The following is a 71,512-nucleotide window of genomic DNA, read 5'->3' as shown; positions in this document are numbered from 1 at the left end:
TTGCAAAAATCTGATGAGAAAGGGTGAGAATGCCCGGCTATACACCATCAAATGCGGGAGCGGAAGTGTTCGGCTGTGAGTAGGTGTGAATGTCCAACCATAATTGCTGAAAAATGTGTTAGAAGAGACTAGAATGCCGGACAAGACATCATCAAATGCGGGAGCGGAGTTGTTCGGCTGTGAGTAGGTGTGAATCTCCGAGCATAGTTTGTAAAAAGGGGGTAAGAATAGGTTCGAATGCCCGAACATACACTATCAAAACAGGGAGCTGAGGTGGCTCAGCTGCAAGGTGTGAATGTCTGACTATAGTTTGTAAATAAGGTGCGAATGCCCAACAATGCATAATCAAAAGAGGGAGCGGAGGTTTTCGGCTACAAGAAGGTTTGAATGTCCGACCATAGTTTGTAAAAAGCGGGTAAGAAAAGGTTCAAATGCCTGACTATACACCATCAAAAGCGGGAGCAGAGGTGTTCCGCTGTAAGACGGTGTGAATGTCCGACCATATTTGGTAAAAAGCGGGTAAGAAAAGGTTAAAATACCCGACTGTACACAATCAATAGCGGGAGAGGAGGTGTTCAGCTGCAAGAAGGTGTGAATGTCCACCCATAATTACTGAAAAATGGGTAAGAAAAGGTGCGAATGCCAAACCATACATTATCAAAAGCAGGTGTGAATGTCAGATCATAATTTGCAAAAAGCTGATGAGAAAGGGTGAGAATGCCCGACTATACACCATCAAATGCGGGAGCGGAGTTGTTCGGCTGTGAGTAAGTGTGAATCTCCGACCATAATTGCTGAAAAATGTGTTAGAAAAGGTAAGAATGCCGGTCCATACATCATCAAAAGCGGGAGAGGTGGTGTTCGGCTGCAAGTAGGTGTGAATGTCCAACCATAATTACTAACAAACGGGTAAGAAAAGGTAGTATTGCCAGACCATACTTGATCAAAACAGGGAGCGGAGGTGGTTCAGCTGCAAGAAGGTGTGAATGTCCGACTAAAGTTCAAATATATGAACAAAAGCGGGAGGAGAGGTCTTCGGATGAGAGTGGTTGAGAATTTCCAACCATAATCTATAAAATGCGGTGAAAAAAAGGTGTGATAGAACACTAAAAGGTGGAGCGGAAGTGTTCGGCTGCAAGAAGGTGTGAATGTCCGACTATATTTGGTGAAAAGCAGGTGAAGCAAGGTCTGAATGCCCAACCTTACATCATCAAAAGCGAGATCAGAGGTGTTTGGCTGCATGAAGGCCATAGTTTGCCAAAAGCGGGTAAGCTGCGAATGACCGACTAAATATCAACAAAAGGTCTTCGGATGCAAGTGGGTGTGAATATCCCACCATACAAGTATGGTGGAGAGGAAGCTGTGAACAGCCGACCATAGTTGGCAAAAAGCGGGTGAGAAAAGGTGCGAATATCCAACCATACATGATCAAAACAGGGAGCGGAGGTGTTTGGCTGTGACACCAAAATTAATGAAAAGCGGGCAACAAGTAGGTTTGAATGCCCAACCATACATCATCAAAAGCAGGAGTGGATGTGTTCGGCTACAAGAAGGTTTGAATGTCCGAGCATAGTTTGTAAAAAGCGGGTAAGAAAAGGTTCGAATGCCCAAACATACACCATCAAAAGAGGGAGCGGAGGTGTTCCGCTGTAAGAAGGTGTGAATGTCCGACCATAGTTGGTAATAAACGGGTAAGAAAGGGTTAAAATACCCGACTGTACACAATCAATAGGGGGAGCGGAGTTGTTCAGCTACAAGAAGGTGTGAAAGTCCAACCATGGTTTGTAAAAAGCTGGTAAGAAAAGGTTCGAATGCCCGAATATATACCATCAAAAGCGGAAGCGGAGGTGTTCGACTGCAAGTAGGTGTGAATGTCCAGCCATAATTACTCACAAACGGGTAAGAAAAGGTAGTATTGCCAGACCATACATGATCAAAACAGGGAGCTGCGGTGGTTCAGCTGCAAGGTATGAATGTCTGACTATAGTTTGTAAAAAGCGGGTAAGACAAGGTGCGAATGCCCGACAATGTATGATCAAAAGAGGGAGTGGAGGTCTTCGGCTGCAAGGTCTGAATGTCCAACCATAATTTCTAAAAACCGGGTAAGAAAAGGCTCGAAATTCCGACTATACACAATCAAAAGCGGGAGCGGGAGGTTTTCAGCTGCAAATCCTTCACTCAAACCAAGTGAAAACTGCTTTGTCCTTCATATTTATCAATGTCTAGATCGACTTCAACAAAGAACAACATTGTACTTTGCAGTAAAGAAAGAGCAAATCAAAAGTTTTAGGAATCCGAGAATAAGCTTATTTTCATGAGTTCTGCACGATTATTGATTTTACTATAAATGAATGCCTTCACTCAAACTATGTTAAAACTGCTTTGTCCTTCATATTTATCAATGTCTAGATTGACTTCAACAAAGAACAACACTGGATTTTGCAGTAGAAGAAAGAGCAACACTGAAGGATCAGTAATCCGAGAATAAGCTTATTTTCATACGTTCTGCATGATTTGGGATTTTATGTATAAAATGAATTCGTTCACTCAAACCAAGTTAAAACTGCTTTGTCCTTCATATTTATCAATGTCTAGATCGACTTCAACAAAGAACAACATTGTATTTTGCAGTAGAAGAAAAAGCAACACTGAAGGATCAGGAATCCGAGAATAAGCTTCTTTTCATACGTTCTGCATGATTTGGGATTTTATGTATAAAATGAATTCCTTCACTCAAACCAAGTGAAAACTGCTTTGTCCTTCATATTTATCAATGTCTAGATTTACTTCAACAAAGAACAACATTGTATTTTGCAGTAGTAGAAAGAGCAACACTTGAAGGAACAGGAATCCGAGAATAAGCTTATTTTCATACGTTCTGCATGATTTGGGATTTTATGTATAAAATGAATTCCTTTACTCAAACTATGTTAAAACTGCTTTGTCCTTCATATTTATCAATTGACTTCAATTGACTTCAACAAACTTCAACAAACTTCAACAAAGAACAACATTGTATTTTGCAGTGGAAGAAATAGCAACACTGAAGGATCAGGAATCCGAAAACACGCTTATTTTCATACGTTCTGCTTGATTTGGGATTTTGCTATAAAATTAATTCCTTCACTCAAACAAAGTGGAAACTGCTTTGTCCTTCATATTTATCAATGTCTATATCGATTTCAACAAAGAACAAGGCTGTATTTTGCAGTATAGGAAAGAGCAACACTGGAGGATCAGGAATCCGAGAATAAGCTTACTTTCATGAGTCCTGCACGATTTCGGATTTTCCTATAAAATGAATTGCTTTGCTCAAACCAAGTTAAAATTGCTTTGTCCTTCATAGTTATCCATGTCTAAAATGTATCAAGCATAAAGTTCCTCATATTACCCTGAATGAGAAAGAAGCATCCCTTTGGTTGAGCAATACGTTCCTTATGCGGAGTTATGCATGATTTCGGATTTTGCTATAAAATTCATTCCTTCACACCTTTTTTTTCACCGCATTTTATAGATTATGGTTGGAAATTTCAACCACTCTAATCCGAAGACCTCTCCTCCCGCTTTTGTTAATATATTTGAACTTTAGTTGGACATTCACCCCTTTTTGCAGCTAAACCACCTCCACTCCCTGTTTTGATCATGTATGGTCTGGCAACACTACATTTTCTTACCCGTTTGTGAGTAATTATAGCTGGATATTCACACCTACTTGCAGCTGAACACAATCTCTCTCGCTTTTAATTATGTTTGGATATTCGAACCTTTTCTTTACTGCTTTTTGCCAACTTTGGTCGGACGTTCACACCTTCTTGCAGCCGAACACCTCCGCTTCCGCTTTTGATGGTATATATTCGGGCATTCGAACCTTTTCTTACCAGCTTTTTACAAACGATGGTTGGACTTTCACACCTTCTTGTAGCCAAACAACTCCGCTCCCGCTATTGATTGTGTACAGTCGGGTATTTTAACCTTTTCTTACCCGCTTTTTACCAACTATGGTCGGACATTCACATCGTCTTACAGCGGAACATCTCCGCTCCCGCTTTTGATGGTGTATAGTCAGGCATTTGAACCTTTTCTTACCCGCTTTTTACAAACTATGGTCGGACATTCAAACCTTCGTGTAGCCGAAAACCTCTGTTCCCTCTTTTGATTATACATTGTCGGGCATTCGCACCTTATCTTACCCGCTTTTTACAAACTATAGTCAGACATTCACAACTTGCAGCTGAACCACCTCAGCTCCCTGTTTTGATCATGTATGGTCTGGCAATACTACCTTTTCTTACCCCTTTGTGAGTAATTATGGCTGGACATTCACACCTACTTGCAGTCGAACAGCTCTGCTCCCGCATTTGATTATGTTTTGTTGGATATTCGAACCTTTTCTTAACTGCTTTTTACAAACTTTGGTCGGACGTTCACACCTTCTTGCAGCCGAACACCTCCGCTTCCGCTTTTGATGGTATATATTCGGGCATTCGAACCTTTTCTTACCAGCTTTTTACAAACGATGGTTGGACTTTCACACCTTCTTGTAGCCAAACAACTCCGCTCCCGCTATTGATTGTGTACAGTCGGGTATTTTAACCTTTTCTTACCCGCTTTTTACCAACTATGGTCGGACATTCACATCGTCTTACAGCGGAACATCTCCGCTCCCGCTTTTGATGGTGTATAGTCAGGCATTTGAACCTTTTCTTACCCGCTTTTTACAAACTATGGTCGGACATTCAAACCTTCGTGTAGCCGAAAACCTCTGTTCCCTCTTTTGATTATACATTGTCGGGCATTCGCACCTTATCTTACCCGCTTTTTACAAACTATAGTCAGACATTCACAACTTGCAGCTGAACCACCTCAGCTCCCTGTTTTGATCATGTATGGTCTGGCAATACTACCTTTTCTTACCCCTTTGTGAGTAATTATGGCTGGACATTCACACCTACTTGCAGTCGAACAGCTCTGCTCCCGCATTTGATTATGTTTTGTTGGATATTCGAACCTTTTCTTAACTGCTTTTTACAAACTTTGGTCGGACGTTCACACCTTCTTGCAGCCGAACACCTCCGCTTCCGCTTTTGATGGTATATATTCGGGCATTCGAACCTTTTCTTACCAGCTTTTTACAAACCATGGTTGGACTTTCACATCTTCTTGTAGCCGAACAACTCCGCTCCCCCTATTGATTGTGTACAGTCGGGTATTTTAACCTTTTCTTACCCACTTTTTACCAACTATGGTCGGACATTCACACCTTCTTACCTCGGAACACCTCCGCTCCCTCTTTTGATGGTGTATGTTTGGGCATTCGAACCTTTTCTTACCCGCTTTTTACAAACTATGCTCGGACATTGAAACCTTCTTGTAGCCGAACACATCCACTCCTTCTTTTGATGATGTATGCTTGGGCATTCAAACCTACTTTTTGCCCGGTTTTCATTAATTTTGGGTGGACATTCACACCTTGTCACAGCCAAACACCTCCGCTCCCTGTTTTGATCATGTATGGTTGGACATTCGCACCTTGTCTCACCCGCTTTTTGCAAACTATGGTCGGCTGTTCACAGCTTCCTCTCCACCATACTTGTATGGTGGGATGTTCACACCCAGTTGCATCCGAAAACCTCCGCCCCCACTTTTGTTGGTATTTAGTTGGTCATTCGCAGCTTACCCGCTTTTGGCAAACTATGGCCTTCTTGCAGCCAAACACCTCTGATCTCGCTTTTGATAATGTAAGGTTGGGCATTCAGACCTTGCTTCACCTGCTTTTCACCAAATATAGTCGGACATTCACACCTTCTTGCAGCCGAACACTTCCGCTCCACCTTTTAGTGTTCTATCACACCTTTTTTTCACCGAATTTTATAGATTATGGTTGGAAATTCTCAACCTCTCTCATCCGAAGACCTCTCCTCCCGCTTTTGTTAATATATTTGAACTTTAGTGAGACATTCACACCTTCTTGCAGCTGAACCACCTCCGCTCCCTGTTTTGATCATGTATGGTCTGGCAATACTACCTTTTCTTACCCGTTTGTGAGTAATTATGGCTGGACATTCACACCTACTTGCAGCCGAACACCACCTCTCTCGCTTTTGATGATGTATGGACCGGCATTCTTACCTTTTCTAACACATGTTTCAGAAATTACAGTCGGAGATTCACACCTACTCACAGCCGAACAACTCCGCTCCCGCATTTGATGGTGTGCAGTCGGACATTCTCACCCTTTCTCATCAGCTTTTTGCAAATTATAATCTGACATTCACACCTACTTGCAGTCGAAAAGCTATACTCCCGCTTTTGATTATGTTTGGTTGGATATTCAAACCTTTTCTTAACTGCTTTTTACAAACTTTGGTTGGACGTTCACACCTTCTTGTAGCCGAACACATCCACTCCTGATTTTGATGATGTATGGTTGGGCATTCGCACCTTTTTTTTACCCATTTGTCAGGAATAATGGGTGGACATTCACACCTTCTTGCAGCTGAACACCTCCTCTCCCACTTATGATCATGTGCGGTTTGATTTTCGAAAATTTTCTTTCATGTTTTCTAGCAATTATTGATGGACATTTAGACCTTCTTGCAGCTGAACACCTCCGCTCCTGCTTTTGATCATACCTTGTCAGGCATTCGCACCATGTCTTACCCGCTTTTTACAAACTTTAGTCGAACATTTACACCTTTTTGCAGCCGAACACCACCTCTCTCGCTTTTGATGATGTATGGTCCGGCATTCTTTCCTTTTCTAACACATTTTTCAGCAATTATGGTCGGACATTCACACCTACTCAGAGCCGAACACCTCCTGTCCCGCATTTGATGGTGTATAGTCGGGCATTCTCACCCTTTCTCATCAGCTTTTTGCAAATTATGATCTGACATTCACACCTGCTTTTGATAATGTATGGTTGGGCATTCGCACCTTTTTTTACCCATTTTTCAGGAATTATGGGTGGACATTCACACCTTCTTGCAGCTGAACACCTCCTCTCCCGCTATTGATTGTGTACAGTCGGGTATTTTAACCTTTTCTTACCCGCTTTTTACCAACTATGGTCGGACATTCACACCTTCTTACAGCGGAACACCTCCGCTCCCTCTTTTGATGGTGTATGTTCGGGCAGTCAAACCTTTTCTTACCTGCTTTTTACAAACTATGGTCAGACATTCAACCCTTCTTGGAGCCGAACACATCCACTCCTGCTTTTGATTATGTATAGTTGGGCATTCGCACCTTTTCTTACCCATTTTTCAGTAATTATGGGTGTACATTCACACCTTCTTGCAGCCAAACACCTCCGCTCCCTCTTTTGATCATACATTTTCGGGCATTCGCACCTTTTCTTACCCGCTTTTTACAAACCATGGTCGGACTTTCACACCTTTTAGTAGCCGAACAACTCCGCACCCGCTACTGATTGTGTACAGTCGGGTATTTTAACCTTTTCTTACCCGTTTTTTACCAACTATGGTCGGACATTCACACCTTCTTACAGCGGAACACCTCCGCTCCCTCCTTTGATGGTGTATGTTCGGGCATTCAAACCTTTTCTTACCCGCTTTTTACAAACTATGGTCAGACGTTCAAACCTTCTTGTAGCCGAACATATCCACTCCTGCTTTTGATGATGTATGGTTGGGCATTCGAACCTACTTGTTGCCCGCTTTTCATTAATTATGGGTGGACATTCACACCTTGTCTCAGCCAAACACCTCCGCTCCCTGTTTTGATCATGTATGGTTTGACATTCGCACCTTTGCTTACCCTCTTTTTATACTGATTGCTCAAGATTAAGTTGTTCTTTCTCAAACTACAAAATTTTTTTAATTGTTGAAACTTGATTTGAAGTGGATAAATAAGGAAGACAAACAGTTTTAAGTCAGGCTGATAGCAATTAATTTTATAGCAAAATCTGTATTTCGTCATTTGTCGAGAGATGCTTATTGCTGAAGAAGTTCTTTCTCATTCTACAAAGTACAACGTTGTTTATCATTGAAACTTGATTAGACATGAATAAATATGAAGGACAAAGCAGTCTTAACATGGTTTGAGTTAAGGAATTCGTTTTATAGGAGAATCCGAATTCGTGCATAACTCGTAAAATAGAGCTTATTTTCGGATTCCTGAAGAATGAGTCTGGTTCTTTCTCATAATACAAAGTTTGTTGTTTATTGTTGAAACTTCATCAGACCGTTAGATATAGTCGGACTCACCTCGACGCACGGCTTGGGATCTGGAACCAGTACTCTTGAGAGGGGTTGGACTCTCTTCCACTCTGGAGTTGCCCGTGGTGAGAGGCGCAAAGCAGGTGTGGGCATACTTATTGCCCCCCGGCTGTGTGCCAGTACATTGGGGTTTACCCCAGTGAACGAGAGGGTAGCCTCCCTCCGCCTTTGGGTGGGGGGACGAGTCCTGACTGTTGTTTGTGCCTATGCGCCAAACAGCAGTTCAGAGTACCTACCCTTTTTGGAGTCTCTGGGGGAGGCACTGGAGAATGCTCCTACCGGAGACTCCCTCATTCTGCTGGGGGACTTCAATGCTCACGTGGGCAATGACAGTGAGACCTGGAGGGGTGTGATTGGGAGGAACGGCCCCCCCGATCTGAATCAGAGTGGTGTTATGTTGTTGGACTTCTGTGCCAGTCATAGACTGTCCATAACGAACACCATGTTCAGGCATAAGGGTGTCCATATGTGCACTTGGCACCAGGACACCCTTGGCCGCAGTTCGATGATCGACTTTGTGGTTGTATCATCGGACTTGCGGCCGTATGTCCTGGACACTCGGGTGAAGAGAGGGGCGGAGCTGTCAACTGATCACCACCTGGTGGTGAGTTGGCTCCGCTGGTGGGGGAGGATGCCGATCAGACCTGGCAGGCCCAAACGTATTGTGAGGGTCTGCTGGGCGCGTTTGTCAGAATCCCCCGTCAGAAGGAGCTTTAACTTCCACCTCCGGCAGAGCTTCAACCATATTTGAGGTGGGGGACATTGAGTCCGAATGGGCCATGTTCCGTGACTCCATTGCCGAGGCAGCTGGTCGGAGTTGTGGCCGTAAGGTGGTCGGTGCCTGTCGTGGCGGCAACCCTCGAACCTGCTGGTGGACACCAGTGGTGAGGGAAGCCGTCAAGCTGAAGAAGGAGTCCTATCGGGCCTTTTTGGCCAGTGGGACCCTGGAAGAAGCTGATAGGTACCGACGGGCCAGACGGGCCACGGCTTCGGCGGTTGTGAGGCAAAAACTCGGGCCTGGGAGGAGTTCGGTGAGACCATGGAGAACGATTTCCGGACGGCCTCGAAAAGATTCTGGTCCACCATCCGGCGTCTCAGGGGGGGGGGAGCGGCTCACAGTCAACACTGTTTACAGTGGGGACGGGGCTTTGCTGACCTCAACTAGGGATGTTGTGAGTCGGTGGGGGGAGTACTTCGAGGAACTCCTCAATCCTACCAACACGTGCTCGGAAGAGGCAGAGTCGGAGAGCTTGGAGACGGGGCCTCCCATTTCTGGGGCTGAGGTTGCCGAGGTGGTTAAAAAGCTCCTCGGTGGCAAGGCCCCGGGGGTGGATGAGGTCCGTCCTGAGTTTCTCAAGGCTCTGGATGTTGTAGGGCTGTCTTGGCTGACACGCCTCTGCAGTATCGCATTGACATCGGGGACAGTGCCTCTGGACTGGCAGATTGGGGTGGTGGTCCCCCTCTTTAAAAAGGGGGACCGGAGGGTGTGTTCCAACTATAGGGGTATCACACTCCTCAGCCTCCCTGGTAAGGTCTATTCGGGGGTATTGGAGAGGAGGATCCGTCGGATAATCGAGCCTCGGATTCAGGAGATGCAGTGTGGCTTTCGTCCTGGCCGTGGAACAGTGGACCAGCTCTATACCCTCGGCAGGATCCTGGAGGGTGCATGGGAGTTCGCCCAACCAGTCTACATGTGTTTTGTGGACTTGGAGAAAGCGTTCGACCGTGTCCCTCGTGGAGTCCTGTGGGGGGTGCTCCGGGAATATGGAGTGCCGGACCCCTTGATAGGGGCCGTTCGGTCTCTGTATGACCGGTGCCAGAGTTTGGTCCGCATTGCCGGCAGTAAGTCGGATACGTTTCCGGTGAGAGTTGGACTCCGTCAGGGCTGCCCTTTGTCACCGATTCTGTTCCTAACTTTTATGGACAGAATTTCTAGGCGGAGCCAGGGCGTTGAGGGTGTCCCATTTGGCGACCTCAGAATCGGGTCTCTGCTTTTTGCAGATGATGTGGTTCTGTTAGCGTCGTCAGGCCGTGACCTTCAGCTCTCACTGGAGTGATTCGCAGCCGAGTGTGAAGCGGCTGGGATGAGAATCAGCACCTCCAAATCCGAGACTATGGTTCTCAGCCGGAAAAGGGTGGAATGCTCTCTCCGGGTCGGGAATGAGATCCTTCCCCAAGAGGAGGAGTTCAAGTATCTCGGGGTCTTGTTCACGAGTGACGGACGAATGGAGCGGGAGATTGACGGGCGGATCGGTGCGGCGCCTGCAGTGTTGCAGGCTCTGCACCGACCCGTCGTTGTGAAGAGGGAGCTGAGCCAGAAGGCGAAGCTCTCTACTTACTGGTCAATCTACGTTCCCATCCTCACCTATGGTCACGAGTTGTGGGTAGTGACCGAAAGAACAAGATCGCGAATACAAGCGGCCGAAATGGGTTTCCTCCGCAGGGTGTCTGGGCTCTCCCTTAGAGATAGGGTGAGAAGCTCAGTCATCCGGGAGGGGCTCGGAGTAGAACCGCTGCTCCTCCGCATTGAGAGGAGTCAGATGAGGTGGCTCGGGCATCTGGTTAGGATGCCCCCTGGGCGCCTCCCTGGGGAGGTGTTCCGGGCACGTCCCACTGGGAGGAGACCCCGGGGGAGACCCAGGACACGTTGGAGAGACTATGTCTCTCGGCTGGCCTGGGAACGCCTCGGGGTCCCCCCGGAAGAGCTGGAGGAAGTGGCCGGGGACAGAGACGTCTGGGTTTCTCTGCTCAAGCTGCTGCCCCCGCGACCCGACCCCCGGATAAGCGGCAGATGATGGATGGATGGATATATCCTCCACCAACCAGACTTACAACCCCCGACTAGGGTAGCAGAATTTCTAAGCATCTGTACCCCAAAACTACTATCAAAAATATATAAATTATTGTCTAAGATAGATGACACAATGTCTCTTCCGTCCTCAAAATGGGAGGCAGATTTATCCATCAGTTCTGGTCATAGCTTCTAACCACAAATATGTTTGAACACCTTCATAAAGACTCGAAATCCTAATTTACAGCTCATACAATACAAAATCCTTCATAGAACACACTATACAGGATGGGTCTAACACACTCAAACATCTGCTCACATTGCACAGATAACACACCTGATGATTATGCACACGCTTTGTGGTTTTTCTGCGCCTGTCCAGAAGTTCTGGCTTGAAGTCTGTGAGGACCTATCAACATGGCTAAAGTGTAGCATCCCTGCATGCCCCACACTGTGCATACTGGGTGACTTAGACAACATCAACATGGAAATTAACTCAGCACACATGGTTGTCACAGTGTTATGTATCGCAAAGAAAACTATTCTCATGAACTGGAAAGCGAAGAACAATCTGTGTATTAACCAGTTTAGAAATTTTCTTTTAGATTATATTAGCATGGAAACAATGTCTGCCTCCTCAAAACATCAATTGGCTGAATTTCATTCTCTCTGGTCCCCTCTGATTAGTTTTATCACATAGTGGTGGTGGTGGGTTGCTGGGTGATGGTGGGTCTCAGGCCCGGGCTGCTGCGACTGGTGTGACCGGGTGGTTTGTTTGTTTGTTTTTTGATGTTATTTGTTTGTTTTTTGTAGAGGTCCTCCTGGGTGGGGTTGGATTGAGTGGGGTGGGGCGGGATGGGTACCTTCTGGGGGTACAGTAGCTCCCGGAATATGGTCGCTGCAGGCCCCGAGCCTGGTGGACATCAGGCCCTCCTACCCATTGTTGGCTCCCAGGTAGCGGGGATGCCTATTGCAGCCAGTCCCTGGCTGCCCTCTCTGGGGGAGAGTAGCTCCCCCGGTATATATCCCCATACCCCTCTCCCTTCTGGCTCCTGTACACAGCACACACTCACACATGAAGGGTTTTGGGGGCGTGTGTGTTCGGTGGGGTGTAGTGGATGGGGCCACGTAGGTGGTCCCCTTTGGTTGCACTCTGCAGTTCCCTGCCCCTGTTTTAATTACACCTTAGACATTACTACTTATCAAACACACTCACACACACACATTAGGTCTTGGGGGGTGGTTACACTGAGTGGCATCTGGTGGGCGGGGCTCTTTGGGTATGTAGGCTGCCCAGAGTGCCGCGCTCCCAGTTCTACAAGTTTGGCTGCCCCTCAATTTTAATTGCTCACTATTAGAAAATATTGAAGAGCCAGAAGGGTGAGGGGAGGGGTCTTCTTCGCACACCCCTGCTTCCTGGTGTCTGCTTGGGGCAGGAGGGGCCAGGAGGATTAATTAATTGTTCTGCTGGTTCGGGGTCTTTGGTGGCTGGGGGGTTGCTGGCCTCCTGGTGTGCCCGCTGCACTACACCCCAGCAGAGTCGAGGGAGGTAGGATGTGTGGATGTGTGGATGTATGGGACGTGAAAGTGTGTGTGGTAATGATTGGGCCTGGATCTGGGACTTGCTGTCGCCTGGCCTGCCTGTGTTTCTCCCGATGGGGCATCAGCGTTGCCTCTCCCCACTGCTCGCGACTTCACCCACCTGTGGGCACGTCTTGACTCCCAGGGCACTTGGCCAGGGGCGCTGGGGCAGGCGCTGACCCACTTTGTGGCTGTCTGGGGCGCTTGGCCCTCCTGGGTATTGGGTGGGGCCTCTGCCGGGGGGTTAGGGGGCGCTCGGGCTCCTGGGGCCCAGGTCCAGTGCACGGCCCATGTCTGGGCGGCTGGGGCCTGGCGGGGTCGGTGGGCTGTTACCCCTGGTTCCCGGAGTGCCTCTGCCCTATGCTTATGGGGGCTCTTTCCGGGGGCTTCCTCTGCAGTCTTCTGGGTGGATGCGTGGTTGCCCCTGCAGTGGGCTGCCTGGGTTCTGTGCTCTGTGGGGGCTGCTGGTGGCCTGGGTCTTTTGGCCCTCTCTGCCTGCTTCTGATTGCTTGGGGGGGGGGGGCTGTGGATTGTGGCCCTGTACGCTTATACACTCATAACTAAGCACGGTTATCATGTAGGTCCTGTGCCATGGGTGTTGCATGTTCTCACACACACACACACACATTCATTAGTCCAGTAGCATGGTCACTAAGCAGTTGATGTATTATCATGTCGTCTCAGGTCATCTATATCCACAGCTGTGTTGTATGCGATTGCCGCTTCTTGTGCTGGTTTTTGTTTGTTTGTGTGTTTGTTTTTTCTCTGCTTGTCTGCTTTCAGGTGCTCCTGGTGGCGCTAAGGCTGGATTCCCCTCATAGGCCATGGATTGTTGTCTGTTTTGTTTTTTACAGGTGTAGCAGCTGGTTGTCTGGTTTTTGTTTCTATTTTTGTTCTGTTTCCTCTTCTTTCCTCTTCTTCTTTCCTTGTCCCCCGGTCCGGTTCAGTTCAGTTCATGTCATATATTGTAAACAGAAATAAATAAATGGGCATCAAGGGGAGCTTTACATTTATAAAACTTCCCTTGGCAAAACAAATCTGTTTGGCATCAAAGGTATTCAGACTACAATTCTTCTGACATAATGCTGAACAGGACAAGGGGAAAAAAAAGTAAAGAAGACAGTTCTGCCGAAAGCCAGGGATAGACCTGTTCTAAGTTCTATACTTTTTAAAAGGGGCGTGTTTATCAACTATGGAATTAGAAGATTTACAAAAATGGTCAAGTGCTAGATCTTCATCTGGGATTTTAACAGTGTCATATAACTATTCAACAGATCAGTTAAAAAAAAGCCTGCTCATGGAGATGTTTCAGGATCTGGATACCAAGCGTGGACCTAATGTTTTCATTTTTGCAATTCTGATACAGGCTATTGAGCAGTGATAACTAACACCAAGTTCAGATACTGCGGATTTTCTACCTTTGATATGTTAAGATTGAGCCAATCAGGGACAACCTTGAAGGATCTCTTTGGTTTTGTAGGATCAGTAATTACCTGAGAAAGGTTGATATTGGTACACACCTTTTTTAAATGATCAGAGGCAGAGTTCAACTTGTTTAAATTAAAATTGCCACACAGAGATTGGGTTTAGGCCACATGCACACAGAATGACATCAACAAATATAAGAAATATTAAACATTTACACATAGATTTTTGAATACATGTAGAGGAATGATACTTTGAAATGTGCTCATTGCGGAGTTATGATCAGTTGAGTAATGAAGGTTGAACTATTCTAGGAAAGAGGTTTTATTCCCAGCATCATGATGGACACTCCTGATATAGAAGGTTTCGCTAACGCATTGGAATTGTTTTACTATTTTCATATGCATGTGCAATGAAGAATTGCTTGCTGCTGATAAATGCAAAGAAGAACAGCTTACACATAGATGCTCACATATAGGCTGCTGAATGCAATGAAGACCTGCTTATCAAGTAAAGTTCAATGTCAATGTGTAATATTCAATTAGCATTTGCAAAACAGTGAAGTTAAACAATGAATGGGTCCATAGTCGGTATGAGAAGACTACAGGAATATTTACCTGGGTGTACGTTCAAACAGAGATGAGAAAATTGCGATAAATAATTGTTTGTTTGTTTGTTAGTATGTATAGGAATGTTATGTGTATAAACTGTGTTGAGTTATAGTTACTCAGTAGTGTCTCAGTGAAACAACCGACGGGGGAAGCCTTGCGGTGACAACAAAAGCAGTGTTTTACTGATCAGTCAAGTTGCTCCAGTGTACTCCATACAAACTGGTTGGCTACTGAAGGGATAGAAAATGGGGAATACTTGTTTTAAAGCAAACAAGGAATTAGATGGGAAAAATACATGTTTTAACGGGACCCAGACAATATTAAATACTCAGACAGATGGGAGAAGAAGTGTAGTTTTGTAGGAAATCACAAAATTATTACATAGAATTAGTGAAATCAATTGAAGAATGCCTTTCTGAAGAGCTGTTTACCACAGATGAGCAGCTTTGCGACCAAGCACATTGTAGATCGCTTTACTGCCAAAATGATCTAATTTAATGGATTGGTTTAGACATGCATAACAGCATTTTAAGAACAAAGAGAGAAACAAAAAGGGACAACGCTTCATGGTGGAAGGGGATGTATAAATAACTGTGTATATGATGAAGGGGGTGGCAACACCCATTCCAAAATCCCGCCATTCCGACATCCCGCTATTCCGACATCCCACCATTCTGACATACCACCATTCCGACATACCACCATTCCGACATGCAAACGTCCCACCATTCCGACATCCCACCATTGCGACATCCCGCTATTCTGACGTTCAAATGTCCCACCATTCCGACAAGGCTTTCCGTATAAGGAAATGTGTGTTACTCAACAGGTGAGTCCCTTCTTTCTGTTCATGCAATTTATATGTTTAACACATGTTTATAGACAAGCGTTATTAAAAACACAAAGTCTCCGCAACTGGAGGAGGAGAAGCAGTCCGCGGTGGTTTTCAATCACACACTCCAATGCCACTTGTTTCAACTTCCGAAAATTTAATCCAGGAAAAAAAGGCTTACAAACATGGACCAAAACGGCTCCATAACACGCACAAGAATCCAAAAGAAACGAAAGTTAACTAAAAGAAAGCAAATAAACAGTATGAAGTGGTCAAAATTGGTTTTACGCATGCCTATGTGCGTCTGGCACATGCGTCTTCGGGCTCTCCCACGTTGGTTTGTGGATGAAAGCTATATGTTCAGCTGTAATGTCATGTAAAAACAATCTCTACATGACATTTACTCCCAGGTGTGACCAGTTAGGTCCTTAAGATATCAACAGGCTGTATAAAGCTACAACCGTTGCGGCTGTGTGTTTGTGCCAAATGTGCAAAGCCCATCCGCGCTTCCCAAAATTGGAGTGAGTACTCATAAATCACGTGAATAACATGAATAAACGTTTTTACAAAATTTTGTTGTGTTTTATACGTTCTATGCTGTCATTTCTCTCTTCTCCTATTGGCAAGGCAAGGCAGAGTGCTCGCAACTGTGTCCTGTGCAGTAGCCGTGATATCTGTAATTGCAATTATTACTTTTGCATATGATGACAGCGTGCAAAAGACACATGGGCTCTGTGGAGAGCTCCGCTCCAGCTGGCTGCTGTGTCAGCTCACTGACACTGTATTTCTGCTTAATCAGTTTCAGTCTCGCCAGAGTTACATTAATATCTGTATTTTTATATTTGAAATTCAGGGGATTTTGATAATAGATTATTAAAGTTTGTTTGCGAGGCTGTGGCCTCTGCATGTGCAAAGCTTGTGCGCCAAACTTTAGGGCGTATTTGCGCCGGCATATCATTAGTGCAAAATGTTTTGGGTAAAAAATAGGCTATTAAAAGGAACTGTCGGAATGGCGGTATGTTAAAAAAAAACAAAAAACATACCGCCATTCCGACCATAGGAGGAAAAAAGTGTTGGAATGGTGGGACGTTTGATAAAAAATTAAGTGTCGCCATTCCGACAATTGGAGACCCATGTCGGAATGGCGAAATGTCGGAATGGCAGCATGTAACCATGATGAAGGAGAGACCATTTGAGCAGCACAGCCATTTCGCAGCACAGGGACAGCAGTCCAAGTTACAGGATCTCCCACGTGGTATCACCTGTCACATTGTGTCAAGGCATCAAAAGAAGAAAAAATCACCAAACTCAAGGACAAAAAGACAAAGACTCCGGTGAACGAAGAGAGAGTACTGACAAACCAGAAATACAAAAGGATTCTCGATATCAAGATCCAGAAGACGAGGCTAACAATGCCACGAACACTTACGATGCTGGGAATGATGCCAGCAATGAACAGAGAAGAAGATTCAGTGTCATCAATCTGCATTACGTGCCTCTAATGAGGGGGTGAATATAGAATCCTCAACGATTACAACGTCTCTGGGAACTGTGACAACAACAAGGTTTAAACCATTTTGATATATATTGTAACCTATTGTCTAAGGAATAGTGCTGAAAATGAGGTAAATCTAATCCACCACTGTCCTTGGTCTTCTGTAGGGTTTTTAAACTAATACGTGGTGGTTTGTTTTTCCACAGAAATTTGGAGATGCATGAATCTAGTGACTTAAACCAAGTAGCAGATGGTTTTATGGGGATCATTGAGAACAAATAGTTAACTTTTGGTAGTATCATCATTTTAATGGATGTAACTCTCCCCATAAGTGATATAGGTAAGGACTTCCAACGAGAGATCGTCCTCTACTGTCTTTAATAATTGCACATAATTTAGCTTTGTTAGCTCTGAGATCCTGGAGGAAATGTTTATGCCTGAATATCTAATATTTCCTGACTGTAAAGTGATCGCAGGTATATTATGGACCCTACAGTTAATGGGCAGAACCGTGGTCTTAGACCAGTTGATAGAGTAGTCAGAAAGTGCTGAGAATTTATTTATGAGTGTGATCGTGTGACTGAGAGACGTCTGTGAGTTCTGAAGGAAAAGTAATACATCATCAGCATAAAGACTTATTTTATGCTCAATATTTTGGGATTAATTACTCACAAACGGGTAAGAAAAGGTAGTATTGCCAGACCATACATGATCAAAACAGGGAGCGGAGGTGGTTCAGCTGCAAGGTGTGAATGTCTGACTATAGTTTGTAAAAAGCGGGTAAGATAAGGTGCGAATGCCCGACAATGTATGATCAAAAGAGGGAGCGGAGGTTTTCGGCTGCAAGAAGGTCTGAATGTCCACCCAAAATTCCTGAAAAATGGGTAAAAAAAGGGTGCGAATGCCAAACCATACATCATCAAAAGCAGGAGTGGATGTGTTCGGCTACAAGAAGATTTGAATGTCCATCAATAATTGCTTTAAAACATGAAAGAAAATTTTCGAATATCAAACCGCACATGATCATAAGCGGGAGAGGAGTTGTTCAGCTGCAAGAAGGTGTGAATGTCCACCCATAATTACTGAAAAATGGGTAAGAAAAGGTGAAAATGCCCAACCATACATCATCAAAAGCAGGAGTGGATGTGTTCGGCTACAAGAAGGTTTGAATGTCCGAGCATAGTTTGTAAAAAGCGGGTAAGAAAAGGTTCGAATGCCCAAACATACACCATCAAAAGAGGGAGCGGAGGTGTTCCGCTGTAAGAAGGTGTGAACGTCCAACCATGGTTTGTAAAAAGCTTATAAGAAAAGGTTCGAATGCCCGAATATATACCATCAAAAGCGGAAGCGGAGGTGTTCGGCTGCAAGAAGGTGTGAACGTCCGACCAAAGTTTGTAAAAAGCAGTTAAGAAAAGGTTCGAATATCCAACCAAACATAATCAAAAGCGGGAGCAGAGCTGTTCGACTGCAAGTAGGTGTGAATGTCCAGCCATAATTACTCACAAACGGGTAAGAAAAGGTAGTATTGCCAGACCATACATAATCAAAACAGGGAGCGGAGGTGGTTCAGCTGCAAGAAGGTGTGAATGTCCGACTAAAGTTCAAATATATTAACAAAAGCGGGAGGAGAGGTCTTCGGATGAGAGTGGTTGAGAATTTCCAACCATAATCTATAAAATTCGGTGAAAAAAAGGTGTGATAGAAACACTAAAAGGTGGAGCGGAAGTGTTCGGCTGCAAGAAGGTTTTAATGTCCGACTATATTTGGTGAAAAGCAGGTGAAGCAAGGTCTGAATGCCCAACCTTACATCATCAAAAGCGAGATCAGAGGTGTTTGGCTGCATGAAGGCCATAGTTTGCAAAAAGCGGGTGAGAAAAGGTGCGAATGTCCAACCATACATGATCAAAACAGGGAGCGGAGGTGTTTGGCTGTGACAAGGTGTGAATGTCCACCCAAAATTAATGAAAAGCGGGTAAAAAGTAGGTTTGAATGCCCAAGCATACATCATCAAAAGAAGGAGTGGATGTGTTCGGCTACAAGAAGGTTTGAATGTCCGAGCATAGGTTGTAAAAAGCGGGTAAGAAAAGGTTCGAATGCCCAAACATACACCATCAAAAGAGGGAGCGGAGGTGTTCCGCTGTAAGGTGTGAATGTCCGACCATAGTTGGTAAAATGTGGGTAAGAAAAGGTTAAAATACCCGACTGTACACAATCAATAGCGGGAGCGGATGTGTTTGGCTACAAGAATGTGTGAAAGTCCGACCATGGTTTGTAAAAAACGGGTAAGAAAAGGTGCGAATGCCCGTCAATGTATGATCAAAAGAGGGAGCGGAGGTTTTTGGCTACAAGAAGGTTTGAATGTCCGACCATAGTTTGTAAAAAGCGGGTAAGAAAAGGTTCAAATGCCTGACTATACACCATCAAAAGCGGGAGCGGAGGTGTTCCGCTGTAAGACGGTGTGAATGTCCGACCATAGTTGGTAAAAAGCGGGTAAGAAAAGGTTAAAATACCCGACTGTACACAATCAATAGGGTGAGTGGAGTTGTTCGGCTACAAGAAGGTGTGAAAGTCCAACCATGGTTTGTAAAAAGCTGGTAAGAAAAGGTTCGAATGCCCGAATATATACCATCAAAAGCGGAAGCGGAAGTGTTCGGCTGCAAGAAGGTGTGAACGTCCGACCAAAGTTTGTAAAAAGCAGTTAAGAAAAGGTTCGAATATCCAACCAAACATAATCAAAAGCGGGAGCAGAGCTGTTCGACTGCAAGTAGGTGTGAATGTCCAGCCATAATTACTCACAAACGGGTAAGAAAAGGTAGTATTGCCAGACCATACATGATCAAAACAGGGAGCTGAGGTGGTTCAGCACCAAGGTGTGAATGTCTGACTATAGTTTGTAAAAAGCGGGTAAGATAAGGTGCGAATGCACGATAATGTATAATCAAAAGAGGGAGCAGAGGTTTTCGGCTACAAGAAGGTTTGAATGTCCGACCATAGTTTGTAAAAAGCGGGTAAGAAAAGGTTACCATACATCATCAAAAGCAGGAGTGGATGTGTTCGGCTACAAGAAGATTTGAATGTCCATCAATAATTGCTTTAAAACATGAAAGAAAATTTTCGAATATCAAACCGCACATGATCATAAGCGGGAGAGGAGTTGTTCAGCTGCAAGAAGATGTGAATGTCCACCCATAATTACTGAAAAATGGGTAAGAAAAGGTGAAAATGCCCAACCATACATCATCAAAAGCAGGAGTGGATGTGTTCGGCTACAAGAAAGTTTGAATGTCCGACCATATTTTGTAAAAAGCGGGTAAGAAAAGGTTCGAATGCCTGAACATAGACCATCAAAAGAGGGAGCGGAGGTGTTCCGCTGTAAGAAGGTGTAAATGTCCGACCATAGTTGGTAAAAAACGGGTAAGAAAAGGTTAAAATACCCGACTGTACACAATCAATAGCGGGAGCGGAGTTGTTTGGCTACAAGAAGGTGTGAAAGTCCGACCACGGTTTGTAAAAAGCGGGTAAGAAAAGGTTCGAATGCCCGAATATATACCATCAAAAGTGGAAGTGGATGTGTTCGGCTGCAAGAAGGTGTGAACGTCCGACCAAAGTTTGTAAAAAGCAGTTAAGAAAAGGTTCGAATATCCAACCAAACATAATCAAAAGCGGGAGCAGAGCTGTTCGACTGCAAGTAGGTGTGAATGTCAGATCATAATTTGCAAAAAGCTGATGAGAAAGGGTGAGAATGTCCGGCTATACACCATCAAATGTGGGAGCGGAAGTGTTCGGCTGTGAGTAAGTGTGAATGTCCAACCATAATTGCTGAAAAATGTTTTAGAAGAGACTAGAATGCCGGACAAGACATCATCAAATGCGGGAGCGGAGTTGTTCGGCTGTGAGTAGGTGTGAATCTCCGAGCATAGTTTGTAAAAAGGGGGTAAGAATAGGTTCGAATGCCCGAACATACACTATCAAAACAGGGAGCTGAGGTGGCTCAGCTGCAAGGTGTGAATGTCTGACTATAGTTTGTAAATAAGGTGCGAATGCCCAACAATGTATAATCAAAAGAGGGAGCGGAGGTTTTCGGCTACAAGAAGGTTTGAATGTCCGACCATAGTTTGTAAAAAGCGGGTAAGAAAAGGTTCAAATGCCTGACTATACACCATCAAAAGCGGGGAGCGGAGGTGTTCCGCTGTAAGACGGTGTGAATGTCCGACCATATTTGGTAAAAAGCGGGTTAGAAAAGGTTAAAATACCCGACTGTACACAATCAATAGGGGGAGCAGAGTTGTTTGGCTACAAGAAGGTGTGAAAGTCCGACCACGGTTTGTAAAAAGCGGGTAAGAAAAGGTTCGAATGCCCGAATATATACCATCAAAAGTGGAAGTGGATGTGTTCGGCTGCAAGAAGGTGTGAACGTCTGACCAAAGTTTGTAAAAAGAAGTTAAGAAAAGGTTCGAATGTCCAAGCAAACATAATCAAAAGCGGGAGCAGAGCTGTTCGACTGCAAGTAGGTGTGAATGTCAGATCATAATTTGCAAAAAGCTGATGAGAAAGGGTGAGAATGCCCGGCTATACACCATCAAATGCGGGAGCGGAAGTGTTCGGCTGTGAGTAAGTGTGAATGTCCAACCATAATTGCTGAAAAATGTTTTAGAAGAGACTAGAATGCCGGACAAGACATCATCAAATGCGGGAGCGGAGTTGTTCGGCTGTGAGTAGGTGTGAATCTCCGAGCATAGTTTGTAAAAAGGGGGTAAGAATAGGTTCGAATGCCCGAACATACACTATCAAAACAGGGAGCTGAGGTGGCTCAGCTGCAAGGTGTGAATGTCTGACTATAGTTTGTAAATAAGGTGCGAATGCCCAACAATGTATAATCAAAAGAGGGAGCGGAGGTTTTCGGCTACAAGAAGGTTTGAATGTCCGACCATAGTTTGTAAAAAGCGGGTAAGAAAAGGTTCAAATGCCTGACTATACACCATCAAAAGCGGGAGCAGAGGTGTTCCGCTGTAAGACGGTGTGAATGTCCGACCATATTTGGTAAAAAGCGGGTAAGAAAAGGTTAAAATACCCGACTGTACACAATCAATAGCGGGAGAGGAGGTGTTCAGCTGCAAGAAGGTGTGAATGTCCACCCATAATTACTGAAAAATGGGTAAGAAAAGGTGCGAATGCCAAACCATACATTATCAAAAGCAGGTGTGAATGTCAGATCATAATTTGCAAAAAGCTGATGAGAAAGGGTGAGAATGCCCGACTATACACCATCAAATGCGGGAGGGGAGTTGTTCGGCTGTGAGTAAGTGTGAATCTCCGACCATAATTGCTGAAAAATGTGTTAGAAAAGGTAAGAATGCCAGTCCATACATCATCAAAAGCGGGAGAGGTGGTGTTCGGCTGCAAGTAGGTGTGAAAGTCCAGCCATAATTACTAACAAACGGGTAAGAAAAGGTAGTATTGCCAGACCATACATGATCCAAACAGGGAGCGGAGGTGGTTCAGCTGCAAGAAGGTGTGAATGTCCGACTAAAGTTCAAATATATGAACAAAAGCGGGAGGAGAGGTCTTCGGATGAGAGTGGTTGAGAATTTCCAACCATAATCTATAAAATGCGGTGAAAAAAAGGTGTGATAGAACACTAAAAGGTGGAGCGGAAGTGTTCGGCTGCAAGAAGGTGTGAATGTCCGACTATATTTGGTGAAAAGCAGGTGAAGCAAGGTCTGAATGCCCAACCTTACATCATCAAAAGCGAGATCAGAGGTGTTTGGCTGCATGAAGGCCATAGTTTGCCAAAAGCGGGTAAGCTGCGAATGACCGACTAAATATCAACAAAAGGTCTTCGGATGCAAGTGGGTGTGAATATCCCACCATACAAGTATGGTGGAGAGGAAGCTGTGAACAGCCGACCATAGTTGGCAAAAAGCGGGTGAGAAAAGGTGCGAATATCCAACCATACATGATCAAAACAGGGAGCGGAGGTGTTTGGCTGTGACACCAAAATTAATGAAAAGCGGGCAACAAGTAGGTTTGAATGCCCAAGCATACATCATCAAAAGCAGGAGTGGATGTGTTCGGCTACAAGAAGGTTTGAATGTCCGAGCATAGTTTGTAAAAAGCGGGTAAGAAAAGGTTCGAATGCCCAAACATACACCATCAAAAGAGGGAGCGGAGGTGTTCCGCTGTAAGAAGGTGTGAATGTCCGACCATAGTTGGTAATAAACGGGTAAGAAAAGGTTAAAATACCCGACTGTACACAATCAATAGGGGGAGCGGAGTTGTTCAGCTACAAGAAGGTGTGAAAGTCCAACCATGGTTTGTAAAAAGCTGGTAAGAAAAGGTTCGAATGCCCGAATATATACCATCAAAAGCGGAAGCGGAGGTTTTCGACTGCAAGTAGGTGTGAATGTCCAGCCATAATTACTCACAAACGGGTAAGAAAAGGTAGTATTGCCAGACCATACATGATCAAAATAGGGAGCTGAGGTGGTTCAGCTGCAAGGTGTAAATGTCTGACTATAGTTTGTAAAAAGCGGGTAAGACAAGGTGCGAATGCCCGACAATGTATGATCAAAAGAGGGAGTGGAGGTCTTCGGCTGCAAGGTCTGAATGTCCAACCATAATTTCTAAAAACCGGGTAAGAAAAGGCTCGAAATTCCGACTATACACAATCAAAAGCGGGAGCGGGAGGTTTTCAGCTGCAAATCCTTCACTCAAACCAAGTGAAAACTGCTTTGTCCTTCATATTTATCAATGTCTAGATCGACTTCAACAAAGAACAACATTGTACTTTGCAGTAAAGAAAGAGCAAATCAAAAGTTTTAGGAATCAGAGAATAAGCTTATTTTCATGAGTTCTGCACGATTATTGATTTTACTATAAATGAATGCCTTCACTCAAACTATGTTAAAACTGCTTTGTCCGTTATATTTATCAATGTCTAGATTGACTTCAACAAAGAACAACACTGGATTTTGCAGTAGAAGAAAGAGCAACACTGAAGGATCAGTAATCCGAGAATAAGCTTATTTTCATGAGTTCTGCATGATTTGGGATTTTATGTATAAAATGAATTCCTTCACTCAAACCAAGTTAAAACTGCTTTGTCCTTCATATTTATCAGTCTAGATCGACTTCAACAAAGAACAACATTGTATTTTGCAGTAGAAGAAAAAGCAACACTGAAGGATCAGGAATCCGAGAATAAGCTTCTTTTCATACGTTCTGCATGATTTGGGATTTTATGTATAAAATGAATTCCTTCACTCAAACCAAGTGAAAACTGCTTTGTCCTTCATATTTATCAATGTCTAGATTTACTTCAACAAAGAACAACATTGTATTTTGCAGTAGTAGAAAGAGCAACACTTGAAGGAACAGGAATCCGAGAATAAGCTTATTTTCATACGTTCTGCATGATTTGGGATTTTATGTATAAAATGAATTCCTTTACTCAAACTATGTTAAAACTGCTTTGTCCTTCATATTTATCAATGTCTAGATTGACTTCAACAAAGAACAACATTGTATTTTGCAGTAGAAGAAATAGCAACACTGAAGGATCAGGAATCCGAAAACACGCTTATTTTCATACGTTCTGCTTGATTTGGGATTTTGCTATAAAATTAATTCCTTCACTCAAACAAAGTGGAAACTGCTTTGTCCTTCATATTTATCAATGTCTATATCGATTTCAACAAAGAACAAGGCTGTATTTTGCAGTATAGGAAAGAGCAACACTGGAGGATCAGGAATCCGAGAATAAGCTTACTTTCATGAGTCCTGCACGATTTCGGATTTTCCTATAAAATGAATTGCTTTGCTCAAACCAAGTTAAAATTGCTTTGTCCTTCATAGTTATCCATGTCTAAAATGTATCAAGCATAAAGTTCCTCATATTACCCTGAATGAGAAAGAAGCATCCCTTTGGTTGAGCAATACGTTCCTTATGCGGAGTTATGCATGATTTCGGATTTTGCTATAAAATTCATTCCTTCACACCTTTTTTTTTCACCGCATTTTATAGATTATGGTTGGAAATTTCAACCACTCTAATCCGAAGACCTCTCCTCCCGCTTTTGTTAATATATTTGAACTTTAGTTGGACATTCACCCCTTTTTGCAGCTAAACCACCTCCGCTCCCTGTTTTGATCATGTATGGTCTGGCAATACTACATTTTCTTACCCGTTTGTGAGTAATTATGGCTGGATATTCACACCTACTTGCAGCTGAACACAATCTCTCTCGCTTTTAATTATGTTTGGATATTCGAACCTTTTCTTTACTGCTTTTTGCCAACTTTGGTCGGACGTTCACACCGTCTTGCAGCCGAACACTTCCGCTCCACCTTTTAGTGTTCTATCACACCTTTTTTTCACCGCATTTTATAGATTATGGTTGGAAATTCTCAACCACTCTCATCCGAAGACCTCTCCTCCCGCTTTTGTTAATATATTTGAACTTTAGTTGGACATTCACCCCTTTTTGCAGCTAAACCACCTCCGCTCCCTGTTTTGATCATGTATGGTCTGGCAATACTACATTTTCTTACCCGTTTGTGAGTAATTATGGCTGGATATTCACACCTACTTGCAGCTGAACACAATCTCTCTCGCTTTTAATTATGTTTGGATATTCGAACCTTTTCTTTACTGCTTTTTGCCAACTTTGGTCGGACGTTCACACCTTCTTGCAACCGAACATCTCCGCTTCCGCTTTTGATGGTATATATTCGGGCATTCGAACCTTTTCTTACCAGCTTTTTACAAACGATGGTTGGACTTTCACACCTTCTTATAGCCAAACAACTCCGCTCCCGCTATTGATTGTGTACAGTCGGGTATTTTAACCTTTTCTTACCCGCTTTTTACCAACTATGGTCGGACATTCACATCGTCTTACAGCGGAACATCTCCGCTCCCGCTTTTGATGGTGTATAGTCAGTCATTTGAACCTTTTCTTACCCGCTTTTTACAAACTATGGTCGGACATTCAAACCTTCGTGTAGCCGAAAACCTCTGCTCTCTCTTTTAATTATACATTGTCGGGCATTCGCACCTTATCTTACCCGCTTTTTACAAACTATAGTCAGACATTCACACCTTGCAGCTGAACCACCTCAGCTCCCTGTTTTGATCATGTATGGTCTGGCAATACTACCTTTTCTTACCCCTTTGTGAGTAATTATGGCTGGACATTCACACCTACTTGCAGTCGAACAGCTCTGCTCCGGCTTTTGATTATGTTTGGTTGGATATTCGAACCTTTTCTTAACTGCTTTTTACAAACTTTGGTCGGACGTTCACACCTTCTTGCAGCCGAACACCTCCGCTTCCGCTTTTGATGGTATATATTCGGGCATTCGAACCTTTTCTTACCAGCTTTTTACAAACCATGGTTGGACTTTCACATCTTCTTGTAGCCGAACAACTCCGCTCCCCCTATTGATTGTGTACAGTCGGGTATTTTAACCTTTTCTTACCCACTTTTTACCAACTATGGTCGGACATTCACACCTTCTTACAGCGGAACACCTCCGCTCCCTCTTTTGATGGTGTATGTTTGGGCATTCGAACCTTTTCTTACCCGCTTTTTACAAACTATGCTCGGACATTGAAACCTTCTTGTAGCCGAACACATCCACTCCTTCTTTTGATGATGTATGCTTGGGCATTCAAACCTACTTTTTGCCCGGTTTTCATTAATTTTGGGTGGACATTCACACCTTGTCACAGCCAAACACCTCCGCTCCCTGTTTTGATCATGTATGGTTGGACATTCGCACCTTGTCTCACCCGCTTTTTGCAAACTATGGTCGGCTGTTCACAGCTTCCTCTCCACCATACTTGTATGGTGGGATGTTCACACCCAGTTGCATCCGAAGACCTCCGCCCCCACTTTTGTTGATATTTAGTTGGTCATTCGCAGCTTACCCGCTTTTGGCAAACTATGGCCTTCTTGCAGCCAAACACCTCTGATCTCGCTTTTGATAATGTAAGGTTGGGCATTCAGACCTTGCTTCACCTGCTTTTCACCAAATATAGTCGGACATTCACACCTTCTTGCAGCCGAACACTTCCGCTCCACCTTTTAGTGTTCTATCACACCTTTTTTTCACCGAATTTTATAGATTATGGTTGGAAATTCTCAACCACTCTCATCCGAAGACCTCTCCTCCCGCTTTTGTTAATATATTTGAACTTTAGTGAGACATTCACACCTTCCTGCAGCTGAACCACCTCCGCTCCCTGTTTTGATCATGTATGGTCTGGCAATACTACCTTTTCTTACCCGTTTGTGAGTAATTATGGCTGGACATTCACACCTACTTGCAGCCGAACACCACCTCTCTCGCTTTTGATGATGTATGGACCGGCATTCTTACCTTTTCTAACACATTTTTCAGAAATTACGGTCGGAGATTCACACCTACTCACAGCCGAACAACTCCGCTCCCGCATTTGATGGTGTGCAGTCGGACATTCTCACCCTTTCTCATCAGCTTTTTGCAAATTATAATCTGACATTCACACCTACTTGCAGTCGAAAAGCTATACTCCCGCTTTTGATTATGTTTGGTTGGATATTCAAACCTTTTCTTAACTGCTTTTTACAAACTTTGGTTGGACGTTCACACCTTCTTGTAGCCGAACACATCCACTCCTGATTTTGATGATGTATGGTTGGGCATTCGCACCTTTTTTTTACCCATTTGTCAGGAATAATGGGTGGACATTCACACCTTCTTGCAGCTGAACACCTCCTCTCCCTCTTTTGATCATACATTGTCGGGCATTAGCACCTTTTCTTACCCGCTTTTTACAAACCATAGTCGGACTTTCACATCTTTTAGTAGCCGAACAACTCCGCTCCCGCTATTGATTGTGTACAGTCGGGTATTTTAACCTTTTCTTACCCGCTTTTTACCAACTATGGTCGGACATTCACACCTTCTCACAGCGGAACACCTCCGCTCCCTCTTTTGATGGTGTATGTTCGGGCAGTCAAACCTTTTCTTACCTGCTTTTTACAAACTATGGTCAGACATTCAACCCTTCTTGGAGCCGAACACATCCACTCCTGCTTTTGATTATGTATAGTTGGGCATTTTCACCTTTTCTTACCCATTTTTCAGTAATTATGGGTGTACATTCACACCTTCTTGCAGCCGAACACCTCCGCTCCCTCTTTTGATCATACATTTTTGGGCATTCGCACCTTTTCTTACCCGCTTTTTACAAACCATGGTCGGACTTTCACACCTTTTAGTAGCCGAACAACTCCGCACCCGCTACTGATTGTGTACAGTCGGGTATTTTAACCTTTTCTTACCCGTTTTTTACCAACTACGGGCGGACATTCACACCTTCTTACAGCGGAACACCTCCGCTCCCTCCTTTGATGGTGTATGTTCGGGCATTCGAACCTTTTCTTACCCGCTTTTTACAAACTATGGTCAGACGTTCAAACCTTCTTGTAGCCGAACATATCCACTCCTGCTTTTGATGATGTATGGTTGGGCATTCGAACCTACTTGTTGCCCGCTTTTCATTAATTATGGGTGGACATTCACACCTTCTTGCAGCTGAACACCTCCTCTCCCTCTTTTGATCATACATTGTCGGGCATTAGCACCTTTTCTTACCCGCTTTTTACAAACCATAGTCGGACTTTCACATCTTTTAGTAGCCGAACAACTCCGCTCCCGCTATTGATTGTGTACAGTCGGGTATTTTAACCTTTTCTTACCCGCTTTTTACCAACTATGGTCGGACATTCACACCTTCTCACAGCGGAACACCTCCGCTCCCTCTTTTGATGGTGTATGTTCGGGCAGTCAAACCTTTTCTTACCTGCTTTTTACAAACTATGGTCAGACATTCAACCCTTCTTGGAGCCGAACACATCCACTCCTGCTTTTGATTATGTATAGTTGGGCATTTTCACCTTTTCTTACCCATTTTTCAGTAATTATGGGTGTACATTCACACCTTCTTGCAGCCGAACACCTCCGCTCCCTCTTTTGATCATACATTTTTGGGCATTCGCACCTTTTCTTACCCGCTTTTTACAAACCATGGTCGGACTTTCACACCTTTTAGTAGCCGAACAACTCCGCACCCGCTACTGATTGTGTACAGTCGGGTATTTTAACCTTTTCTTACCCGTTTTTTACCAACTACGGGCGGACATTCACACCTTCTTACAGCGGAACACCTCCGCTCCCTCCTTTGATGGTGTATGTTCGGGCATTCGAACCTTTTCTTACCCGCTTTTTACAAACTATGGTCAGACGTTCAAACCTTCTTGTAGCCGAACATATCCACTCCTGCTTTTGATGATGTATGGTTGGGTATTCGAACCTACTTGTTGCCCGCTTTTCATTAATTATGGGTGGACATTCACACCTTGTCTCAGCCAAACACCTCCGCTCCCTGTTTTGATCATGTATGGTTTGACATTCGCACCTTTGCTTACCCTCTTTTTATACTGATTGCTCAAGATTAAGTTGTTCTTTCTCAAACTACAAAATTTTTTTAATTGTTGAAACTTGATTTGAAGTGGATAAATAAGGAAGACAAACAGTTTTAAGTCAGGCTGATAGCAATTAATTTTATAGCAAAATCTGTATTTCGTCATTTGTCGAGAGATGCTTATTGCTGAAGAAGTTCTTTCTCATTCTACAAAGTACAACGTTGTTTATCATTGAAACTTGATTAGACATGAATAAATATGAAGGACAAAGCAGTCTTAACTTGGTTTGAGTTAAGGAATTCGTTTTATAGGAGAATCCGAATTCGTGCATAACTCGTAAAATAGAGCTTATTTTCGGATTCCTGAAGAATGAGTCTGGTTCTTTCTCATAATACAAAGTTTGTGGTTTATTGTTGAAACTTCATCAGACCGTTAGATATAGTCGGACTCATCTCGACGCACGGCTTGGGATCTGGAACCAGTACTCTTGAGAGGGGTTGGACTCTCTTCCACTCTGGAGTTGTCCGTGGTGAGAGGCACAGAGCAGGTGTGGGCATACTTATTGCCCCCCGGCTGTGTGCCAGTACATTGGGGTTTACCCCAGTGAACGAGAGGGTAGCCTCCCTCCGCCTTTGGGTGGGGGGACGAGTCCTGACTGTTGTTTGTGCCTATGCGCCAAACAGCAGTTCAGAGTACCTACCCTTTTTGGAGTCTCTGGGGGAGGCACTGGAGAATGCTCCTACCGGAGACTCCCTCATTCTGCTGGGGGACTTCAATGCTCACGTGGGCAATGACAGTGAGACCTGGAGGGGTGTGATTGGGAGGAACGGCCCCCCCGATCTGAATCAGAGTGGTGTTATGTTGTTGGACTTCTGTGCCAGTCATAGATTGTCCATAACGAACACCATGTTTAGGCATAAGGGTGTCCATATGTGCACTTGGCACCAGGACACCCTTGGCCGCAGTTCGATGATCGACTTTGTGGTTGTATCATCGGACTTGCGGCCGTATGTCCTGGACACTCGGGTGAAGAGAGGGGCGGAGCTGTCAACTGATCACCACCTGGTGGTGAGGTGGCTCCGCTGGTGGGGGAGGATGCCGATCAGACCTGTGGGGATGAGGTTGCCGAGGTGGTTAAAAAGCTCTCCACAGAGCAAATATGATGTGGGTTTGATAAAAGGCTGTGAACCAGTAATTGTCACCCCTAAATCAGACTTTTGTCCATGTAAAAAACAATACCCTTTTAAGCCTGAAGCAATTAAAGGGATTAAACCTGTTTTTCAATCTTTTCAGAAAACAGGCGTTATTGTTCCTTTTGAAAATTCACCTGTGCTTACTCCATTGATTCCTGTTAAAAAGATTAAAGATGCTGGCCAGCCAGATGAATGGCGTTTTGTACAGGACCTCCAAGCGGTGAATGCTGCAGTTCAGCCACATGCTCCTACTGTGCCCAACCCACACACTATTTTGTCTCAAATTACATCAGATGCACAGTTTTTCTCAGTGGTTGACTTGTCGCCAGTGCACCCTGATAGCCCATTTTGGTTTGCTTTTTAGTTTGAAGGGAGATCTTGGACTTTTACCCGGTTATGCCAGGGGTACTGTGAAAGTCCCACTATTTACAATGCTGCCCTCAAAGCTAGTCTGGATTAACTTCAATCAACCACAGGCTCTGCTCTTTTGCAGTATGTGGATGACATCCTTTTATGTAGTCCATCTAAACAACAGTGTGAAAAAGACAGTGAATCTGTTGAAACATCTTCATTCTTATGGCCATAAAGCCAGCCTTTCTAATTTACAGTTTGTACAGGACGAAGTCACCTTTTTGGGTCATGTGATTTCTAAGGATGGGGGCTCACTTTCTCCTAAACGTGTTGCTGCAGTTCAGATCATTCCTAAACCGGTTACTAAAAAACAGCTTATGTCATTCTTAGGTATAACATCTTACTGCAGGAACTTTATTCCTAACTACTCTTTTCTTGAAGCTCTCTTAGGTGCTCTTATCCATGGTAAAGGCCTCCAGTCAGCTGATCGTGTTCCATGGACTCCTGAGGCTGAATCAGCCTTTAGTCAGCTTAAGCTGGCTCTTCAAACAGCACCAACACTTGGCATTCCAGATCCTCATAAACCTTTCATACAGGCTGTTGATGAGAAGCATGGTTGTATGACATCTGTTCTTATGCAGGAACATGGGGCAGGCAAAGGCCAGTGGCTCATTTCTCAGCAAAACTGGACTCTGTGGCTGCAGGCCTGCCTGGTTGTCTTCGTGTTGTTGCAGCTGCAGAGAAAGCTGTCCTGGCCTCCCAAGATATTGTGGGCTACGCTAATTTGACTGTTTTGGTTCCACATGCTGTTGCCATTATTCTTCTCGAGCAGAAAACTTCACATCTTTCAACTGCTCGTTGGCTCAGATACACCTCTGTGATATGCCAAATGTCACTGTTAAACGTTGTACTGTTCTGAATCCTGCTACTTTGCTTCCGACTCCTGAGGATGGGGAGCCTCATGACTGTGAAGCTGTTTTGGAACAAGTTTGTACACCCCGACCTGATCTTTTAGAGACTCCTCTTCCAAACTCTGACATGATTCTTTTTGTAGATGGATCAGCTTTGCGTGATCCAGCCACAGGTACTAACTGTGTTTGGTTTGCAGTATGTTCTTCACATGACACTTTGTTGTCTGGTTCTCTTCCTAAACATTTCTCTGCTCAAACTACTGAGCTTATTGCACTTACTGAAGCTTGTAAGTTGGCAGCTGGTAAGTCTGTCACTATTTACACAGATTCCAGATATGCTTTTGGTGTTGTTCATGACTTTGGTGCGCTGTGGAAACACAGGCATTTCCTTAAATCAGATGGTAAAACTATTCTGAACTCCAAGCAGGTTTCTGATCTTCTTGATGCGATCCTTTTGCCTACAGCAATCTCGGTCTGTAAGTGTGCGGCTCACACTAACTCAGACGATCCTGTTGCTTGTGGCAATGCCAGAGCTGATGCTGCAGCTAAGCAAGCAGCTAAATCTTTTCCTGTTTTCTCTTCCCTCTCTTTGCAGGCAGAATACTCCCTCACAGATCTCCATGCTTTGCAAACTTTTGCCTCTGCAGATGAAATTTGGTCCTCTGGACGCATTTGGTCCTCTGTGGGTGCAACTCATATGGATGGTGTTTGGATGGGACCTAATGGTAAACCCTGTCTACCTAAACATTTTTTTCCTCATTTTTCAAAATTGACACATGGGTTGGACCATGTGTCAAAAGGGGGGATGCTGAATGCACTCACTGCTCAGTGGTTCACAAAAGGGTTCAGTTCATATGCGCAAAAATACTGTCAGTCATGTATGGTTTGTGCCACACATAATGTAGGAAAGGCATTACACACATCGCAAGTTGCACACCCTCCACCAGAGAAACCTTTTGAACATTTGATGATGGATTTTGTTGAACTCACACCAGCTGAAGGAAAGAAATATGCACTAGTAATAGTGGACGTGTTTAGTAAATGCAAAACATTTAAGAAACATGCAAACAGTAATGCAGTGACTAAAGCACTGCTAAACAGAAATCATTCCTAGATGGGGCATTCCAGAGAAGATCAGCAGTGATAATGGCACACATTTTGTAAACACTGCATTGACTGAGGTTGGTAAATTCCTGGGAATAACCTTGCGCACACATTGTGCTTATCATCCACAGAGTGGAGGTGCTGTGGAAAGAGAAAATGGTACATTAAAGTCCAAGTTAGCCAAATGTTGTGAAGAAACAGGTCTGCCATGGATAAAAGCATTACCTATTGTGCTTACCTACATGAGAATGAGAATCAGAGCTCAAGTGAATCTCAGCGCATTTGAAATTTTATTTGGCAGACCTCCTAACCTGGGATTGGGACCTGTAACCAGACCCCTCCCTTCCACAACTGTTTGTGATGATGCTATGTTGTCTTACTGTCGAAACCTTTCCACTGTTCTATCTCAAGTTTCACAGAAAGTAAAAGCAGCCCTTCCAGCCACAGAAAACACACCACTCCAACCAGATGACAGGTGGAGTGTTACTACTGCAAATCCTGTAGCATTTGTGCCATCAGGGTTTTTTGCTTGACCTATTGAATAAATATAGTTATTTCTGCATTTTCATAACGTATATCAGTTAAGTCTGGCCTGGGTAAAACACTGATGGTTATTTCTGACATGCAATCATGAGGCTTTCCATCTGTGGGGTAGGTAGCGGTGTGGATGGATTAAGTGTAGCACATCTCTCGACAACAAGGTGTGGCTGTGAAAGAAGAACTGTTATGTAGGAGAGATGTCTGGTAAAGATATTTTGTTAAGTAACCATATCACAGCCACTGCATGAGGTACCTTAAGTGTTAATGGGTGAAATAACACCATTATTGTTGATGCCTGCACTGCCAATGGCTTCTGGCCATTGATTCAAAAGTACGATCTCGTCCCTTTTTCCCCCTTTCAGTGGACACTGGCCCCTAATTACCGCAATTCAGCAGGGGGTCTTTCATTAGGAGTACTGGACTCCCCCGTGCACGGTTTCAGCTCCGACCCTGGAAAGCGGAAAAAACGTTGAGATCTGGTTTGAGGACCCAATTGTTGAGAAAAGTCTCTCAATGAGACTCAGAGTTGCTGGAGTCAGTTAATGCAAATGTTTAATCTTGCAGCAAGTTCAAGAATGTGTGTGTGTATGGGTGTATGTGTGCGAACGTGTGTGAGAGTTTAAAGAACCTGTTATCCACAGGCAGGTCTTAACTAGTATGGCACAGGTCCAGCCTGTCTCATCTTTTTTGGAAGGTCCAGCGCTCGGCCGTAACCCTTCTGTCTGTTTGGACTCTCACATACATTCGGTTAATCATAGAAAAACGAGAACAAAACTTTTTAGCCCCTTAAATTCATAAAACAGACATGGTGCAGTTATTTCCATTCTAGAAAATAAGAGTAATCACCACCATTCCTATAAATTCTGGATATTCTAACAATCTGAATCTTTTTTAAATGTTCGATGAAGCCCTTTGCTGTTCTGTTTAGAGACTCAGCTGATCATAAACCAAGTTTTGCTCTTGAACCAAGCTTCTAAACTCTTCACCTTTTTCATTTCTCAGTTAGTATTCACTTTAAAACTGATTAAAAGAAAAATTAAATGAATGCGTATCAACAAATGTGGGATCTAAACTCTAGTGCTTTCTCTAAAATAATTTCCTTTCTCAATTCAGAAATGTGTGTGTGTAAGTCACAACACCCGTGACACCAAAACGGCTTTCTTTTCTCTCTTTTCTCTACACTCTGCACTGTGAGCACACACACCAAATCAGAAAGGCTTTTTTCTCTCTTTTCTACATTATGGACTGTGGGGACACAAAACCACTCTCTCTCTTTTTTTTTTTGATTGTGTGCCAGGGCGTTGTCTCACGTATTAGATTATGCTTAAGATACGAATGGGTTTATCAGTCACATCAGAATCCATACATACTGATCCTCCCGTAATAAAATGGTCGGATCTTATCAAACACACTTTGTTTCTTGTGACAAGTCAGCGAAACAGCGTATACACGTCAAGACACTGAATCAAGTTTGCCACAAGAACTCATAAGTTTGGCAGTATTGCTCTGCCGTCAGCAATCATACACCCATTTTATTTTCATGAGACATGTGCAGGCACCTGTTCATCTACTGTTCTATCACTATGAATTAGTTTATCTATTATCAATAAGGATACTTCTACAACTACTATCAAAGTATGTCCGGACTTCTTATGTTGTCAGTTGCTATATATGAATAAGTGGGTTGCTACTGAAAAGCATTAAGCATGTCACACAGCCCAAACATATAACATTTCAGGACACATTACACAACACATTCAAATCAAACAGTCAGACAACATACAAGAACATATACCCCAGCCGGCATTGCTCCCTGCCTATTTTCCTACAACTCACTATGTGTGCGCACACCTTTATTCACAAACTCTTCAACTTATACTCTTTTACCGAAGCTGCTACAGCTCGATTGGCCAAATACCCTTAGATCCTATTTCGGTGAATTTGACATCTGCCTTGTATGTAACAGATTAGCGGTTTAGCAGTTTTAATTTAGTTTGAGTGAAGGAATTCATTTTATAGCAAAATCCGAAATCGTGAAGAACTCATGAAAGTAAGCTTATTCTCGGATTCCTGAAACTTTAGATTTGCTCTTTCTTTTACTGCAAAGTACAACGTTGAGCAGCACTAATGAGTTGTTTCTATTTTTGGCAGGCTTTACCTTTGCGGATGAAGCCCTTTCTGTCTGTGCAAAAGAAATCTTGTTACTGTGCAGAGTGACTTCTCTGAGTAGAGTCGCCTTACTTGTTGCGACTGTGCCGATGTTCGAAGCTGGAGTGCAAAGTTGTTGCTTGAATGGTGCTCGCTGGAGCGTGTGGTAGTGTAAAGTTATACCATTTAAAAGGGCTGAAGAGTGCTCAGTGCAGCGGGTGGGCGGAGGTGCAAAGTGACACTATGGCCATAAAAAGAACACCGCTACAAGTGCGCATTGTGCCAGGAAGGGCCCTCGGACGTGAACCAGTGGACAGTTATCGCTTCTCGGCCTTTTGGCTAAGATCAAGTGTAGTATCTGTTCTTATCAGTTTAATGTCTGATATGTCCTCTATGCGAGGACTACATATTAAATGGATTTTAATCAATAGGAGTTGAAAAAGGAGCTTGCTCCGTTCACTCCAAGCATTGACCCGGTACTGCAGTGAGCTGGGAACGGTGCGCTCTCCTCTGCTCTTGTGAAAAAGCAAGCAGCGGTGCAGGATGGAAGTTTCAGGGAGCCTAAGATGAAACTTTCTTTTAATCTGCTGAGAAAAGAGAGTGAATGCGAAGCAGACTTTAACACGGCTCTGGGAGCGAGCCGAGTGCGGGCTAACCGGGAGAATTGCTTGAAAGAAACGCGACACCGAATGAGCAGTCAGAACAAAGCCTCAATACGGTGTTCCCGTGTTGTTTGTGGCTGCCTTGTCTTTGGCACAGAGTAAAAGACAAGGCAGCCATCGAATAGGGCCCGATTGTTCCTACTTGGTCAGCCGAGGAGCAAGGGGGGGGAGCAAGCGTCTCAACCAAGCAAAGCTCACCATGGGGAAGGTGGCTATGCCAACTAGCCTGATGCCCTGCTCCCGCAGTGATGGATAATCGTACTCTGGTTTCTCTTCATAACGTACAAGTACTTCGCCTTTTACTAAAGACTTCTGTGGAGAGCAGCACTAATGAATTGTTTCTATTTTTGGCAGGCTTTACCTTTGGGGGTGAAGCCCTTTCTGTCTGTGCAAAAGAAATCTTGTTACTGTGCAGAGTGACTTCTCTGAGGAGAGTCGCCTTACTTGTTGCGACTGTGCCGATGTTGCTTGAATGGTGCTCGCTGGAGCGTGCGGTAGTGTAAAGTTATACCATTTAAAAGGGTTGAAGAGTGCTCAGTGCAGCGGGTGGGCGGAGGTGCAAAGTGACACTATGGCCATAAAACGAACACCGCTACAAGTGCGCATTTTGCCAGGAAGGGCCCTCGGACGTGAACCAGTGGACAGATATTGCTTCTCGGCCTTTTGGCTAAGATCAAGTGTAGTATCTGTTCTTATCAGTTTAATATGTGATATGTCTATGCAAGGACTACATATTAAATGGATTTTTATCAATAGGAGTTGAAAAAGGAGCTTACTCCGTTCACTCCAAGCATCGACCCGGTACTGCAGTGCCGCTGGGAACGGTGTGCTCTCCTCTGCTCTTGTGAAAAAGCAAACAGCGGTGCAGGATGGAAGTTTCTTTTAATCTGCTGAGAAAAGAGAGGGAATGCGAAGCAGACTTTAACACGGCTCTGGGAGCGAGCCGAGTGCGGGCTAACCAGGAGAATTGCTTGAAAGAAACGCGACACCGAATGAGCGGTCAGAACAAAGCCTCAATACGGTGTTCCTGTGGTGTTTTTATAAAATGCGGTGTAAAAAAAGGTGTGAATGCCCCATAGAAAACTAAAAGGTGGAGCGGAAGTGTTCGGCTGCAAGAAGGTGTGAATGTCCGACTATATTTGGTGAAAAGCAGGTGAAGCAAGGTCTGAATGCCCAACCTTACATCATCAAAAGCGAGATCAGAGGTTTTTGGCTGCAAGAAGGCCATAGTTTGCCAAAAGCGGGTAAGGTGCGAATGATCGGCTAAATATCAACAAAAGTGGGGGCGGAGGTCTTCGGATGCAAGTGGGTGTGAATATCCCACCATACAAGTATGGTGGAGAGGAAGCTGTGAATGGCCGACCATAGTTTGCAAAAAGCGGGTGAGAAAAGGTGCGAATGTCCAACCATACATGATCAAAACAGGGAGCGGAGGTGTTTGGCTGCGACAAGGTGTGAATAATTATTATTATTAATAATAATTAATGAAAAGCGGGCAACAAGTAGGTTCGAATGCCCAACCATACATCATCAAAAGCTAGAGAGGTGGTGTTCGGCTGCAAGTAGGTGTGAATGTCTGACTAAAGTTCAAATATATTAACAAAAGCGGGAGGAGAGGTCTTCGGATGAGTGGTTGAGAATTTCCAACCATAATCTATAAAATGCGGTGAAAAAAAAGGTGTGATAGATACCTAAAAGGTGGAGCGGAAGTGTTCGGCTGCAAGAAGGTGTGAATGTTATATATATAGTTGGTGAAAAGCAGGAAAAGCAAGGTCTGAATGCCCAATCTTACATCATCAAAAGCGAGATCAGAGGTGTTTGGCGGCAAGAAAACGGGCAAGGTGTGAATGACCGACTAAATATCAACAAAAGTGGGGGCGGAGGTCTTCGGATGCAAGTGGGTGTGAATATCCCACCATACAAGTATGGTGGAGAGGAAGCTGTGAATGGCCGACCATAGTTTGCAAAAAGCGGGTGAGAAAAGGTGCGAATGTCCAACCATACATGATCAAAACAGGGAGCGGAGGTGTTTGGCTGCGACAAGGTGTGAATGTCCACCCATAATTAATGAAAAGCGGGCAACAAGTAGGTTCGAATGCCCAACCATACATCAACAAAATCAGGAGTGGATGTGTTTGGCTAGAAGAAGGTTTGAATGTCCGAGCATAGTTTGTAAAAAGCGGGTAAGAAAAGGTATACTGCCAAACTTATGAGTTCTTGTGGCAAACTTGATTCAGTGTCTTGACGTGTATACGCTGTTTCGCTGACTTGTCACAAGAAACAAAGTGTGTTTGATAAGATCCGACCATTTTATTACGGGAGGATCAGTATGTATGGATTCTGATGTGACTGATAAACCCATTCGTATCTTAAGCATAATCTAATACGTGAGACAACGCCCTGGCACACAATCAAAAAAAAAAAGAGAGAGAGCGGTTTTGTGTCCCCACAGTCCATAATGTAGAAAAGAGAGAAAAAAGCCTTTCTGATTTGGTGTGTGTGCTCACAGTGCAGAGTGTAGAGAAAAGAGAGAAAAGAAAGCCGTTTTGGTGTCACGGGTGTTGTGACTTACACACACACATTTCTGAATTGAGAAAGGAAATTATTTTAGAGAAAGCACTAGAGTTTAGATCCCACATTTGTTGATAGGCATTCATTTAATTTTTCTTTTAATCAGTTTTAAAGTGAATACTAACTGAGAAATGAAAAAGGTGAAGAGTTTAGAAGCTTGGTTCAAGAGCAAAACTTGGTTTATGATCAGCTGAGTCTCTAAACAGAACAGCAAAGGGCTTCATCGAACATTTAAAAAAGATTCAGATTGTTAGAATATCCAGAATTTATAGGAATGGTGGTGATTACTCTTATTTTCTAGAATGGAAATAACTGCACCATGTCTGTTTTATGAATTTAAGGGGCTAAAAAGTTTTGTTCTCGTTTTTCTATGATTAACCGAATGTATGTGAGAGTCCAAACAGACAGAAGGGTTACGGCCGAGCGCTGGACCTTCCAAAAAAGATGAGACAGGCTGGACCTGTGCCATACTAGTTAAGACCTGCCTGTGGATAACAGGTTCTTTAAACTCTCACACACACAAACTCACACACGTTTGCACACATACACCCATACACACACACATTCTTGAACTTGCTGCAAGATTAAACATTTGCATTAACTGACTCCAGCAACTCAACAATTGGGTCCTCAAACCAGATCTCAACGTTTTTTCCGCTTTCCAGGGTCGGAGCTGAAACCGTGCACGGGGGAGTCCAGTACTCCTAATGAAAGACCCCCTGCTGAATTGCGGTAATTAGGGGCCAGTGTCCACTGAAAGGGGGAAAAAGGGACGAGATCGTACTTTTGAATCAATGGCCAGAAGCCATTGGCAGTGCAGGCATCAACAATAATGGTGTTATTTCACCCATTAACACTTAAGGTACCTCATGCAGTGGCTGTGATATGGTTACTTAACAAAATATCTTTACCAGACATCTCTCCTACATAACAGTTCTTCTTTCACAGCCACACCTTGTTGTCACACTGCTACCTACCCCACAGATGGAAAGCCTCACGATTGCATGTCAGAAATAACCATCAGTGTTTTACCCAGGCCAGACTTAACTGATATACGTTATGAAAATGCAGAAATAACTATATTTATTCAACAGGTCAAGCAAAAAACCCTGATGGCACAAATGCTACAGGATTTGCAGTAGTAACAGAAACTGAAGTTTTCTTAAAACAACCACTACCAAAAAATTACTCTGTTCAAGCAGTCGAATTGGTAGCTTTAACTGAAGCTTGTAAATTAAATAACAAAAAGGTTGTTAACGTTTACACTGACAGTCAGTATGCCTTCTCAACTGTACATGTGTTAACACAGCATTGGAAAAACAGGTATGTTGACATCCACAGCTAAATGTATAAACTACAAATATTTTAGCATTATTAGATGTTATTCAATTGCCATCTACAATAGACTCGTATGAATGACCGGAAGGAAAACCATACTGCCAAAGAATTTGTTTAAATATGCTGCAGTATTGAGCCACGCACCATGTCATGTCTCAACAGGAGGGATGGAAGCAATAATGAACAAGGTTTTTACAGCATATGGTTTTACTAATTATTGATTTTTTTTTTTTAGAATAAATAAATGAATAAAGTTTTGTCTAGCAGGTCAAATATGTGCAAAATACATTCCACAGGGCAATCTAAGACCAAAACGAAGATAATTCCCTAAGCCAGTGTATCTTTTTCAACATATTTGTTTGGATTTCATTATTTCATTATTGTGTAGATTTCATTGAACTAAATTAATGTTAAGGGAAACGATTCTGCTCAGTGACAACAGAGGTTTTTACCAAATGGTCTGAAATATTTCCATGTGCACAAGCAGATGCACTCTCAGTAGCAAAATCACGCGTAAAATAACTCATTTCTAGATTTGAAATTCCTGAAAAGATCTTCAGTGATAATTTGACACACTTTGTAAACTATGTCATCTCACTGATGGCAAAGAACTTAAAATAGATCTTAGAAACCACTGTGATATAGAAGGTTTCGCTAACACATTGGAATTGTTTTACTATTTACATATGCATGTGCAGTGAAGAATTGCTTGCTGCTGATAAATGCAAAGAAGAACAGCTTACACATAGATGCTCACATATAGGCTGCTGAATGCAATGAAGACCTGCTTATCCAGTAAAGTTCAATGTCAATGTGTAATATTCAATTAGGATTTGCAAAACAGTGAAGTTAAACAATGAATGGGTCCATAGTCGGTATGAGAAGACTACAGGAATATTTACCTGGGTGTACGTTCAAACAGAGATGAGAAAATTGCGATAAATTATTGTTTGTTTGTTTGTTAGTATGTATATGAATGTTATGTGTATAAACTGTGTTGAGTTGTAGTTACTCAGTAGTGTCTCAGTGAAACAACCGATGGGGGAAGCCTTGGGTGACAACAAAAGCAGTGTTTTACTGATCAGTCAAGTTGCTCCAGTGTACTCCATACAAACTGGTTGGCTACTGAAGGGATAGAAAATGGGGAATACTTGTTTTAAAGCAAACAAGGAATTAGATGGGAAAAATACATGTTTTAACGGGACCCAGACAATATTATATAGATGTCGCCACTGAAGTAAAGAACATTTACGTGGGATGGTGTGAGGGTCCTCGTTTGGCTGACGTTCGCTGATATGCTCGCCATGCTCAGAACCAAGTTGAGACGCGTAAGACAACCAAAAGGGACAAGTGTGAAAAGGAGCTGCATTTGGCAACCATGACCATGTATTACGCAGTTGGTGTAAACAGAGGACGAGGCCGAAGTCGAAGACGTGGACGTGTGGGAGAGGAGGTCGAAATGGGCCACGCCAGAGCTATGATCCGAATATTTGTTTTTACTGTGGCCAGACTGGACACTGGAAGAAGGACTGTCCACAGCTGAAAAGTGATGAAATTGGGCAAAAGACTGACTGAGGGTGGGAGGCAGGTTCTGGACGTCACGTGGCAGCGGAGCCTCCACTAATGGGTGATAGCACAAACACACTCACACATTTTTCCTGCTCTGTGTAGTGAAGCAACGCTTGCCGACTGTGATTCACGTAGTAAAGTTTTGCATGCTATTTCCGTCCTAGAGCAAAGATATTTCTCTCAGAATATAGGAACTTATGTTCATCAGTAGTGACGTCAGGGGAGTTTGATTGTCCTCCAAAGTTAAGTGGAAACCACGTTTACTGTATGTCTGCATCAGGCCAGGTTGTGAAGGAGAAAATGACAATGCCCATTGCGTGTTGTCACTGAGCTCTCCTTCAAACACTCATTTTTGTTATCAGAGTTGTGTCCCATTAACCTGATGGGCTGTGATCTCATGTGTAAATTAGGCATTATTTTAACTTCTACACCAGAGGGTGTTAAGGTTATGTTACAGCCTGACAAAGTTTTCACAGCAGTGCAGTTTGATTCATCGGCACTTACATATGCTTATGAGTGGAAACTTCCCAGCTCTCCTTTTTCACAACAACTAGTGGAAGAAGCAAAAGCGTTAGTTTCACCCCTTTCTGATTTCATGCAACCTACTGATTTGCACTGCACATCACACATTTCTTTGGGGCCTGACAATGACTATGAGAAGAAGTGAAAAAATATGTGCGCCTACTTTATTGACTCCAGAGCACTTCGATTTTTTTAATGTTTGTGGTACTCGCAAACAGGCAGTGACAAGGTGTGGGAGAGTTTGTTGCTACATGTCAGAAAGAAATGGAGTGGACCGTTTCACCTGCTGATCCAAATTTGATGTTTTCTGAACGATTGTCAGCATACAAAAAAACATTTTTGAGTACAATGCATTGTCAAAGAACTGTGGACTTAATTCCTACCACAGAATCACATTTTGAAGCATGTTTTTTATCTGAAACAGATTTGTCTTCGATACCCATGTTGGCTGAAGTGCCCAATGATCTTTGGGCTAAGAGCAAATATGATGTGGGGTTGATAAAAGGCTGTGAACCAGTAATTGTCACCCCTAAATCAGACTTTTGTCCATGTAAAAAACAATACCCTTTTAAGCCTGAAGCAATTAAAGGGATTAAACCTGTTTTTCAATCTTTTCAGAAAACAGGCGTTATTGTTCCTTTTGAAAATTCACCTGTGCTTACTCCATTGATTCCTGTTAAAAAGATTAAAGATGCTGGCCAGCCAGATGAATGGCGTTTTGTACAGGACCTCCAAGCGGTGAATGCTGCAGTTCAGCCACATGCTCCTACTGTGCCCAACCCACACACTATTTTGTCTCAAATTACATCAGATGCACAGTTTTTCTCAGTGGTTGACTTGTCGCCAGTGCACCCTGATAGCCCATTTTGGTTTGCTTTTTAGTTTGAAGGGAGATCTTGGACTTTTACCCGGTTATGCCAGGGGTACTGTGAAAGTCCCACTATTTACAATGCTGCCCTCAAAGCTAGTCTGGATTAACTTCAATCAACCACAGGCTCTGCTCTTTTGCAGTATGTGGATGACATCCTTTTATGTAGTCCATCTAAACAACAGTGTGAAAAAGACCAAATGACTCAAATAACTTTCTTGCTTTCAAAATTTTTCCTCTAGTGACGCTGACTTAGAGAGGGATGAAGATAATCATGTTTAATTGTTCATGTTTTGATTGTTTATCATTGGACCCTTTATTACTATGATGCCTCCATTTTAAACTCATGTTGTGTGCAAATGCAGGCTGATGTTTTACAGATAAAGTTATTATTTTCCTTGTTTCTTTTGGGTTGATTAATATAATGGTATTATTATAATCAAAAGGGAGGAATGTAATGGAAAATAATTCTTATATGCATTGTATTGAGTGTTACTGTGTATAACCTGCAAATGACCGAGCTGCAAGGTACCACCCTGCCCTGTTTTCTTAAATTCCTCTTTACAATGGTGGGCTTGTTATAATGAGATAGCTGCACTTTAGGGGGGACAGGGTTAGGCTGGTATTTACGAGTGTGTCTGGGTAACCTCAACTGATGGTTGGGGAGGAAAGTTAGAAGAACAATCAATTATACCCAAAAACAGATGACGTGATGAGCGGGCAATATAACTGTGTGTTTTTGCTTCAGTGGTCAGAGCAACTCTGTATTCTGTACTGTGTTGTTCTCTCTTGCAAGATATTATTATTAAAGCCTCTTATTTCCTCACAAGAAAATAACTGACTCCCCAAATGCAAGTGTCAGGACAAATGATCAAACTTCTCCAAGCTTCAGTCTGCAGAGAAGTACAAGACAGGGTTGCTCACTTTCTCCCTCACTTTTTGCTATTTTCATCAAACCTTAAGCAGCTGCTATCAGACAAGATAGAAATATTAAAGACAACCAACCCCAAAATATTGAGCATAAAATAAGTCTTTATGCTGATGATGTATTACTTTTCCTTCAGAACTCACAGACGTCTCTCACTCACACGATCACACTCATAAATAAATTCTCAGCACTTTCTGACTACTCTATCAATTGGTGTAAGACCACAGTTCTGCCCATTAACTGTAGGGTCCAGAATATACCTGCGATCACTTTACAGTCAGGAAATATTAGATATTTAGGCATAAACATTTCCTCCAGGCTCTCAGAGCTAACAAAGCTAATTTATGTGCAATTATTAAAGACAGTAGAGGACAATCTCTCTCGTTGCAAGTCCTTACCTATATCAATTATGGGGAGAGTTACAACCAATCTGAATCTGTTGAAACATCTTCATTCTTATGGCCATAAAGCCAGCCTTTCTAATTTACAGTTTGTACAGGACGAAGTCACCTTTTTGGGTCATGTGATTTCTAAGGATGGGCGCTCACTTTCTCCTAAACGTGTTGCTGCAGTTCAGATCATTCCTAAACCGGTTACTAAAAAACAGCTTATGTCATTCTTAGGTATAACATCTTACTGCAGGAACTTTATTCCTAACTACTCTTTTCTCGAAGCTCTCTTAGGTGCTCTTATCCATGGTAAAGGCCTCCAGTCAGCTGATCGTGTTCCATGGACTCCTGAGGCTGAATCAGCCTTTAGTCAGCTTAAGCTGGCTCTTCAAACAGCACCAACACTTGGCATTCCAGATCCTCATAAACCTTTCATACAGGCAGTTGATGAGAAGCATGGTTGTATGACATCTGTTCTTATGCAGGAACATGGGGCAGGCAAAGGCCAGTGGCTCATTTCTCAGCAAAACTGGACTCTGTGGCTGCAGGCCTGCCTGGTTGTCTTCGTGTTGTTGCAGCTGCAGAGAAAGCTGTCCTGGCCTCCCAAGATATTGTGGGCTACGCTAATTTGACTGTTTTGGTTCCTCATGCTGTTGCCATTATTCTTCTCGAGCAGAAAACTTCACATCTTTCAACTGCTCGTTGGCTCAGATACACCTCTGTGATATGCCAAATGTCACTGTTAAACGTTGTACTGTTCTGAATCCTGCTACTTTGCTTCCGACTCCTGAGGATGGGGAGCCTCATGACTGTGAAGCTGTTTTGGAACAAGTTTGTACACCCCGACCTGATCTTTTAGAGACTCCTCTTCCAAACTCTGACATGATTCTTTTTGTAGATGGATCAGCTTTGCGTGATCCAGCCACAGGTACTAACTGTGTTTGGTTTGCAGTATGTTCTTCACATGACACTTTGTTGTCTGGTTCTCTTCCTAAACATTTCTCTGCTCAAACTACTGAGCTTATTGCACTTACTGAAGCTTGTAAGTTGGCAGCTGGTAAGTCTGTCACTATTTACACAGATTCCAGATATGCTTTTGGTGTTGTTCATGACTTTGGTGCGCTGTGGAAACACAGGCATTTCCTTAAATCAGATGGTAAAACTATTCTGAACTCCAAGCAGGTTTCTGATCTTCTTGATGCGATCCTTTTGCCTACAGCAATCTCGGTCTGTAAGTGTGCGGCTCACACTAACTCAGACGATCCTGTTGCTTGTGGCAATGCCAGAGCTGATGCTGCAGCTAAGCAAGCAGCTAAATCTTTTCCTGTTTTCTCTTCCCTCTCTTTGCAGGCAGAAGACTCCCTCACAGATCTCCATGCTTTGCAAACTTTTGCCTCTGCAGATGAAATTTGGTCCTCTGGACGCATTTGGTCCTCTGTGGGTGCAACTCATATGGATGGTGTTTGGATGGGACCTAATGGTAAACCCTGTCTACCTAAACATTTTTTTCCTCATTTTTCAAAATTGACACATGGGTTGGACCATGTGTCAAAAGGGGGGATGCTGAATGCACTCACTGCTCAGTGGTTCACAAAAGGGTTCAGTTCATATGCGCAAAAATACTGTCAGTCATGTATGGTTTGTGCCACACATAATGTAGGAAAGGCATTACACACATCGCAAGTTGCACACCCTCCACCAGAGAAACCTTTTGAACATTTGATGATGGATTTTGTTGAACTCACACCAGCTGAAGGAAAGAAATATGCACTAGTAATAGTGGACGTGTTTAGTAAATGGGTTGAAGTTTTCCCTGCAAAACATGCAAACAGTAATGCAGTGACTAAAGCACTGCTAAACAGAAATCATTCCTAGATGGGGCATTCCAGAGAAGATCAGCAGTGATAATGGCACACATTTTGTAAACACTGCATTGACTGAGGTTGGTAAATTCCTGGGAATAACCTTGCGCACACATTGTGCTTATCATCCACAGAGTGGAGGTGCTGTGGAAAGAGAAAATGGTACATTAAAGTCCAAGTTAGCCAAATGTTGTGAAGAAACAGGTCTGCCATGGACAAAAGCATTACCTATTGTGCTTACCTACATGAGAATGAGAATCAGAGCTCAAGTGAATCTCAGCCCATTTGAAATTTTATTTGGCAGACCTCCTAACCTGGGATTGGGACCTGTAACCAGACCCCTCCCTTCCACAACTGTTTGTGATGATGCTATGTTGTCTTACTGTCGAAACCTTTCCACTGTTCTATCTCAAGTTTCACAGAAAGTAAAAGCAGCCCTTCCAGCCACAGAAAACACACCACTCCAACCAGATGACAGGTGGAGTGTTACTACTGCAAATCCTGTAGCATTTGTGCCATCAGGGTTTTTTGCTTGACCTGTTGAATAAATATAGTTATTTCTGCATTTTCATAACGTATATCAGTTAAGTCTGGCCTGGGTAAAACACTGATGGTTATTTCTGACATGCAATCATGAGGCTTTCCATCTGTGGGGTAGGTAGCAGTGTGGATGGATTAAGTGTAGCACATCTCTTGACAACAAGGTGTGGCTGTGAAAGAAGAACTGTTATGTAGGAGAGATGTCTGGTAAAGATATTTTGTTAAGTAACCATATCACAGCCACTGCATGAGGTACCTTAAGTGTTAATGGGTGAAATAACACCATTATTGTTGATGCCTGCACTGCCAATGGCTTCTGGCCATTGATTCAAAAGTACGATCTCGTCCCTTTTTCCCCCTTTCAGTGGACACTGGCCCCTAATTACCGCAATTCAGCAGGGGGTCTTTCATTAGGAGTACTGGACTCCCCCGTGCACGGTTTCAGCTCCGACCCTGGAAAGCGGAAAAAACGTTGAGATCTGGTTTGAGGACCCAATTGTTGAGAAAAGTCTCTCAATGAGACTCAGAGTTGCTGGAGTCAGTTAATGCAAATGTTTAATCTTGCAGCAAGTTCAAGAATGTGTGTGTGTATGGGTGTATGTGTGCGAACGTGTGTGAGTTTGTGTGTGTGAGAGTTTAAAGAACCTGTTATCAACAGGCAGGTCTTAACTAGTATGGCACAGGTCCAGCCTGTCTCATCTTTTTTGGAAGGTCCAGCGCTCGGCCGTAACCCTTCTGTCTGTTTGGACTCTCACATACATTCGGTTAATCATAGAAAAACGAGAACAAAACTTTTTAGCCCCTTAAATTCATAAAACAGACATGGTGCAGTTATTTCCATTCTAGAAAATAAGAGTAATCACCACCATTCCTATAAATTCTGGATATTCTAACAATCTGAATCTTTTTTAAATGTTCGATGAAGCCCTTTGCTGTTCTGTTTAGAGACTCAGCTGATCATAAACCAAGTTTTGCTCTTGAACCAAGCTTCTAAACTCTTCACCTTTTTCATTTCTCAGTTAGTATTCACTTTAAAACTGATTAAAAGAAAAATTAAATGAATGCGTATCAACAAATGTGGGATCTAAACTCTAGTGCTTTCTCTAAAATAATTTCCTTTCTCAATTCAGAAATGTGTGTGTGTAAGTCACAACACCCGTGACACCAAAACGGCTTTCTTTTCTCTCTTTTCTCTACACTCTGCACTGTGAGCACACACACCAAATCAGAAAGGCTTTTTTCTCTCTTTTCTACATTATGGACTGTGGGGACACAAAACCGCTCTCTCTCTTTTTTTTTTGATTGTGTGCCAGGGCGTTGTCTCACGTATTAGATTATGCTTAAGATACGAATAGGTTTATCAGTCACATCAGAATCCATACATACTGATCCTCCCGTAATAAAATGGTCGGATCTTATCAAACACACTTTGTTTCTTGTGACAAGTCAGCGAAACAGCGTATACACGTCAAGACACTGAATCAAGTTTGCCACAAGAACTCATAAGTTTGGCAGTATTGCTCTGCCGTCAGCAATCATACACCCATTTTATTTTCATGAGACATGTGCAGGCACCTGTTCATCTACTGTTCTATCACTATGAATTAGTTTATCTATTATCAATAAGGATACTTCTACAACTACTATCAAAGTATGTCCGGACTTCTTATGTTGTCAGTTGCTATATATGAATAAGTGGGTTGCTACTGAAAAGCATTAAGCATGTCACACAGCCCAAACATATAACATTTCAGGACACACCACACAGTTAACAACCACAGTGAAGCGTGTCAAAGCCCAAACATGTAACATTCAACAGGACACTTACACAACACATTCAAATCAAACAGTCAGACAACATACAAGAACATATACCCCAGCCGGCATTGCTCCCTGCCTATTTTCCTACAACTCACTATGTGTGCGCACACCTTTATTCACAAACTCTTCAACTTATACTCTTTTACCGAAGCTGCTACAGCTCGATTGGCCAAATACCCTTAGATCCTATTTCGGTGAATTTGACATCTGCCTTGTATGTAACAGATTAGCGGTTTAGCAGTTTTAATTTAGTTTGAGTGAAGGAATTCATTTTATAGCAAAATCCGAAATCGTGAAGAACTCATGAAAGTAAGCTTATTCTCGGATTCCTGAAACTTTAGATTTGCTCTTTCTTTTACTGCAAAGTACAACGTTGAGCAGCACTAATGAGTTGTTTCTATTTTTGGCAGGCTTTACCTTTGCGGATGAAGCCCTTTCTGTCTGTGCAAAAGAAATCTTGTTACTGTGCAGAGTGACTTCTCTGAGTAGAGTCGCCTTACTTGTTGCGACTGTGCCGATGTTCGAAGCTGGAGTGCAAAGTTGTTGCTTGAATGGTGCTCGCTGGAGCGTGTGGTAGTGTAAAGTTATACCATTTAAAAGGGCTGAAGAGTGCTCAGTGCAGCGGGTGGGCGGAGGTGCAAAGTGACACTATGGCCATAAAAAGAACACCGCTACAAGTGCGCATTGTGCCAGGAAGGGCCCTCGGACGGGAACCAGTGGACAGTTATCGCTTCTCGGCCTTTTGGCTAAGATCAAGTGTAGTATCTGTTATTATCAGTTTAATGTCTGATATGTCCTCTATGCGAGGACTACATATTAAATGGATTTTTATCAATAGGAGTTGAAAAAGGAGCTTACTCCGTTCACTCCAAGCATCGACCCGGTACTGCAGTGCCGCTGGGAACAGTGCGCTCTCCTCTGCTCTTGTGAAAAAGCAAACAGCGGTGCAGGATGGAAGTTTCTTTTAATCTGCTGAGAAAAGAGAGTGAATGCGAAGCAGACTTTAACACGGCTCTGGGAGCGAGCCGAGTGCGGGCTAACCGGGAGAATTGCTTGAAAGAAACGCGACACCGAATGAGCAGTCAGAACAAAGCCTCAATACGGTGTTCCCGTGTTGTTTGTGGCTGCCTTGTCTTTTGCACAGAGTAAAAGACAAGGCAGCCATCGAATAGGGCCCGATTGTTCCTACTTGGTCAGCCGAGGAGCAAGGGGGGGGAGCAAGCGTCTCAACCAAGCAAAGCTCACCATGGGGAAGGTGGCTATGCCAACTAGCCTGATGCCCTGCTCCCGCAGTGATGGATAATCGTACACTGGTTTCTCTTCATAATGTACAAGTCTTTCGCCTTTTACTAAAGACTCCCGTGGAGAGCAGCACTAATGAATTGTTCCTATTTTTGGCAGGCTTTACCTTTGCGGGTGAAGCCCTTTCTGTCTGTGCAAAAGAAATCTTGTTACTGTGCAGAGTGACTTCTCTGAGTAGAGTCGCCTTACTTGTTGCGACTGTGCCGATGTTGCTTGAATGGTGCTCGCTGGAGCGTGCGGTAGTGTAAAGTTATACCATTTAAAAGGGTTGAAGAGTGCTCAGTGCAGCGGGTGGGCGGAGGTGCAAAGTGACACTATGGCCATAAAAAGAACACCGCTACAAGTGCGCATTGTGCCAGGAAGGGCCCTCGGACGTGAACCAGTGGACAGTTATCGCTTCTCGGCCTTTTGGCTAAGATCAAGTGTAGTATCTGTTCTTATCAGTTTAATGTCTGATATGTCCTCTATGCGAGGACTACATATTAAATGGATTTTTATCAATAGGAGTTGAAAAAGGAGCTTGCTCCGTTCACTCCAAGCATCGACCCGGTACTGCAGTGCCGCTGGGAACGGTGCGCTCTCCTCTGCTCTTGTGAAAAAGCAAGCAGCGGTGCAGGATGGAAGTTTCAGGGAGCCTAAGATGAAACTTTCTTTTAATCTGCTGAGAAAAGAGAGTGAATGCGAAGCAGACTTTAACACGGCTCTGGGAGCGAGCCGAGTGCGGGCTAACCGGGAGAATTGCTTGAAAGAAACGCGACACCGAATGAGCAGTCAGAACAAAGCCTCAATACGGTGTTCCCGTGTTGTTTGTGGCTGCCTTGTCTTTGGCACAGAGTAAAAGACAAGGCAGCCATCGAATAGGGCCCGATTGTTCCTACTTGGTCAGCCGAGGAGCAAGGGGGGGGAGCAAGCGTCTCAACCAAGCAAAGCTCACCATGGGGAAGGTGGCTATGCCAACTAGCCTGATGCCCTGCTCCCGCAGTGATGGATAATCGTACTCTGGTTTCTCTTCATAACGTACAAGTCCTTCGCCTTTTACTAAAGACTTCTGTGGAGAGCAGCACTAATGAATTGTTTCTATTTTTGGCAGGCTTTACCTTTGGGGGTGAAGCCCTTTCTGTCTGTGCAAAAGAAATCTTGTTACTGTGCAGAGTGACTTCTCTGAGGAGAGTCGCCTTACTTGTTGCGACTGTGCCGATGTTGCTTGAATGGTGCTCGCTGGAGCGTGCGGTAGTGTAAAGTTATACCATTTAAAAGGGTTGAAGAGTGCTCAGTGCAGCGGGTGGGCGGAGGTGCAAAGTGACACTATGGCCATAAAACGAACACCGCTACAAGTGCGCATTGTGCCAGGAAGGGCCCTCGGACGTGAACCAGTGGACAGATATTGCTTCTCGGCCTTTTGGCTAAGATCAAGTGTAGTATCTGTTCTTATCAGTTTAATATGTGATATGTCTATGCAAGGACTACATATTAAATGGATTTTTATCAATAGGAGTTGAAAAAGGAGCTTACTCCGTTCACTCCAAGCATCGACCCGGTACTGCAGTGCCGCTGGGAACGGTGTGCTCTCCTCTGCTCTTGTGAAAAAGCAAACAGCGGTGCAGGATGGAAGTTTCTTTTAATCTGCTGAGAAAAGAGAGTGAATGCGAAGCAGACTTTAACACGGCTCTGGGAGCGAGCCGAGTGCGGGCTAACCAGGAGAATTGCTTGAAAGAAACGCGACACCGAATGAGCGGTCAGAACAAAGCCTCAATACGGTGTTCCTGTGGTGTTTTTATAAAATGCGGTGTAAAAAAAGGTGTGAATGCCCCATAGAAAACTAAAAGGTGGAGCGGAAGTGTTCGGCTGCAAGAAGGTGTGAATGTCCGACTATATTTGGTGAAAAGCAGGTGAAGCAAGGTCTGAATGCCCAACCTTACATCATCAAAAGCGAGATCAGAGGTTTTTGGCTGCAAGAAGGCCATAGTTTGCCAAAAGCGGGTAAGGTGCGAATGATCGGCTAAATATCAACAAAAGTGGGGGCGGAGGTCTTCGGATGCAAGTGGGTGTGAATATCCCACCATACAAGTATGGTGGAGAGGAAGCTGTGAATGGCCGACCATAGTTTGCAAAAAGCGGGTGAGAAAAGGTGCGAATGTCCAACCATACATGATCAAAACAGGGAGCGGAGGTGTTTGGCTGCGACAAGGTTTGAATAATTATTATTATTAATAATAATTAATGAAAAGCGGGCAACAAGTAGGTTCGAATGCCCAACCATACATCATCAAAAGCAGGAGTGGATGTGTTCGGCTACAAGAAGGTTTGAATGTCCGAGCATAGTTTGTAAAAAGCGGGTAAGAAAAGGTTCGAATGCCCGAACATACACCATCAAAAGAGGGAGCGGAGGTGTTCCGCTGTAAGACGGTGTGAATGTCCGACCATAGTTGGGTGGGTATGAAAGTGGGTATGAAAAGGTTCGAATGCCCAAATTCGGCTGCAAAAAACTGTGTTCGGCTGCAAAAAGGTGTGAATGTTCGACTAAATTTTGTAAAAAGCGGGTAAGACAAGGTGCGAATGCCTGACAATGTATGATCAAAAGCGGGAGCGGAGGTGTTCAGCTGCAAGAAGGTCTAAATGTCCATTTTTAATTGCTAGAAAACATGAAAGAAAATTTTCGAAAATCAATCCGCACATGATCATAAGTGGGAGAGGAGGTGTTCAGCTGCAAGAAGGTGTGAATGTCCTACCATAATTGCTGAAAAATGTGTTAGAAACGGTAAGAATGCCGGACCATACATCATCAAAAGCTAGAGAGGTGGTGTTCGGCTGCAAGTAGGTGTGAATGTCTGACTAAAGTTCAAATATATGAACAAAAGCGGGAGGAGAGGTCTTCGGATGAGTGGTTGAGAATTTCCAACCATAATCTATAAAATGCGGTGAAAAAAAAGGTGTGATAGATACCTAAAAGGTGGAGCGGAAGTGTTCGGCTGCAAGAAGGTGTGAATGTTATATATATAGTTGGTGAAAAGCAGGAAAAGCAAGGTCTGAATGCCCAATCTTACATCATCAAAAGCGAGATCAGAGGTGTTTGGCGGCAAGAAAACGGGTAAGGTGTGAATGACCGACTAAATATCAACAAAAGTGGGGGCGGAGGTCTTCGGATGCAAGTGGGTGTGAATATCCCACCATACAAGTATGGTGGAGAGGAAGCTGTGAATGGCCGACCATAGTTTGCAAAAAGCGGGTGAGAAAAGGTGCGAATGTCCAACCATACATGATCAAAACAGGGAGCGGAGGTGTTTGGCTGCGACAAGGTGTGAATGTCCACCCATAATTAATGAAAAGCGGGCAACAAGTAGGTTCGAATGCCCAACCATACATCAACAAAATCAGGAGTGGATGTGTTTGGCTACAAGAAGGTTTGAATGTCCGAGCATAGTTTGTAAAAAGCGGGTAAGAAAAGGTGCGAATGCCCGACAAAGTATGATCAAAAGAGGGTGGAGGTTTCCGGCTACAAGAAGGTTTGAATGTACAACCATAGTTTGTAAAAAGCGGGTAAGAAAAGGTGCGAATGCCCGAACATACACCATCAAAAGAGGGAGCGGAGGTGTTCCACTGAAAGACGGTGTGTATGTCCGACCATAGTTGGTAAAAAGCGGGTAAGAAAAGGTTCGAATGCCCGAATATATACCATCAAAAGCGGAAGCGGAGGTGTTCGGTTGTAAGAAGTTGTGAACGTCCGAATTTAGTCGAACACCTTTTTGCAGCCGAACACAGTTTTTTGCAGCCGAATTTGGGCATTCGAACCTTTTCATACCCACTTTTTACCAACTATGGTCGGACATTCACACCGTCTTACAGCGGAACACCTCCGCTCCCTCTTTTGATGGTGTATGTTCGGGCATTCGAACCTTTTCTTACCCGCTTTTTACAAACTATGCTCGGACATTCAAACCTTCTTGTAGCCGAACACATCCACTCCTGATTTTGTTGATGTATGGTTGGGCATTCGAACCTACTTGTTGCCCGCTTTTCATTAATTATGGGTGGACATTCACACCTTGTCGCAGCCAAACACCTCCGCTCCCTGTTTTGATCATGTATGGTTGGACATTCGCACCTTTTCTCACCCGCTTTTTGCAAACTATGGTCGGCCATTCACAGCTTCCTCTCCACCATACTTGTATGGTGGGATATTCACACCCACTTGCATCCGAAGACCTCCGCCCCCACTTTTGTTGATATTTAGTCGGTCATTCACACCTTACCCGTTTTCTTGCCGCCAAACACCTCTGATCTCGCTTTTGATGATGTAAGATTGGGCATTCAGACCTTGCTTTTCCTGCTTTTCACCAACTATATATATAACATTCACACCTTCTTGCAGCCGAACACTTCCGCTCCACCTTTTAGGTATCTATCACACCTTTTTTTTCACCGCATTTTATAGATTATGGTTGGAAATTCTCAACCACTCATCAGAAGACCTCTCCTCCCGCTTTTGTTAATATATTTGAACTTTAGTCAGACATTCACACCTACTTGCAGCCGAACACCACCTCTCTAGCTTTTGATGATGTATGGTCCGGCATTCTTACCGTTTCTAACACATTTTTCAGCAATTATGGTAGGACATTCACACCTTCTTGCAGCTGAACACCTCCTCTCCCACTTATGATCATGTGCGGATTGATTTTCGAAAATTTTCTTTCATGTTTTCTAGCAATTAAAAATGGACATTTAGACCTTCTTGCAGCTGAACACCTCCGCTCCCGCTTTTGATCATACATTGTCAGGCATTCGCACCTTGTCTTACCCGCTTTTTACAAAATTTAGTCGAACATTCACACCTTTTTGCAGCCGAACACAGTTTTTTGCAGCCGAATTTGGGCATTCGAACCTTTTCATACCCACTTTTTACCAACTATGGTCGGACATTCACACCGTCTTACAGCGGAACACCTCCGCTCCCTCTTTTGATGGTGTATGTTCGGGCATTCGAACCTTTTCTTACCCGCTTTTTACAAACTATGCTCGGACATTCAAACCTTCTTGTAGCCGAACACATCCACTCCTGCTTTTGATGATGTATGGTTGGGCATTCGAACCTACTTGTTGCCCGCTTTTCATTAATTATGGGTGGACATTCACACCTTGTCGCAGCCAAACACCTCCGCTCCCTGTTTTGATCATGTATGGTTGGACATTCGCACCTTTTCTCACCCGCATTTTGCAAACTATGGTCGGCCATTCACAGCTTCCTCTCCACCATACTTGTATGGTGGGATATTCACACCCACTTGCATCCGAAGACCTCCGCCCCCACTTTTGTTGATATTTAGCCGATCATTCGCACCTTAACCGCTTTTGGCAAACTATGGCCTTCTTGCAGCCAAAAACCTCTGATCTCGCTTTTGATGATGTAAGGTTGGGCATTCAGACCTTGCTTCACCTGCTTTTCATCAAATATAGTCGGACATTCACACCTTCTTGCAGCCGAACACTTCCGCTCCACCTTTTAGTTTTCTATGGGGCATTCACACCTTTTTTTACACCGCATTTTATAAAAACACCAAAGGAACACCGTATTGAGGCTTTGTTCTGACCGCTCATTCGGTGTCGCGTTTCTTTCAAGCAATTCTCCTGGTTAGCCCGCACTCGGCTCGCTCCCAGAGCCGTGTTAAAGTCTGCTTCGCATTCACTCTCTTTTCTCAGCAGATTAAAAGAAACTTCCATCCTGCACCGCTGTTTGCTTTTTCACAAGAGCAGAGGAGAGCGCACCGTTCCCAGCAGCACTGCAGTACCGGGTCGATGCTTGGAGTGAACGGAGCAAGCTCCTTTTTCAACTCCTATTGATAAAAATCCATTTAATATGTAGTCCTTGCATAGACATATCACATATTAAACTGATAAGTACAGATACTACACTTGATCTTAGCCAAAAGGCCGAGAAGCGATATCTGTCCACTGGTTCACGTCCGAGGGCCCTTCCTGGCACAATGCGCACTTGTAGCGGTGTTCGTTTTATGGCCATAGTGTCACTTTGCACCTCCGCCCACCCGCTGCACTGAGCACTCTTCAACCCTTTTAAATGGTATAACTTTACACTACCGCACGCTCCAGCAAGCACCATTCAAGCAACAACTTTGCACTCCAGCTTCGAACATCGGCACAATCGCAACAAGTAAGGCGACTCTACTCAGAGAAGTCACTCTGCACAGTAACAAGATTTCTTTTGCACAGACAGAAAGGGCTTCACCCGCAAAGGTAAAGCCTGCCAAAAATAGGAACAATTCATTAGTGCTGCTCTCAACAGAAGTCTTTAGTAAAAGGCGAAGGACTTGTACGTTATGAAGAGAAACCAGAGTACGATTATCCATCACTGCGGGAGCAGGGCATCAGGCTAGTTGGCATAGCCACCTTCCCCATGGTGAGCTTTGCTTGGTTGAGACGCTTGCTCCCCCCCCTTGCTCCTCGGCTGACCAAGTAGGAACAATCGGGCCCTATTCGATGGCTGCCTTGTCTTTTACTCTGTGCCAAAGACAAGGCAGCCACAAACAACACGGGAACACCGTATTGAGGCTTTGTTCTGACTGCTCATTCGGTGTCGCGTTTCTTTCAAGCAATTCTCCCGGTTAGCCCGCACTCGGCTCGCTCCCAGAGCCGTGTTAAAGTCTGCTTCGCATTCACTCTCTTTTCTCAGCAGATTAAAAGAAAGTTTCATCTTAGGCTCCCTGAAACTTCCATCCTGCACCGCTGCTTGCTTTTTCACAAGAGCAGAGGAGAGCGCACCGTTCCCAGCGGCACTGCAGTACCGGGTCGATGCTTGGAGTGAACGGAGCAAGCTCCTTTTTCAACTCCTATTGATAAAAATCCATTTAATATGTAGTCCTCGCATAGAGGACATATCAGACATTAAACTGATAAGAACAGATACTACACTTGATCTTAGCCAAAAGGCCGAGAAGCGATAACTGTCCACTGGTTCACGTCCGAGGGCCCTTCCTGGCACAATGCGCACTTGTAGCGGTGTTCTTTTTATGGCCATAGTGTCACTTTGCACCTCCGCCCACCCGCTGCACTGAGCACTCTTCAACCCTTTTAAATGGTATAACTTTACACTACCGCACGCTCCAGCGAGCACCATTCAAGCAACATCGGCACAGTCGCAACAAGTAAGGCGACTCTACTCAGAGAAGTCACTCTGCACAGTAACAAGATTTCTTTTGCACAGACAGAAAGGGCTTCACCCGCAAAGGTAAAGCCTGCCAAAAATAGGAACAATTCATTAGTGCTGCTCTCCACGGGAGTCTTTAGTAAAAGGCGAAAGACTTGTACATTATGAAGAGAAACCAGTGTACGATTATCCATCACTGCGGGAGCAGGGCATCAGGCTAGTTGGCATAGCCACCTTCCCCATGGTGAGCTTTGCTTGGTTGAGACGCTTGCTCCCCCCCCTTGCTCCTCGGCTGACCAAGTAGGAACAATCGGGCCCTATTCGATGGCTGCCTTGTCTTTTACTCTGTGCAAAAGACAAGGCAGCCACAAACAACACGGGAACACCGTATTGAGGCTTTGTTCTGACTGCTCATTCGGTGTCGCGTTTCTTTCAAGCAATTCTCCCGGTTAGCCCGCACTCGGCTCGCTCCCAGAGCCGTGTTAAAGTCTGCTTCGCATTCACTCTCTTTTCTCAGCAGATTAAAAGAAACTTCCATCCTGCACCGCTGTTTGCTTTTTCACAAGAGCAGAGGAGAGCGTACTGTTCCCAGCGGCACTGCAGTACCGGGTCGATGCTTGGAGTGAACGGAGTAAGCTCCTTTTTCAACTCCTATTGATAAAAATCCATTTAATATGTAGTCCTCGCATAGAGGACATATCAGACATTAAACTGATAATAACAGATACTACACTTGATCTTAGCCAAAAGGCCGAGAAGCGATAACTGTCCACTGGTTCCCGTCCGAGGGCCCTTCCTGGCACAATGCGCACTTGTAGCGGTGTTCTTTTTATGGCCATAGTGTCACTTTGCACCTCCGCCCACCCGCTGCACTGAGCACTCTTCAGCCCTTTTAAATGGTATAACTTTACACTACCACACGCTCCAGCGAGCACCATTCAAGCAACAACTTTGCACTCCAGCTTCGAACATCGGCACAGTCGCAACAAGTAAGGCGACTCTACTCAGAGAAGTCACTCTGCACAGTAACAAGATTTCTTTTGCACAGACAGAAAGGGCTTCATCCGCAAAGGTAAAGCCTGCCAAAAATAGAAACAACTCATTAGTGCTGCTCAACGTTGTACTTTGCAGTAAAAGAAAGAGCAAATCTAAAGTTTCAGGAATCCGAGAATAAGCTTACTTTCATGAGTTCTTCACGATTTCGGATTTTGCTATAAAATGAATTCCTTCACTCAAACTAAATTAAAACTGCTAAACCGCTAATCTGTTACATACAAGGCAGATGTCAAATTCACCGAAATAGGATCTAAGGGTATTTGGCCAATCGAGCTGTAGCAGCTTCGGTAAAAGAGTATAAGTTGAAGAGTTTGTGAATAAAGGTGTGCGCACACATAGTGAGTTGTAGGAAAATAGGCAGGGAGCAATGCCGGCTGGGGTATATGTTCTTGTATGTTGTCTGACTGTTTGATTGGAATGTGTTGTGTAAGTGTCCTGTTGAATGTTACATGTTTGGGCTTTGACACGCTTCACTGTGGTTGTTAACTGTGTGGTGTGTCCTGAAATGTTATATGTTTGGGCTGTGTGACATGCTTAATGCTTTTCAGTAGCAACCCACTTATTCATATATAGCAACTGACAACATAAGAAGTCCGGACATACTTTGATAGTAGTTGTAGAAGTATCCTTATTGATAATAGATAAACTAATTCATAGTGATAGAACAGTAGATGAACAGGTGCCTGCACATGTCTCATGAAAATAAAATGGGTGTATGATTGCTGACGGCAGAGCAATACTGCCAAACTTATGAGTTCTTGTGGCAAACTTGATTCAGTGTCTTGACGTGTATACGCTGTTTCGCTGACTTGTCACAAGAAACAAAGTGTGTTTGATAAGATCCGACCATTTTATTACGGGAGGATCAGTATGTATGGATTCTGATGTGACTGATAAACCCATTCGTATCTTAAGCATAATCTAATACGTGAGACAACGCCCTGGCACACAATCAAAAAAAAAAAAGAGAGAGAGCGGTTTTGTGTCCCCACAGTCCATAATGTAGAAAAGAGAGAAAAAAAGCCTTTCTGATTTGGTGTGTGTGCTCACAGTGCAGAGTGTAGAGAAAAGAGAGAAAAGAAAGCCGTTTTGGTGTCACGGGTGTTGTGACTTACACACACACATTTCTGAATTGAGAAAGGAAATTATTTTAGAGAAAGCACTAGAGTTTAGATCCCACATTTGTTGATAGGCATTCATTTAATTTTTCTTTTAATCAGTTTTAAAGTGAATACTAACTGAGAAATGAAAAAGGTGAAGAGTTTAGAAGCTTGGTTCAAGAGCAAAACTTGGTTTATGATCAGCTGAGTCTCTAAACAGAACAGCAAAGGGCTTCATCGAACATTTAAAAAAGATTCAGATTGTTAGAATATCCAGAATTTATAGGAATGGTGGTGATTACTCTTATTTTCTAGAATGGAAATAACTGCACCATGTCTGTTTTATGAATTTAAGGGGCTAAAAAGTTTTGTTCTCGTTTTTCTATGATTAACCGAATGTATGTGAGAGTCCAAACAGACAGAAGGGTTACGGCCGAGCGCTGGACCTTCCAAAAAAGATGAGACAGGCTGGACCTGTGCCATACTAGTTAAGACCTGCCTGTGGATAACAGGTTCTTTAAACTCTCACACCCACAAACTCACACACGTTTGCACACATACACCCATACACACACACATTCTTGAACTTGCTGCAAGATTAAACATTTGCATTAACTGACTCCAGCAACTCTGAGTCTCATTGAGAGACTTTTCTCAACAATTGGGTCCTCAAACCAGATCTCAACGTTTTTTCCGCTTTCCAGGGTCGGAGCTGAAACCGTGCACGGGGGAGTCCAGTACTCCTAATGAAAGACCCCCTGCTGAATTGCGGTAATTAGGGGCCAGTGTCCACTGAAAGGGGGAAAAAGGGACGAGATCGTACTTTTGAATCAATGGCCAGAAGCCATTGGCAGTGCAGGCATCAACAATAATGGTGTTATTTCACCCATTAACACTTAAGGTACCTCATGCAGTGGCTGTGATATGGTTACTTAACAAAATATCTTTACCAGACATCTCTCCTACATAACAGTTCTTCTTTCACAGCCACACCTTGTTGTCGAGAGATGTGCTACACTTAATCCATCCACACCGCTACCTACCCCACAGATGGAAAGCCTCATGATTGCATGTCAGAAATAACCATCAGTGTTTTACCCAGGCCAGACTTAACTGATATACGTTATGAAAATGCAGAAATAACTATATTTATTCAACAGGTCAAGCAAAAAACCCTGATGGCACAAATGCTACAGGATTTGCAGTAGTAACACTCCACCTGTCATCTGGTTGGAGTGGTGTGTTTTCTGTGGCTGGAAGGGCTGCTTTTACTTTCTGTGAAACTTGAGATAGAACAGTGGAAAGGTTTCGACAGTAAGACAACATAGCATCATCACAAACAGTTGTGGAAGGGAGGGGTCTGGTTACAGGTCCCAATCCCAGGTTAGGAGGTCTGCCAAATAAAATTTCAAATGCGCTGAGATTCACTTGAGCTCTTATAACTTGACTGATCAGTAAAACACTGCTTTTGTTGTCACCGCAAGGCTTCCCCCGTTGGTTGTTTCACTGAGACACTACTGAGTAACTACAACGCGCAGAAATCTCGCAACTCGTCAGCAAAATGGGGTCCAGAAATCTCTGGATCTGGTAAGCATTGTTATGCTTCCATGATGTCAGTCTCAGTCCAGGGTTGATAAACCAGTAATGGTCCAGTGGGAACTGCAACTTTAACCATAGGCATGGTTTGAATCTGGTTTTGTTTTTTCTCACGTTTAGATCTCTGAAGTCCAGATTGTGGGTAAAGGATTTTTGTCACTTGCGTTAAGAGTTCTTGGGCAGGTACGCTGGAGAACCAAACGTCTTCCTTTTCCTCATCATCAGACCTCAATTTCTTCCCGAGGGAGGATGGAAGAAGTCCCTTCTTCCCGAGAGCCAGAGGCTTGTGGCAGGGCTGGCTGTTGTTGTTGCAGGCGTCGTGGAGGGCAGGAGTCCAGGTCTGGATCCGGCACAGCTAATACTAAATTATTATCATCATTCCGTCATGGCATTTGTTTAACATTTTCCTTTCTTTCTCTTAATACACTTTATTTTTTCCAAAATTCTATACCTTTCTTACTTCTTATTTAAACTTAATTTTCTTTTTTTTGCTTCATCTCTTTCTCATATTTGCAAAACTTTTCTTCTAATTTTCTTATTTCTAACATACTAAAAGAACCTTCAGGTGGAAAACCTCTGGACCATATGTCTTTTTCATTTCATCATGCTCAGGTCCCCCGGTAGGGTCAAAAGTCTGAGACCTACTGTTTCCCATTCTCAGACTTGGAATGGGGAAATATATTCCTTCACTCAAAGGACGTCTCCAATGAGGACCTTAATCTGTACTCACACTTCTTCGGAGTACTTCACACTTCTTCGGACTGCTTCAAAAGTTTCACTTACCCGTGAAATCTCTGTCTCACTAATGACACAACCGGGAAACCCTCTTTTATTCAAATAAAAACTAAAAAGCAGTCCTATCGTCTCAGACTATCATATTTCAAAAATGATCCCAGCGCTGGTATTCAGGAAAAGGACCTGCCAGTCCTCTCTCTCAGAAAAGGCCTTGGAGGTATGAGGCTGGAACAGCTACTTCAGTCCAGGCTGGCCATGCACTGCGATCCGGTCCAGAGACACCAGTCGAGGGATCCTGTTCGTGACGCCAAAATTGTGGTGGAAATTTAGTAACGCACAGAGTCAGTTATTTTCTTCTGAGGAGATAAGAGGCTTTAATAATAATATCTTGAAAGAGAGAACAACACAGTACAGAATACAGAGTTGCTCTGACCACTGAAGTAAAAACACACAGTTATATTGCCCACTCATCACGTCATCTGTCTTTGGTTGATAGTTGATTGTTCTTCTAACTTTCCTCCCCAACCATCAGTTTAGGTTACCCAAAAGGAGTGTATTGCTCCATCACAAGTATGCTTCTTTCACATACAGGGTAATATGAAGAATTTTATGCCTGAAACCTATTTAGACATGCAAAAATATGAAGGACAAAGCAGTTTTAACTTGGTTTGAGTGAAGGAATTCATTTTATAACAAAATCTGAAATTGTGTAGAACTCGTGAAAATAAGCTTATTCTCGGATTCCTAAAGGTTTAGTGTTGTTCTTTCCTATCCTGCAAAGTACAACGTTCTTTTTTGTTTAAAGCTATTTAGACATGGATAAATATGAAGGACAAAGCAGTTTTAACTTGGTTTGAGTGAAGGAATTAATTTTATATCAAAATCCGGAATTGTGTAGAACTCGTGAAAAGAAGCTTATTCTTGAATTCCTGAAAAAATTTAGTGTTGTTGTTTCCTATCCTGAAAAGTACTACGTTTGTTTTTGTTTAAAGCTATTTAGACATGGATAAATATGAAGTACAAAGCAGTTTTAACTTGGTTTGAGTGAAGGAATTCATTTTATATCAAAATCCGATATTGTGTAGAACTCGTCAAACGACGCTTATTCTCGGATTCCTGAAAAGGTTTAGTGTTGTTCTTTCCTATCCTGCAAAGTACAACGTTCTTTTTTGTTTAAAGCTATTTAGACATGGATAAATATGAAGGACAAAGCAGTTTTAACTTGGTTTGAGTGAAGGAATTCATTTTATATCAAAATCCGAAATTGTGTAGAACTCGTGAAAATAAGCTTATTCTCGGATTCCTAAAGGTTTAGTGTTGTTGGCAGCAGAATTGTAGTCTGAATACCTTTATGCCAAACAGATTTGCTTTGCCAAGGGAAGTTTTTTAAATGTTTATTGTTTATGTTTACAGAGACTGGCTGCAATAGGCATCCCCGCTACCTGGGACCCAACACAGGGCAGGAGGGCCTGATGTCCATCAGGCTCGGGGCCTGCAGTCACCATATTCCGGGAGCTACTGTACCCCCAGAAGGAACCAATCCCGCCCCACACCACTCAACCCAACCCCACCCCGGAGGACCTCTACAAAAACAAACAAACAACAACAAAAATCAAACAAACAAACAAACAAATCACCCGGTCACACCAGTCGCAGCAGCCCGGGCCTGAGACCCACCATCACCCAGGCCCCCCCAGGCCCCTCCCAACAGGGGAAAAGCACACCCCCACACAGACCCCCTCCCCCTCACCGCACGCCCCAACACCCTAAAAAAAACAACCACCTGCGGACACCTTGGAGTTCCCAGAGCAACAAGCCCGGCACCAGGACCTGCACCAACCCACGCATACTGTGGCATGTCCAGGGCAACCCAGACCCCCCAGGCACAAGTCACCCAGTATGCACAGTGTGGGGCATGCAGGAATGCTACACTTTAGCCATGTTGATAGGTCCGCACAGACTTCAAGCCAGAACTTCTGGACAGGCGCACAAAACCACAAAGCGTGTGCATAATCATCAGATGTGTTATCTGTGCAATGTGAGCAGATGTTTGAGTGTGTTAGACCCATCCTGAACATCCTTTAAGCTGTATAGTGTGTTCTATGAAGAATTTTGTATTGTATGAGCTGTAAATTAGGATTTTGAGTCATTCTGAAGGTGTTCAAACATATTTGTGGCCAGAAGCTATGACTAGAACTGATGGATAAATCTGCCTCCCATTTTGAGGACGGTATATATTTTTGATAGTAGTTTTGGGGTGCAGATGCTTAGAAATTCTGCTACCCTAATCGGGAGTTGAAAGTCTGGTTGGTGGAGGATATATTTCTTTGTTATTATAGACTTAAGTTGTTGATATTCTAGGAATTTATTGCTTCCTATCTCATGTTGTGATATGAGCTCATCAAATTAAATAAAATGTCCATTTTGGATTATATGTTCCAGATGTTTGATTCCTTTGATCTTCCACAGAGTAAAGTTTAGCATTTTTTTGTTTTGCAGGATGTCAGGATTGTTCCAGATGGGTGTAAGCTTACACGGGACAAGTGAAGACTTTGTTATTTTAAGAAATTCCCACCAGGCTGTCAGAGAGGTGCTGATGTTAATGCTTTTGAAACATTTGTGATTTTTTACGTTTTGACTAATAAGTGGCAGGTCAGAGATTTCCAGATTATCACACAATGCTTGTTCTATATTTATCCATGTTCATCTATTGGGCTAGGTTTAAACCATTTTGATATATACCGTAACCTATTGGCTAAGGAATAGTGCTGAAAATTAGGTAAATCTAATCCACCACTGTCCTTGGTCTTCTGTAGGGTTTTTAAACTAATACGTGGTGGTTTGTTTTTCCACAGAAATTTGGAGATGCATGAATCTAGTGACTTAAACCAAGTAGCAGGTTGGTTTTATGGGGATCATTGAGAACAAATAGTTAACTTTTGGTAGTATCATCATTTTAATGGTTGTAACTCTCCCCATAAGTGATATAGGTAAGGACTTCCAACGAGAGAGATTGTCCTCTACTGTCTTTAATAATTGCACATAAATTAGCTTTGTTAGCTCTGAGAGCCTGGAGGAAATGTTTATGCCTAAATATCTAATATTTCCTGACTGTAAAGTGATCGCAGGTATATTCTGGACCCTACAGTCAGAAAGTGCTGAGAATTTATTTATGAGTGTGATCGTGTGAGTGAGAGACGTCTGTGAGTTCTGAAGGAAAAGTAATACATCATCAGCATAAAGACTTATTTTATGCTCAATATTTTGGGGTTGGTTGTCTTTAATATTTCTATCTTGTCTGATAGCAGCTGCTTAAGGTTTGATGAAAATAGCAAAAAGTGAGGGAGAAAGTGAGCAACCCTGTCTTGTACTTCTCTGCAGACTGAAGCTTGGAGAAGTTTGATCATTTGTCCTGACACTTGCATTTGGGGAGTCAGTTATTTTCTTGTGAGGAGATAAGAGGCTTTAATAATAATATCTTGCAAGAGAGAACAACACAGTACAGAATACAGAGTTGCTCTGACCACTGAAGCAAAAACACACAGTTATATTGCCCGCTCATCACGTCATCTGTTTTTGGGTATAATTGATTGTTCTTCTAACTTTCCTCCCCAACCATCAGTTGAGGTTACCCAGACACACTCGTAAATACCAGCCTAACCCTGTCCCCCCTAAAGTGCAGCTATCTCATTATAACAAGCCCACCATTGTAAAGAGGAATTTAAGAAAACAGGGCAGGGTGGTACCTTGCAGCTCGGTCATTTGCAGGTTATACACAGTAACACTCAATACAATGCATATAAGAATTATTTTCCATTACATTCCTCCCTTTTGATTATAATAATACCATTATATTAATCAACCCAAAAGAAACAAGGAAAATAATAACTTTATCTGTAAAACATCAGCCTGCATTTGCACACAACGTGAGTTTAAAATGCAGGCATCATAGTAATAAAGGGTCCAATGATAAACAATCAAAACATGAACAATTAAACATGATTATCTTCATCCCTCTCTAAGTCAGCGTCACTAGAGGAAAAATTTTGAAAGCAAGAAAGTTATTTGAGTCATTTGGTCTTTTTCACACTGTTGTTTAGATGGACTACATAAAAGGATGTCATCCACATACTGCAAAAGAGCAGAGCCTGTGGTTGATTGAAGTTAATCCAGACTAGCTTTGAGGGCAGCATTGTAAATAGTGGGACTTTCACAGTACCCCTGGCATAACCGGGTAAAAGTCCAAGATCTCCCTTCAAACTAAAAAGCAAACCAAAATGGGCTATCAGGGTGCACTGGCGACAAGTCAACCACTGAGAAAAACTGTGCATCTGATGTAATTTGAGACAAAATAGTGTGTGGGTTGGGCACAGTAGGAGCATGTGGCTGAACTGCAGCATTCACCGCTTGGAGGTCCTGTACAAAACGCCATTCATCTGGCTGGCCAGCATCTTTAATCTTTTTAACAGGAAACAATGGAGTAAGCACAGGTGAATTTTCAAAAGGAACAATAACGCCTGTTTTCTGAAAAGATTGAAAAACAGGTTTAATCCCTTTAATTGCTTCAGGCTTAAAAAGGTATTGTTTTTTACATGGACAAAAGTCTGATTTAGGGGTGACAATTACTGGTTCACAGCCTTTTATCAACCCCACATCATATTTGCTCTTAGCCCAAATATCATTGGGCACTTCAGCCAACATGGGTATCGAAGACAAATCTGTTTCAGATAAAAAACATGCTTCAAAATGTGATTCTGTGGTAGGAATTAAGTCCACAGTTCTTTGACAATGCATTGTACTCAAAAATGTTTTTTTGTATGCTGACAATCGTTCAGAAAACATCAAATTTGGATCAGCAGGTGAAACAGTCCACTCCATTTCTTTCTGACATGTAGCAACAAACTCTCCCACACCTTGTCACTGCCAGTGTGTACGTTTGGCCAAGGAAATGTGAGGGCGAGTACCACAAACATTAAAAAAATCGAAGTGCTCTGGAGTCAATAAAGTAGGCGCACATATTTTTTCACTTCTTCTCATAGTCATTGTCAGGCCCCAAAGAAATGTGTGATGTGCAGTGCAAATCAGTAGGTTGCATGAAATCAGAAAGGGGTGAAACTAACGCTTTTGCTTCTTCCACTAGTTGTTGTGAAAAAGGAGAGCTGGGAAGTTTCCACTCATAAGCATATGTAAGTGCCGATGAATCAAACTGCACTGCTGTGAAAACTTTGTCAGGCTGTAACATAACCTTAACACCCTCTGGTGTAGAAGTTAAAATAATGCCTAATTTACACATGAGATCACAGCCCATCAGGTTAATGGGACACAACTCTGATAACAAAAATGAGTGTTTGAAGGAGAGCTCATCGGGAGTGACAACACGCAATGGGCATTGTCATTTTCTCCTTCACAACCTGGCCTGATGCAGACATACAGTAAACGTGGTTTCCACTTAACTTTGGAGGGCAATCAAACTCCCCTGACGTCACTACTGATGAACATAAGTTCCTATATTCTGAGAGAAATATCTTTGCTCTAGGACGGAAATAGCATGCAAAACTTTACTACGTGAATCACAGTCGGCAAGCGTTGCTTCACTACACAGAGCAGGAAAAATGTGTGAGTGTGTTTGTGCTATCACCCATTAGTGGAGGCTCCGCTGCCGCGTGACGTCCAGAACCTGCCTCCCACCCTCAGTCAGCCTTTTGCCCAATTTCATCACTTTTTAGCTGTGGACAGTCCTTCTTCCAGTGTCCAGTCTGGCCACAGTAAAAACAAATATTCGGATCATAGCTCTGGCGTGGCCCATTTCGACCTCCTCTCCCACACGTCCACGTCTTCGACTTCGGCCTCGTCCTCTGTTTACACCAACTGCGTAATACATGGTCATGGCTGCCAAATGCAGCTCCTTTTCACACTTGTCCCTTTTGGTTGTCTTACGCGTCTCAACTTGGTTCTGAGCATGGCGAGCATATCGGCGAACGTCAGCCAAACGAGGACCCTCACACCATCCCACGTAAATGTTCTTTACTTCAGTGGCGACATCTATATAATATTGTCTGGGTCCCGTTAAAACATGTATTTTTCCCATCTCATTCCTTGTTTGCTTTAAAACAAGTATTCCCCATTTTCTATCCCTTCAGTAGCCAACCAGTTTGTATGGAGTACACTGGAGCAACTTGACTGATCAGTAAAACACTGCTTTTGTTGTCACTGCAAGGCTTCCCCCGTCGGTTGTTTCACTGAGACACTACTGAGTAACTACAACTCAACACAGTTTATACACATAACATTCATATACATACTAACAAACAAACAAACAATAATTTATCGCAATTTTCTCATCTCTGTTTGAACGTACACCCAGGTAAATATTCCTGTAGTCTTCTCATACCGACTATGGACCCATTCATTGTTTAACTTCACTGTTTTGCAAATCCTAATTGAATATTACACATTGACATTGAACTTTACTGGATAAGCAGGTCTTCATTGCATTCAGCAGCCTATATGTGAGCATCTATGTGTAAGCTGTTCTTCTTTGCATTTATCAGCAGCAAGCAATTCTTCACTGCACATGCATATGTAAATAGTAAAACAATTCCAATGTGTTAGCGAAACCTTCTATATCACAGTGGTTTCTAAGATCTATTTTAAGTTCTTTGCCATCAGTGAGATGACATAGTTTACAAAGTGTGTCAAATTATCACTGAAGATCTTTTCAGGAATTTCAAATCTAGAAATGAGTTATTTTACGCGTGATTTTGCTACTGAGAGTGCATCTGCTTGTGCACATGGAAATATTTCAGACCATTTGGTAAAAACCTCTGTTGTCACTGAGCAGAATCGTTTCCCTTAACATTAATTTAGTTCAATGAAATCTACACAATAATGAAATAATGAAATCCAAACAAATATGTTGAAAAAGATACACTGGCTTAGGGAATTATCTTCGTTTTGGTCTTAGATTGCCCTGTGGAATGTATTTTGCACATATTTGACCTGCTAGACAAAACTTTATTAATTTATTTATTCTAAAAAAAAAAATTCAATAATTAGTAAAACCATATGCTGTAAAAACCTTGTTCATTATTGCTTCCATCCCTCCTGTTGAGACATGACATGGTGCGTGGCTCAATACTGCAGCATATTTAAACAAATTCTTTGGCAGTATGGTTTTCCTTCCGGTCATTCATACGAGTCTATTGTAGATGGCAATTGAATAACATCTAATAATGCTAAAATATTTGTAGTTTATACATTTAGCTGTGGATGTCAACATACCTGTTTTTCCAATGCTGTGTTAACACATGTACAGTTGAGAAGGCATACTGACTGTCAGTGTAAACGTTAACAACCTTTTTGTTATTTAATTTACAAGCTTCAGTTAAAGCTACCAATTCGACTGCTTGAACAGAGTAATTTTTTGGTAGTGGTTGTTTTAAGAAAACTTCAGTTTCTGTTACTACTGCAAATCCTGTAGCATTTGTGCCATCAGGGTTTTTTGCTTGACCTGTTGAATAAATATAGTTATTTCTGCATTTTCATAACGTATATCAGTTAAGTCTGGCCTGGGTAAAACACTGATGGTTATTTCTGACATGCAATCATGAGGCTTTCCATCTGTGGGGTAGGTAGCAGTGTGTATGGATTAAGTGTAGCACATCTATCGACAACAAGGTGTGGCTGTGAAAGAAGAACTGTTATGTAGGAGAGATGTCTGGTAAAGATATTTTGTTAAGTAACCATATCACAGCCACTGCATGAGGTACCTTAAGTGTTAATGGGTGAAATAACACCATTATTGTTGATGCCTGCACTGCCAATGGCTTCTGGCCATTGATTCAAAAGTACGATCTCGTCCCTTTTTCCCCCTTTCAGTGGACACTGGCCCCTAATTACCGCAATTCAGCAGGGGGTCTTTCATTAGGAGTACTGGACTCCCCCATGCACGGTTTCAGCTCCGACCCTGGAAAGCGGAAAAAACGTTGAGATCTGGTTTGAGGACCCAATTGTTGAGAAAAGTCTCTCAATGAGACTCAGAGTTGCTGGAGTCAGTTAATGCAAATGTTTAATCTTGCAGCAAGTTCAAGAATGTGTGTGTGTATGGGTGTATGTGTGCAAACGTGTGTGAGTTTGTGTGTGTGAGAGTTTAAAGAACCTGTTATCCACAGGCAGGTCTTAACTAGTATGGCACAGGTCCAGCCTGTCTCATCTTTTTTGGAAGGTCCAGCGCTCGGCCGTAACCCTTCTGTCTGTTTGGACTCTCACATACATTCGGTTAATCATAGAAAAACGAGAACAAAACTTTTTAGCCCCTTAAATTCATAAAACAGACATGGTGCAGTTATTTCCATTCTAGAAAATAAGAGTAATCACCACCATTCCTATAAATTCTGGATATTCTAACAATCTGAATCTTTTTTAAATGTTCGATGAAGCCCTTTGCTGTTCTGTTTAGAGACTCAGCTGATCATAAACCAAGTTTTGCTCTTGAACCAAGCTTCTAAACTCTTCACCTTTTTCATTTCTCAGTTAGTATTCACTTTAAAACTGATTAAAAGAAAAATTAAATGAATGCCTATCAACAAATGTGGGATCTAAACTCTAGTGCTTTCTCTAAAATAATTTCCTTTCTCAATTCAGAAATGTGTGTGTGTAAGTCACAACACCCGTGACACCAAAACGGCTTTCTTTTCTCTCTTTTCTCTACACTGTGAGCACACACACCAAATCAGAAAGGCTTTTTTCTCTCTTTTCTACATTATGGACTGTGGGGACACAAAACCGCTCTCTCTCTTTTTTTTTTTGATTGTGTGCCAGGGCGTTGTCTCGCGTATTAGATTATGCTTAAGATACGAATGGGTTTATCAGTCACATCAGAATCCATACATACTGATCCTCCCGTAATAAAATGGTCGGATCTTATCAAACACACTTTGTTTCTTGTGACAAGTCAGCGAAACAGCGTATACACGTCAAGACACTGAATCAAGTTTGCCACAAGAACTCATAAGTTTGGCAGTATTGCTCTGCCGTCAGCAATCATACACCCATTTTATTTTCATGAGACATGTGCAGGCACCTGTTCATCTACTGTTCTATCACTATGAATTAGTTTATCTATTATCAATAAGGATACTTCTACAACTACTATCAAAGTATGTCCGGACTTCTTATGTTGTCAGTTGCTATATATGAATAAGTGGGTTGCTACTGAAAAGCATTAAGCATGTCACACAGCCCAAACATATAACATTTCAGGACACACCACACAGTTAACAACCACAGTGAAGCGTGTCAAAGCCCAAACATGTAACATTCAACAGGACACTTACACAACACATTCAAATCAAACAGTCAGACAACATACAAGAACATATACCCCAGCCGGCATTGCTCCCTGCCTATTTTCCTACAACTCACTATGTGTGCGCACACCTTTATTCACAAACTCTTCAACTTATACTCTTTTACCGAAGCTGCTACAGCTCGATTGGCCAAATACCCTTAGATCCTATTTCGGTGAATTTGACATCTGCCTTGTATGTAACAGATTAGCGGTTTAGCAGTTTTAATTTAGTTTGAGTGAAGGAATTCATTTTATAGCAAAATCCGAAATCGTGAAGAACTCATGAAAGTAAGCTTATTCTCGGATTCCTGAAACTTTAGATTTGCTCTTTCTTTTACTGCAAAGTACAACGTTGAGCAGCACTAATGAGTTGTTTCTATTTTTGGCAGGCTTTACCTTTGCGGATGAAGCCCTTTCTGTCTGTGCAAAAGAAATCTTGTTACTGTGCAG

At 43.1% G+C, this 71,512-nt stretch overlaps 13 non-coding genes across 13 annotated transcripts; 8 read left to right on the top strand and 5 right to left on the bottom strand.

The window, feature by feature from the left end:
- Positions 1–36,014: 36,014 nt before the first annotated feature.
- On the top strand, positions 36,015–36,204 carry LOC140306064 (U2 spliceosomal RNA). The gene has a single exon (XR_011915427.1). It is a non-coding gene; the product is annotated as a U2 spliceosomal RNA (small nuclear RNA).
- Positions 36,205–36,615: 411 nt separating this feature from the next.
- LOC140306379 (U5 spliceosomal RNA) lies at positions 36,616–36,729 on the top strand. Its single transcript, XR_011915693.1, has one exon. It is a non-coding gene; the product is annotated as a U5 spliceosomal RNA (small nuclear RNA).
- Positions 36,730–37,004: 275 nt separating this feature from the next.
- LOC140306205 (U2 spliceosomal RNA) lies at positions 37,005–37,192 on the top strand. Its single transcript, XR_011915556.1, has one exon. It is a non-coding gene; the product is annotated as a U2 spliceosomal RNA (small nuclear RNA).
- Positions 37,193–49,491: 12,299 nt separating this feature from the next.
- On the top strand, positions 49,492–49,682 carry LOC140306099 (U2 spliceosomal RNA). Its single transcript, XR_011915459.1, has one exon. It is a non-coding gene; the product is annotated as a U2 spliceosomal RNA (small nuclear RNA).
- A 388-nt stretch (positions 49,683–50,070) lies between these two features.
- Positions 50,071–50,184, top strand: LOC140306368 (U5 spliceosomal RNA). Its single transcript, XR_011915683.1, has one exon. It is a non-coding gene; the product is annotated as a U5 spliceosomal RNA (small nuclear RNA).
- A 275-nt stretch (positions 50,185–50,459) lies between these two features.
- LOC140306398 (U2 spliceosomal RNA) lies at positions 50,460–50,650 on the top strand. The gene has a single exon (XR_011915710.1). It is a non-coding gene; the product is annotated as a U2 spliceosomal RNA (small nuclear RNA).
- Positions 50,651–51,061: 411 nt separating this feature from the next.
- LOC140306333 (U5 spliceosomal RNA) lies at positions 51,062–51,175 on the top strand. The gene has a single exon (XR_011915651.1). It is a non-coding gene; the product is annotated as a U5 spliceosomal RNA (small nuclear RNA).
- Positions 51,176–51,450: 275 nt separating this feature from the next.
- LOC140306204 (U2 spliceosomal RNA) lies at positions 51,451–51,638 on the top strand. The gene has a single exon (XR_011915555.1). It is a non-coding gene; the product is annotated as a U2 spliceosomal RNA (small nuclear RNA).
- A 4,181-nt stretch (positions 51,639–55,819) lies between these two features.
- Positions 55,820–56,007, bottom strand: LOC140306162 (U2 spliceosomal RNA). The gene has a single exon (XR_011915516.1). It is a non-coding gene; the product is annotated as a U2 spliceosomal RNA (small nuclear RNA).
- A 298-nt stretch (positions 56,008–56,305) lies between these two features.
- LOC140306383 (U5 spliceosomal RNA) lies at positions 56,306–56,419 on the bottom strand. The gene has a single exon (XR_011915696.1). It is a non-coding gene; the product is annotated as a U5 spliceosomal RNA (small nuclear RNA).
- Positions 56,420–56,830: 411 nt separating this feature from the next.
- On the bottom strand, positions 56,831–57,021 carry LOC140306386 (U2 spliceosomal RNA). Its single transcript, XR_011915699.1, has one exon. It is a non-coding gene; the product is annotated as a U2 spliceosomal RNA (small nuclear RNA).
- Positions 57,022–57,296: 275 nt separating this feature from the next.
- Positions 57,297–57,410, bottom strand: LOC140306366 (U5 spliceosomal RNA). Its single transcript, XR_011915682.1, has one exon. It is a non-coding gene; the product is annotated as a U5 spliceosomal RNA (small nuclear RNA).
- Positions 57,411–57,798: 388 nt separating this feature from the next.
- On the bottom strand, positions 57,799–57,989 carry LOC140306118 (U2 spliceosomal RNA). Its single transcript, XR_011915477.1, has one exon. It is a non-coding gene; the product is annotated as a U2 spliceosomal RNA (small nuclear RNA).
- Between the last annotated feature and the right edge of the window lie 13,523 nt (positions 57,990–71,512).

Source organism: Leuresthes tenuis, unplaced genomic scaffold, assembly GCF_036924035.1.
Source record: "Leuresthes tenuis unplaced genomic scaffold, fLeuTen1.0.hap1 SCAF_4, whole genome shotgun sequence".
NCBI lineage: Eukaryota > Metazoa > Chordata > Actinopteri > Atheriniformes > Atherinopsidae > Leuresthes > Leuresthes tenuis.
The sequence above is the reverse complement of the archived record's forward strand: the minus strand, read 5'-3'. Positions and strand labels throughout refer to the sequence as shown.